Genomic DNA, 60,948 nt, shown 5'->3' on the forward strand with positions numbered 1-60,948 from the left:
GCTGTTCCTAGAACTGCACTTTTCTGGACCGAGATGTCTGATGTATTTCCTGGGATCTGCTGGAGCCACTCCTCCAGTTTGGGGGTCACTGCCCCGAGTGCCCCAACGACCACGGGCACCACTGATGCCTTCACCCTCCAGGTTTTCTCCAGCTCTTCTCTGAGCCCCTGGTATTTCTCTAGTTTCTCGTGTTCCTTTTTCCTGATGTTGAAGTCGCTTGGTATTGCTATGTCGACCACAATGGCTTTCCTCTGCTCTTTGTCCACCACCACAATGTCCGGTTGGTTCGCCATTACCATTTTGTCCGTCTGTATCTGGAAGTCCCACAGGATCTTGGCTCGGTCATTCTCGACCACCTTTGTTTTGTTTAAATGTATTAATTGTTTATCAAAAATGTGATTATTCAAATGATGGACAGGAAAAAAAAAATTGAATTTAGAAATAATAATAATAATGCATCGGTTTTATATAGCGCTTTTCTGGACACTCAAAGACGCTTTACATTGCACTATTCATTCACTCCATACCCGGTGGTGGTAAGCTTCTATTGTAGCCACAGCTGCCCTGGGGTAGACTGACGGAAGTGAGGCAACCAGTCTGCGCCATCGGCCCCTCCGACCACCACCAACCACTCACTCACACACTACATTCACTAGGCTTCCTGGTGTTACTAAACGGTCTCCCATCCAAGTACCGACCAGGTCCTTCCCTGCTTAGCTTCCAAGGTCTGACAGGGTTGGGCATCGCAGAGGCGGTATGTACATGTGTACATATAAATAAATACACACACACTAATTATGCTTTCCACTGAGTGTTGAACTAAAACGTGAAATATATTAAGCTGTGACAGCCTATATGAATATTTTCTCAGAAAAGATGTATAATCATGTACTGTTCAAAGTCCATAAATATTTATTACATATCCATAAACAGAACAATTTATTTCACAGCAGTGGTCACCAGCACTTTTTTTTTTTAAAGTAATTGCTCAAATTATAATAATCATATACTAATAATATAGTTTCAGTTTCATTTGAGGCCACATTTGATTCACAAACATTTACAAGTAGTACTTGGCATTAAAAACGATGGCAATACAATATTTTAAGACACTTGGTGTTTTTTGTTCTTTTTTTGTTCGTTTTAAATATCACATAGGATTCCTCAACAATCAAAACAGTAAATATGGAGTACAAAATAAAAAGAAGATCATTTGTAGAAAGGGGAGGTAGAAATAAGGAGCATTTTACAAAAATATGATACATTTGTAACACATATAAATGAAAAGAACCAGTGGAAGTTACTGTCCTCACAGGCCTCCCATAAAGTCGCATCCTGGACCCCAGTGTTGGTTAGCATATCACGTGGTCCCACATGGGGGCGCTCTTACATCAATGTTTTCACTGAGGCCTCCGTGTAGTGTTTGAATGCCTGATCTGTTAACATATAAAAAGTCCGATGTCTGTGTGTGTCTGTCACGTGTTTTTATAATTCATCCCAGCAGAGCCAACAGGTCAGGGTCAATATTCCGGCCCCTCAAATGGCTGGAAATATGTTTTAATGATCCGAAGGCTATTATTATTGCGCCCTTAAGATGGATGTTGCTGTTGCAGTATATAAGGGCCACTGCTTCCATCAGCCAAACAGACACAGGGATGCAGTACATCATGAAACATGCATATTTTGTTGTTTTTCATATTTAACTTCAGATAACCACAGATAACGTCTGGTGCGTTGTTAATCTTGAAATATATATTTGGATGTTCAGAAATATTTAATTACTGCAATTCTATTTTGCCGTTGTTTGTCACCTGTATAGAATTGACATAAATCTACAGGCCTCTTAAAGTCATTATAACTGGTCATTTTATTTCACAAGGGAAGGTATTTGGATACAGTGATTTAATCAGTGGGCCTCTGCAATATGGAGAAGACTGCCTCCACCACTACCGACATCTTGATAAGAAAAGTAAAGATTATATTGTGTAGAAACAGAAGAATGTGGATATTTGTCAAATAATTAAAGGCTTTGTTGTATGACTGATTTTTACAGTTGTATATAAACAATTCATAACAGTTAGAGATAAATAATCACATAATGTACATGCCTTTGTGGGCTCTACTGGGGCGTTTTGCTCGACATCATTCTGTGTTATTTCCGGGCGACACACAATGACTGAGGGACCACTGTATCACAGAACCACTTGTATTCATCCGGTCAGACAAAAGAAATGTTAAAATACCACAATAATAAATCAATTTCAAACAAAATTCAAAGTACAGTTAAAACATGAAAAAATAAATATAAAACTTAAGCGACAATATAAGGGTGAGGGGAAGGAAAAGTGCACACTGGGATTGTCTTCACTTTAGGTCCAGGACGTCCTCCTGAAAAGACATAGTGAGGCCAAGTGTAAGAGCCAGGGAGGGGCTCTCCTCCTGCAGCACTGCCTTCTCTGCCTCTGCGTCCGAGCCCGAGGACAACTGCCTCTGTAAGTCCACTTCGAGTTCACCAGACTCAGAAGGGACCCTGAGGAACCAGTATGGCATTAAATATTGCACTAGAAATAGAGCAGAGAGAATAACTATAATACTGTGTCAGTCTACAGTCAATCCTTCCATACATCTGCTTATTTATCGAGAAAGATTGTTAAGAGTGGCCTTTACTCAGTTGTTTTCTTGTTACAGAATCCTCGTCCAACTCAACACTTATCGACTGTATTTGACAGTAACCAGTCGCATCTTAAATTGGCTGGGGTGGGTGTCAGTCCCATGTTTGTTTACACTGAAATAGTATCTGCCTGACAACTTTCACAAACACGCGATGGCACATCTCCATCAAAAAAACATATTGATTCGTGTTATTCACCTGTTTGTTGACGTCAGAGGTCTGGCTTTGGGATCTTCCTCAGTGTTCCTTTTGCTCACCTTCTTCAGTTTGCTGTCAGACTTTGCACTGGGTTCTTCAGTTAAACCTTATTAGAAACAGTGATATAGTTTAATGTCACCTGTGATTGAGCGTTTTGCCTCCACACTCACCGAGGAGCTCTTTTCGTGTGCGACTGGCTATCTCCTTAATCTCCATGCGCGACATGGACAGTGAATGTGTGGCTGAGATGAGAGGAGTGGAGACGACCATGGAGGGGGCTGGTGCTGTCAGGACTTTGTTGACCAGAGGAGACTTTAGGGGTCTCTCAATGCTACGACCCACAAGGTTAGAAAGAGGGATCTTAAAGATGTGCTTGCACACCGGTTCACCTTCAAAACAAGAAGCAAACAGATGGGTTAAAGAGTTTTATGCACCAGCAACATAACTAAATGAATACTTTTTCTTTTTAAAGATGGCAAACTCAAAATGTAATTAATTGAAACATCAACATAACATTTAACACAGTTTGACCGGTTGATTTGTTAGAGTTAGAAGCAACATGCAACTAATCAGTGTTAAGTGACTGAGGACTATCCTTTTTACTGACAAGTATAGTTTGGACTTCATGACACATTTTATGAATGGTTTGAAATGCATGTTTAGCACAACTTGAGTGAGCTGCAGTGTTCAAACAGTCCAACAGGGTGCAGTGTTTCACTAAAATGAGGAGAATGAGGCAGGCAGCTGTGAGTGCTGTGCTGCACACAGGGAAATGTCATCAGGTGAGAGGTGAGTGAGAAGCCATAAGAACAAACAGAGTCAGAGCTGATGTTTGCAGCTATAGAGTATTGTAACTCTTTACTGGCAACTGTGCACTCACAGGTACTGGCAAAAGCACAGGAACATGCAGTTGTTTCCAATATGCTTAAGTCACACAGTCCAATACATTCCACATGCGTCTCTGGACTAAGGGACGTCAGATGATGATATTAAGTCCAAATTGAACACATTTGTCATGCCACAGGTCTTGGAGCCACATCAGTCAGAGCCTCTTGTCCACATTAGTACATTAGTGGTTGGATGAGTTGAGCTGAACTCTCTACAGGCAGTTTGATGGTGAGATTTTTGTCAGCGCCCCTCCCATCCTTCACCCTGTACCATTTTGCGCCCCTTCATCAGACTGGCGCACCAGTGTTTGGACTACCGCGACCACTTTGGATTGAAGAGGGGCTGACAAAAGTCTCCATGGCGACAGTGCAATCGGTAAATCATGGCGCGGCAGACGTGCCTTCCTCCCTCAATACCTCCTTGTCCTCCGACCCCTTGCTTGTAGCCAAATGTTTTTTCCTGCCTAACAATTTAGCGCACCTTTCTTTCCACCACACCTCTTCTGCGCCGCTGTAATTTTGAAACAGTTCCAAGCACATGCGTGTAATTTCTTGCTACCTTCTTTATTCTCCTGATTCTGCATTAATTAGTTATGACCAAAAAAAAAAGCAGCAGGAAGAGGGGGTTGGTGAAGACAAATTCACTTAACATTCAACCGACGTTCAAGTCAACATGCCGCCTTGTAGCTGATGGGCGTAATACATGGTGGAAGCATGTGTATGTCAGTGGGCCAAATCTGTGGACTGAGCAACATTGACAGGCAAAATCCTGCAGTACCTTCAGGTTCCTTAGACATGTACAGGGATAGCTTGGTACCATAAGGAATCCGTATAGAATCTGAACCGGGAATGAAAAAGAAGATTACACAAAATATAAACACAGCACGTAGAGAGAAAGACAAGGTAGGAGCAATGCAATGGAAACAAGTTCTTTGAGGAAAACAATTCGCCAACACAGCTCCAATCTCGGCTAATTGTGACGGCGATGAGCAAAATCATTCTCTGTGTAAGTCTAAATGGGACTTGTACATTCCCAGTCTCTCAAACAAGCAGAGATTTTGATTTAAAAAAAAAGCTGACAGTTCTTTCCAAATGTCTCGCCCCTTCAATGACATGTCATGATTATGTGCGGCTCTGTTATGAAGCAGCACCATAGATCAGTCTAGGAGACGGTCACACCAAACGAATGACAAAGGTCGTTAAAACAAAATCCCCGGCAACTCCAATGACAATTGGACCCTTTTCCGAGAAACCTGCGTCAATAGGAGGTCAGTCACTCTGGGGGGAGGGCAGTTCAAATGGACAAATGTACAAGGGGAAAAGAGGACTGCAGGGTCGTGTGCGAGGAGCATATTGATCCTTAATCAACCTTTAGAGCATCCTCAAAGGACGCTCATTGTCTGTGGTTGGTATGAACGAAACATGCAGTGATTGGTCTGAGCCACCTGCTTCCATAATTGGGAGTAATATGGCAATTAGACAAAAGCAGCATGGCTCTAATGGCAGTTCACTTCTTGGAGTAAAATGTGGATATTTTGCAAAAAGCTGACTTTTTAAAATTTGACTAATTACATGGAGGAGAAGGTGCATCTGGTGAATACTGGAGAGTTTTGGTTTTCTGAGCACACAACCCTCTGCAGTTTGCCACACGCACGCACGCACACGCACATGCACACGCACACACGAGGCTACTCAGGTTAAAGGAATAGGCCACCGTTTTTATATACTAAGATATGTTCTTACCTCACTTTAGTCGAGTTAATATATCCCCGTCTGGTCATTGTCCGCGCGCTCTGTCACGCAAACGGAGCACATACGCAGCCTCTCCCATATGTGACATAGCTCCGAAAAAGCTCACGATAGAAGCTACCAAGCTCTTCCACGTGTTCCCTATTTAAATAAAGTTACGTGAAGTGTTTTCATGCGAAGTATATTTACACAGAAATGTAACGTGTCGATTTTATAAGCAAATAAAAAGGGGGACTATATTGTGAGGCGTAATGATACGAGGAGTAAAACGTCCGCGCAGTAACTCCTAAAGGTTATTGACGGAAGTGAGCGGGGGGAAGTCTTTAGGAGTTACTACGCGGACGCTGTGCTCCTCGTATCATTACGCCTCACAATATAGTCCCCCTTTTTATTTGCTTATAAAATCGACACGTTACATTTCTGTGTAAATATACTTCGCATGAAAACACTTCACGTAACTTTATTTAAATAGGGAACACGTGGAAGAGCTTGGTAGCTTCTATCGTGAGCTTTTTCGGAGCTATGTCACATATGGGAGAGGCTGCGTATGTGCTCCGTTTGCGTGACAGAGCGCGCGGACAATGACCAGACGGGGATATATTAACTCGACTAAAGTGAGGTAAGAACATATCTTAGTATATAAAAACGGTGGCCTATTCCTTTAAAGGCCATTATAATGTATGTAAAAGCATTTCCTCAGCCCAAGCACAAGTTGTTTTCTCATTCTACTCTACACACTAATGGGTCATTAAGAATCACTCGCTCTGCCAATCAGAATCCTTCTGACAACTCGGAAACAATACTTCTGCTTCTCTTTTTTCCCCTATTTTCCCCAAGAACCTTAAAATATTAGATATTATGCTGGGAGGTTCAATATTTGGTGTGACTGCAGTGTGTTAATTGCATTTCCCGCGTAGTGACCTCACAGCTCTTTATGGACTTTGTTATGTATATTGCTTTAGCTGGTAATTGTTTGGATTACTATGGTAACCCTGGTTCAATTCATAACATTCAATCCTGAAATCTATCGGGGAGCTCCTACGGCAATCAGGTCTCCATTTAGCAGTGACTCAACCACCTTTGATTCAGCAGAAAAAACATCATATTTGTCTGCTTTTGTATCCTCAATCCTTAATTTACTTAACATTACTTAATAATATAAAACATCAGCATCTTCTTGTAGTGCAGTTCTTACCGTCTCCCAGCGGAGAAGGGAACGCTGGCATCTCATAGCCAGTGGGTGTCTGTGGAGAATTTTGGGAGCTGGTGTCCTTTGAACTGCAGTTGGATGTGGAGCTCACCGGTGCAGAAGAGACAAAATAGATGTCCGACTGAGAGGGAAACAAATCAATGAAGAAGAACTACTGTGAAATATAGCGGGGATGCAACAGAAAAAAGAGAGAGCAAGACTAAGAAATAATAACAGACAAAAGAACAAGTTACAGTGATACTTCCAAAATGAGTTTAAGAACGACTTTAAGACACAGTAAACATAAAAGGTTGATTTGTTTGTGGTGTGTACAATGTAATACAATCCACTGACCCTGGATGCTGCGAGCTCTAGTCCAGGTACCACCGCTGTGTACACCAGGTTACCATTGACCACCAGTCGAATCTCAATGGAGTCTGTTGTGAAGGCCAGGATGTATGGAAATGCGCACACTGCCAAAACAAAGACAGGTTCATGTTCAAATCATACTTTATTCTCACACAATTACAGAAGATTCAGTATGATGATGATGATGGAAGGACTGGCTGCATCTCATACACCTGGACACCACCTGCATGTCCAGAACATATGGATCTGCTTTGAGAGTGAAAGGAAAGGGACTGTGCCGCATGTGTTTCTCCACAGCCGCCATCTCACTGAGGCTTTATGGGTTTGGGAACAATTGAGTTTCCCGTCATTACCTCTGCTCAACCCTCGCAAATGCACACGCACCAGCAGACCGCGCGAACACTCGTGGCTACACATGACGTTACCATAGAGATGACTGCAGGGTGGGGTCCAATCATTATTACCATGGTTACCTACCGATTGCATTTGGCATCTGGTTCCAGCTGAAGTGGAAGTCCGAGGTGTTGGAGTGGATCATTGGGGTGGAGCCGTTGAAGGGACACACTTTCTTATAGTAACAGATATCTGGAAGAACAACAACACCGTCATACTGTACTCTTCTCACTTTCAAATAAGTAGCACATGGGGATGAATTTTGCATTTGATAGGAGTCTGCAAATCTAAAAACGACTATTTCTAGTGTGTTGTAATGCATTGGGTTAGATTAATATACCACAGCTGTATTCATATCATTATATTTTCATCACATATTCATGTAAATGATGTTGCTGCCTGCGGTGTAAGTGTAAACAATTTTCTTTAAGATCCTGTATCATGTTTTATTCAGGCATTTGCAACTACTTTATTCCACTTAGCCTTGATATATTGGGAGTACAACTTAAGATAACGTCTAATATTGCTTACGTACAAAGATAGAAGATAGAAAAAATAACCGGTTAACCCTTCAGCCCCATTCATTTTAATGATCCCGAGTGATCTGTGAAATTAACATGGCTGCTCAATCTCCTCCTACGTTGCCTGTTCCTTAAATTTAAAACAGACGAAAGAGCAGAAGAAAACATCGTATCACTCGCCACGCACGCCATCTCTATTGTTTTGGTAGGGTGTAGTGGCGGCTTCCGCCTCTTAGGGGAATGAAGTCCCGCCTCTCGGTGCGTGATTGGACCGATGTGGGTAAAATCGTGAAATGATAGGCTGCGAGGAGCTGTCCAGACGGTTCTTCTTTTGAACAGAAAGGAGGAGTGTCTGGCAGGCCAGGCAAACTTTGGTCAACTATGCATAACCATAGGTGTAAAATACAGGGGGGCCAGGGAGGTTACGACCCATCCAATATTCAAACGTTAACTAATGTAACTAATTAGACCCCCTGAAAGGGACTAAAAAGGGCCCCAATATTTTACTAAACATTAGGCCCTTGTGTATAACTATATAACAAAGTACAGTTATACTTTATGCCAGCAGAGGATCGATGAGTTTGGTGAAGGTGCCCAGACAATAAACACAGAGGAACATCATGGAGATGTGACGGACACTGGAGTGTGGGCTGGCGTTTTAAGTGTGGCTCAGGGAAATGGACTGAATATGCAGGATTATTGAAACGTCTTTTCGGTTATAAAAACAAAACAATTCATGGACTTACTGCTAGGAACTACTATTTACTCCAGTCTAGTAGAAGAGAGAACCACTAACACCCAAAGAGAGAACACACTAAGGCTGTCACTCTAAAGACAAAAGTATGAATCGATTGAATCAATGCACAGCACAAGAGAGTGGCGTTAAAAGGAACTCACAGTTGTAACAGAGCAGCAGACCTGCCTCTCCATCTTCATAAACATCAATGGCTGCGACAAAGTTTACCTGTGGAAAGAAGCACACACTTTGAAGAGGCGCCGCTTGAGCTAAAAGGCAAATATTGATTGCTTTTGTAAGAAATATTGATGCGAAGATGCTAAGATTCAAGTGCATTCATGTCTGTGTGGTTTGAATCTGTTACTTGAAAGAACTGATAATAAAAAGAGTTGACTGAGATGTCATTGAAGCAGCTGTTCACTCTGCAGTCTCCTGATTCACATTCTTGTCACTCTGCCAGCTGAAAATGACAAGCCAAGGAACCATCTAATCACTTGGTAAACACAGCAGCCTCTATAGAAAGCTCTGGCTCTGCGGACGCTGTATGGAAGCAAAGAGGGCCTGTGTGCGCACTCACCCTGCTGGCCTCTACGTGGTGGAGCCGGTAGGCATCTCCCGTGCTTTCATTGATCAGGTCAAATTGATGTTTGTAGGCCACACAGATCATATTGTCATTCTCTCCCGTCGGGCCGTCCACCAGAGCCATCACCGCGGGCGGGTCACACAGACAGATCTCCTGACAGGGCCAAATGGGGGCAAATGAGAGCGCAAAGAGCAACACGACAGATAATGTGGGGAAACAAAGAGGGTATACTGTTATAATACATTAATGTGGGGAAAAAAAGGGTTTAATAAACTTGTTTCTATCAATGTAAAGTAGTTCTCGACTGGTGTGGCTCAAAAGTGGGAATATGGGTTACAGCTGTTTTATAAGTGGGCCCCAAACCAACAACAGTTTCAAGTCAAATGACAAACTGCACTTAGAAATATTAGTGGTTACAGTAGTAATAGAGACAATAGTATAGAAGTATTTCCGTTTATTTTCCGTTTCCCCGTTTCCCCCTCTCTGAGTGCAGAGCAGTAAACTACAGCCCAGATGAACAAAATGAGAAAGACCTACCTCTGAGCTCCATGACACTTTTTATGTTTTTAGAAACGGCTGTGGAATGACTGAAATATGGCTCGCTAAAAAATACAGAGGATACCCTAAATATGCACGTGCGATCGTAATGGACTACACCAGGTCTGAACCCGACTAAACCTGGACTAAGCCAGGGCTAAGCAGGGCTCAGTGTGTTGAACTGAGCAAAGAGGAGACACATGTGCACATTGTGTATCTTTTTGCATTCTGCTATTTTGAGCCAAAATGATTTTTTTTTAAGCAAAAACAATAATAACAGGATTCAATTAATTGCATTATTTTCAAATCACAGTAATAGATTTAACAAAGGCTTAAAAACCCTCATATAACTGTGAATTAACCCTGTATGTTCTGGACCTTTGCTTAATAATTCTTTTTCAATTAGGACCATGGTGAAATTGACTTCGTGACCCCAATGTACCAGTGTTAATTTGTGTCAACTAAAATATTTAGTCTTGATTTTAGTGATATTTCTGCTGACTAAAATTGGACTCAAACTAAATTAAAAGTTTTCCATGAGACTAAAACTATGACTAAAATGTCCAGATATTTTAGTCGACTAAAATAAGACTAAATTAAGATGAAAAGGAGAGACTAAAATCATCCAAACTTCTGTTGACCGTCTGAAAGAGCCTCAGATCATTTAGAATCACTGCCAAATGAACAGGTCTGAGCTTTATTCATGTGGAGCAGCTCCATGAAGCAGAGGAACAAGATTAAATATGATTATACTGAATATTATAAATGTGAAGTCGACTAAATTTGTCTTAAATTTAGTCGACTAAATTTACTTGCAATCTTAGTCGACTAAAACTGGACTAAATTAAAGATATTTTTTTGACTAAATCTCAACAAAAATTGAATTACATTTTCGTCAAAAGACTAAGGCTAAAAATTAGAGACCAAAGACCAAAATTAACACTGGTTTAACAAAGGTGTATAACGTGTAGTTGCAGGTGTTTTTCCCATCACATAGATACAGTATGTCAGCTTCATAAAAGGCATTCTAGTTTCCAAAATAGGGAGAAATTATTGCATAATTAATAATAATAATAATAATAATAATAATAATAATAATAATAATAATAATAATGCATTGATTTTGTATAGCGCTTTTCTGGACTCTCAAAGACACTTTACATTGCATTATTCATTCACTTCATACTCAGTGGTAATAAACTACTGCCCTGGGTTAGACTGACTTGTACTATCAGCCCCGAACCACCACCACACATTCACTGTGTCACTATGTTCACACAGGAAAGGTGGGTCCAGTGTTATCTCAGCTTACTCCTTTTGAGCTGTTGAACTTGCAGCTGTGTCTTTTCTAAGCACTTCAGTGGTGTTATTCTTGATTGAATCGTTTTTGAACTGCACACATCTACAAACATTTGAGCTTGTACATAAATATCCCTTGTTTATGCTTTGTGTTGAGAGGCTTGTTAGCGCTGTACCCTTATGTACTGAAACTCCTCCACTGGCGTGTCCGCCCCAGGTGCTGCTGTGTTAAGGCACTCGAAGCGCGGCTGTTTGCGTGTGATGAGCAGCAGTTTGTTTCTGATGGCTGTGACTATCCTCAGCTCTGTGCCGTGGTGGGTGTTGATCGAGTACAGATGACAGCCTTGGACAAAAAAGACACACGGTCAGAGGGAGAAAGAAAGAGCACATGGACTGACCTGCTCTGTGGCTGCTTGACCCTGCCCCCTTTGCTGTGACCTATGCTTCAATTAAAGGTCGCTTCTGCAGCAGAGGCTAAAGGGTACGTGTACGCAGGGACAAACCGAAACCTTCAAACCTTTCCTTGTGTGTTTTTGACAGTAACATATGGACAGGTCTGGGCCACGTAATAATTGCCATTTTGTTCTGTCAAGGTTTTCTCAGAGGATTCTGGTCACTTTCGCCAGTCTAATTCTAATCTACTTCAGGGAATTTTGACCAGAATCCAAGATGAGCGGCAACAAATCATAAAGGGTTGCCAAATCGCCTAAAATGGGCCCTCTTTGCTGTGTATTTGCATAAATATTATCTTATTCTCCCCCCAAGATGGCCCCCGAGGCATTTGGGTGAATGGAAATGGTGACATGCTCCACAACTAAAAGAATAATTATGGTATCACTTTATTTCACAGTACCTTGACACATTGTACCTAAGTAAATTCAGCACAATGTAATGTGCTCTGTAACAATCTGTAACAACTTGTACCTATATAGTACGTACACAATGGAATAACTTGTATTAGTGCTTTATAAGTAAATAATGTAATAGGACACGAGGGTTAGGGTTTAAGATTAGGGTTAGAATTATGTCTTATTATGTATGTACCTACAAAGTACAAATACATATTATTCCATTGTGTATCTAACCCATAGGTACAACTTATTACACATTGTTACGAAGCCCATTACATTGTACTATATTTATTTAGGTACAATGTAAAAAGGGTTGTGTACAATAAAGTTCTATCATAATTATTTTGCAGTTCAGTAACAAATTTCAATTCCTTCAGAAGTGATATGGATGTGGCATTAACCAGTATTGTGAAGATAAGGATTATTTACATAACAAAGTCCCCATATGCTCATGTGGGATGAACATGCTTGTTACTGCTATACCTTTGGTTTTCTCCAGTTTGTTCTCCCGGCAGTCACACTTGCTCCTAATGAGCTGCTTCTCCTCCAGGCCTCTCTTTAATACGCTGAGCCTGAAAACATAAAGTCGTGCATCCTTCCCTGGAAGAGAAACAAAGGCAGTGGTGTTTGGATGAGGTAGTCTCTATTGGCCGTCCCGCTCCTCTCCCCCTCTGCTTCTTTTAATATGCCTGTCCTATTGCTTCCTCCCACAAACAGACAATAGCATTACACTGCGCCGAGATAACTGAAAGACTTCTTAAGGCGTGCGCTTTCTGAAGATGTATCAAAGCCCACACAGAGTCGTGACAAGCGTTTTATACATCACACGGCCACCATCAGAGGCCGAGTCTATATAAGTGTGTCACCTACTTAATGAACGGCCATGAAGCTGGTCATTACAGCTACAGTTCAGTTTTAAGGAATGATCGCATATATCATGAACCACTCAGCTGATAAATGAGCGTTGCCATTTTTTACAACAGAATCACTTTCAATCACAGAAATTTGTTATATTTCAGTGATACATTTCAGTGCGACATTACTGTTCTGCGTTTACCTTTGTCTGCCCTCATGATGAGCAGGTCCTGAGGCTCGAGAACATGCATCTGCTTCACCACCACTGTTTTGTCAAACACTTGCACAGGAGGCAGGGCAGGTGTATCTGAGGAGAAACGCACAATCACAATAAACCAGCCCTTTTCAAAAGCATCCGGTGTGAGCGCCATTGTGTGCCACGCACCAGCATTGGGTAGAGTTGGATCATGGCCTGCAACAAAGACAGCATCATTAGGCGTCATCATGTTAGCCGCTGGCCTTGTTTTGATGAGCGCTGTATTGAGTGGATGGTTACATATGCGTGGGGTTATTGGAGTGGGAATGGGGAGACATGGATTAGCTTGACCTCACCGTCCAATAGCATGACACCCGCTGTGTCCGTGGCAGCCAACAGTGATTGGCCCCAAGAGTCTGCACACACAGTCTCGTATGGAAATGTGCTGCAGAACGGCTGAGACTCCCACGGCTACACAAAAACAAACATAAGATTAAATATTGTCTGTATTATGACATGTATCCTAGAATTTACACTGCCTAGAGTAGTACAGTTAATATCCAATCCACATGATTTAAAGATCATAGACTGTGAAAAACATGGACGCAGCATCGCTATTAACTGCGGGAAGCTTAATAGGAAATGGATCTGTGAGATTCTCGCTTTAATGGGAAACCATGAAACCATTTTGATGGGCTAGATGCAAGTTCGTCATTTTATACTCACTACTGCCACCTCAGGTCATACGTGTAACTGCACTTTCTATATTAAGCTCGTACATGACGGCACTTCGGACCCGAAGTAACGCCTTTCTGACTGACAGTGCAGGATTTTAGAGGCCGTTGTGGTGAACAGGTCTGAGCTCATTCTACACATTAGGACATGGCTGGAACATGTAAGGGGATAAAAATACTTAATCTTAATTTTTTTAAACTGTATAGTCCCTTTAAAGTCAATATTCAACACAGACTTGACATTCTTATATCTTATTCAAAGTCATAGAAAAAAAAGTCCAAATCTTAAACTATTAATTTGGTTCAACTGTTATTCGATTGTGTTTTGGTCCATGTGATTTTCAAGCAGCACATTTTTCAAAAGCCCTCCATTACCTCTTTTCTGCAGATGCCTGTGGTCACAAGGCTAGTGGGAGCGTCTCCTCTTACAATGGTCTTCAGTTTCAAAGCCTAAGAGCACATATAGCATTTAATAATTTAGTATTATTCATCCTACGCTAAGCTATACCCCCCCACCACATTTTGTGTTTCGTGTCTACTTCTTTAGCTGTTACACATCTGTGGATAACAATGAAAGTGATAAAAATCACTAATACTGGTTGAAAATCAATACAATTACTAAAGTACCCAGAGGATCACATAATTCACATAGAATAAAATCTTAAACAACGCTATCCAAGCTTTTAACTAAACACTGTCCTGATGTAAAACAAGGGTAAACACTGGCTGAACTCGTCTCTCACAAACATTTTATTTTATTGATTTTTTTTATTGAGTCACCAGTTACTGAGAAACATTGTGCAGTGGAGGTAAAAAACAAACAAACAAAAACTCCCATTTCCTGGGTTTTGGAAATACATTCTTCATTCATTTTGCTCAGCCTTAAAAGAAACAAACAAGAAAAAGAATAATAACATCTAGAGTTTGACGAATGATGGAAGCTAATCATTTATGTGGGAACTTGTGACCATGAAACACACAATTTTAGTTAAATCATTTGTCTGAACTTTCTTTCTAAACTCTTTATCTAAGTAGTGCTCTGGTCAGTAGAGAACAGAGATTGGATCTGCCATTAAACTCTTTAACTGGGAACTCTATTCTGTAAACTACAGCAGGCTGAAAATGATTCTGGAAGGTGAGATTTCTTTATAGTCAAAATTAATCAAAAGGGTTTTTAGCTAAACCTGATCCACACAAGTCACTTCATTGCAAAGATGTCCTTTTAAGATGTCCTGTTCTCAATATTTAACGTCATTATTTATTCATTTTTTACCTGAAGTAAGTTGTGTTTCATTGTATTTCATGTCCATATTGGGAAATTTTAAGAGAAAGCAATTTTCAAACAAAGCTTTCTCTGTCATTTTTAAGCATTAGAGTTAGTTGAAAAGGTCTTCAATAACATTGCAATATTTTCCTGCCTCTACATATCATTTTTTGCTATCGTAACAGGCCAAGTAGGAGCAAGTGTAGTAGCACAGTTGAAGTAAACATTTAAGTTTAAAGCAGAACCAAGTAACTCATGCCCCTAGAAGCCACTGCAGGTGTCATAGCATGTAGTGTTTTTTACTCATTATTTGTCCGTGAGAGTAAATACTACACTGACAGAAAAGACAAAGGGAGAGAAGGATATTGTTCATCCAATTACACAATGGAGATATTTTTTTGTCACTCAAACTTGGCTGTAAATACTTTTTAATTGGCGCTAGCCCACAATTAGCTTTGCCCGTTAGCCTGATAGCTTCTTCTTCATGATTCCATTAGTGTGTATTGCCCCTCCGATCCGGTGCAGGAAAGTTGCAAGTGTGGTTTTCTGGCCAGAGACACCGGGGGGAGATGAAGGACCCCCCCAATCATTCCATTAACACTTGTATTACTCCCAGAGGGACAACGGAAAGGATTTATTAAAGTAAACAAGTTACTTAGTTCTGCTTTGAATTGAATTAAGTTTTTGCTCAAGTAATAACATACAGGATACTACAGTATATTAAAGCTTCCATATTAGCTCTGCAGCGCTTGCTCTAAAAACTGTGGACATCTTTCATTAATGCATGCTGTTTGTGTCTTTTTATAGGACGCTGCCATGACCACTCTGTTCCTTATCCATTAGCCTCATGGTCTATTCATGGTGCCTTTACCTGGCCTATCCGGACAAACTCCGCTTGCCTCGCCTCCTCCTTCTTGCGTGCTGACTTTGGAGACTCCGGGAGGACATCACTGAAGGAGCGTCTGTTTAGCATGTTCTGAGGAGAAAAGGGTACCTGTGCAAACACGGCAGGTATAGCACGCACACACCAACACGCATGACCACAGACAAACACACAGGGGACAGTGCAGACAAGTCTTTGTTAGAAGCAGAGGTGAAGACCACAGCATAAGTGAAGCCACAGTTAAACAGATACGACAGAGGGCCTCGCTGTGAGAGTCAGCATTGCGGCAGAATCCCATCAGAGTTGTGCAGTACAGAAAAATAATACACCCAGCAGAGGAACAGCACAAGTGTAAGAGGAGTACGTACTTTGTGCAAGTCAGGCATTAGGTCTTGGTAAAGTGAGCGGATCAACATATCTAGAGTGCGTTGACGCTTCTGGGCAAACGTCGGTGTCTCCAATGTGGCTTTCTCTCCATTTATTACTGCAAGAAATTGAAAATTATGCCTCAAAATGGTATTTTTCATAAATACTGAATATGCTTTCCCTAAAACATTCCCTACAAAATCTACATAATAATACAATAATCCTGCTGCTCGATAATTGTTGTGTTTGCATGTGTTAGAGCTTACATTTGACGAGTAAAAAGTCCCTGAATTCTTGGTGATCAGTAAATACAGGTGGAGATGGGAGAGGGGGTCCAAACAGCGGGACACTCTCTTCTGAGAAAATCTTCAACCTGTTTATGGGAAGATACTGTGTCAAACCTACCCCCAAAAACCCTTAAAGCCCCGCTGCTTCACTTTTCACACCATCAATACAATAAAATACACAAACTGATTTAATTATGGTTGCTTTCAATGGTAAAAATAGCCTAACAAGAGGTTTAAATATGTATGGTCCTCTTACAAATGTTTTATTTTGACTACACATTGTAAAGGTTTATATTTTGAGTTGAAATCAGTTTTTGGATGGGATGTTCCGCAGTGTGGCTTTAGGAAGCAATAAAAGGATGTTATTGAAAGGGGAAAGAAAAAGAACATACCTGTAACTGTCATTCTGGCTATTATACCTGACTAATGCAAAAATATCTAGAGGAGGAGTCAAGGAGTGCCTTGTACACAGTGGAAATGCAGCCGTGGGCTTCAGGTCAGCTCCAGTCTGACACAGTGGAGGATACGAGTGAAGTGTGACCGGATCATTGAAGGCTTGAAGGTCGAAGATGCTTCATCTCCTTCCTGGAATACTATGGTAACAATGTCATTTCCAATGTGCCTCTTCCTTTCCACCTTTGAGACAGAGCAGATAATGCTTTAGCTGGTTCACAAGTTTAATAATAGAGAAGCAGAGAAATGGTTTTGTGCAAAAGCGGGCAGCGAATCAGATTAGAAACTACACATAACCCAAATCAAAACCAGGCTATACCGTAAAAGGCAGGAAGTGATCAAGAACAATAAGATTAAACTAAAACTAGCGATATATCAGATAAACCTTCTTTTATCGTCCCAAATGTCATTCCTCTTGTTCTTGCACCTTAACCCACAACAGGACCACATTATTTAGCTGCAGTTTTACAATCACTAGTTTTAGCTTAATCTTATTTCTCTTGATCACTTCCTGCCTCCAGCTGATGTCACTGATGATGTCAGCAGCGAAAGGGCCTATCAAGTCATAAGTTAGTTTTGGTCCAGAGGAGACAAAAAAGCTAAGCCAGTGTTTGAGACTGGGACACACGAAGGGATTCTTAAATCTTTTGCCATTTTCAAACATGATTTATGACTCGCAAAATTAGAATATTGTAAAAAAGTTAATTTATTGCTCTGGAATCACAACATCCCCTTGGCTCTGCTCATGTGTATTGTCTGTCTGCCCACAGTTGGCTGGGTGATCGAGTTTATTGTTCCTTGAATGTTTTTATTATAGTATTGTACAAGTTTGCAATTATTTTATTTTATTAGCAATTTAATATGAATTGGCACTGATTGTTGTTTTAGCCTGTTTCTGTTGTCAGCTGCGCCAGCACAGGGACCATGCACATGTCTGCTATGTTTTAGCAATAAAGCTACTTTTCAACCATAGTCCCTGGGCAACGTTGTTGTCAGTCACTAGATTATTATGCATGTACCCATCCTTTATTTCACAAAACATGTTTTTTATGCAGAATGAATCATACAGATTCTCTCCTGTGGTGGCGTTTGCAGAGGCGACACAGCGGGCCTCCAGCCTCTTTCAAAGAGCACACGGTGTTCCTCATTATTGTGAGAGGAAATCCACTTATCTGTCAGTTACCTACTGACTTAAGGTAGAAGATGTTCGTATATTTTTAAAATCAAATGAGTGCATTTGGCAGATCTTTTTGTCTCGTATGTTCTATTCTTTAATCAAATGTGCAACAATGATGAAGCTTCTTGGATGAGATGCAAAATGTCCTCAACAATGAACCTACCAAGTGCAGATGAAGACTCGCTGTTTGTTACATAAAACATACCTGCTGCTTGTTCTCTTTGGAGTAGGGCAACAAGGTGGACACATGGAACATGAGCTCGTGGCCCTGGTAGACTGTGTAGATGGACTTAATCCCTGTAGTGTCATCTGCAAAAGACACAACAAAGCCGGGTCAGATTACAACACTGTATACAATATTGTGGCTGTGAGACATTCAATGTGTAACTTACTCTTTGTGTCCAGCCCCCCGCGGTAACCGGCCCACCCCTGCAGCGTGACAGTGTCCCCCATGAGGGTGAGGAACTTGTCAAAGCTCTCGCTCCCCTTTTCTAAAAATAAGGACGTTGAATTCATTTAGATTTTTCAACTGTAAATGAGCAGTGAAAGAAAAATAAGAAGGAGAAGTGACTCACCGTTACTAAACATTTCATCATCGGTGAGCTGTCCATCTTTGGCAAACAGGACACCAAATTTGAAGTTGACAGAGCCCTGAAATATATAATTAAAAAGTGAATAACGGTGCAATACAGTGAGAAATGATCTGAGCACATTTCTTCAGACTTACAGTGCTGTACTAGTTGTACTAAGGTGTTTTTAGGTACATTTCAGCTTCATAATGACAACCAGCCTTTCACTTTAAAACGTATGAGCTCGGCAACAACCATTTTTTACAACTACTACAATCACTACTACTAGGCCGACTGAATACTTTGTACAACTATTACTATCCACCAAAGCATAACATAAAACATTGCACATCTAAATGTTAATCTCAAGCTTTTATGTTCATTAAGTTTATGAATCCAGAAAATATATATTTATTTTATTTCTTCTTTCAATTACGGATTCTCACGGTATTTGTGAGTTCATACACAAACACACGGACTGTTTGATGTTTGCAGCTACATACTTTACATACCTGATTAGCCTTATTCTCTAATGCACACAATTTCAAATGGTAAATTCGGGGGAACATGCCCACAAAAAGCTGGACTTTATTTTCCAGCTTGCACTCGCTATTTAGCACCGATCTGACCGTGTTCAGCCAGATTGATACCAGTGCTAACGTTATTGGCACTGTAATATTACCGGGTCCACAAACTTTAATCTTGTGACTCAAAGTCTTCAACTGACAACATCTACAAAACATCTGCATTTTGATATTGTGATCAGAATCAGAATCATTTATTAATAATTATAATAATAATAATGCACTGGTTTTATATAGCGCTTTTCTGGACACTCTAAGACGTTCTACATTGCATAATTCATTCACTCCATACTTGGTGGTGGTAAGCCACTATTGTAGCCACAGCTGCCCTGGGTTAGACTGACACAAGCGAGTCAATCTGCGCCATAAGTCCCTCCAGCCACCACAAAGCAAAGGCGGTAATGGCCGCACAACAGAGTCTGTGGTGTTTCAGTGCAACACATCATGCTCACATCTCCTGTGTCAGTCGCATACGGTGCATACAGATGATGTCACGTAAACGCAACATATGTATAGTAGTTTCAGAAACTGTATCCAACACTGTGTCATCCCACTATCTCACCTCCTGTTCCTCCAACACCAGCAGATCCTGTGGGGGAAAAGCACTATGTTATCATTTACTCTGAGGAACCCTTTCTGCTTGGGGCTAAAGACAGCGCAGTGCACAGTGGAGGTGATAAAGGCCGGGGCAAAATAGGTTGGTGCAATGTTTCATTAAAGGAAGCTTCTGCTCTCACCTTCTGAATATCAGGGTTAAGAATCTCCCGAGGGCCTTTCTCAAACCTGTCCAGGTTCATTGCACTAAAAAGGGAAGAAAAAACATGGCTGACCAAAGAATCTCATACAGGGGTATTTCCCTTTCATTATTTCACAACCAGCCACTAGAGAGTTTCAATACAGTATTTAAGGCTAGTGCTACAAGATAAGAATAGGTTCAATCTTTTCAAATGGAAACGTTTATTATTATTATTGCACGTCTTAAACAGCAAAATTCTTACCTTAGGATAGATTTGACAGATAGTGTTTTGGTGGGGCTGTAGGGGAGGCTGATCTTCAAAGTGCCCTGAGAGACACAGCGACACAGACAACAGTGGATTTACTTTGTTAGAACACGATGCATCATTTCTGCTGTAATCTGACAACAGTAGTTCAAAGAATTTAGATTGTTTCAAGGGTTCCTAACACAGTGCGGATACTGCAAACAAACATAATGTTTAAATTGCGGAATAACCACAAAAATATATATGTAATTAGGCCACAAGCCCTTTCAGTTCTTTTGTAATTGTGATGCATAAAAGTAGCAATTTACATGAACAAATGTTGTAACAAAAGATGAAAACATGAAAGCTTACAAGGAAAATCTTTTGAAATGACTACAATAATGTACAGTGTCTTCATTAAAGAGACTGGGACCAAAATTAGATTGTGCCACGTCACTGTCACACTGAGTCACATGACACAGTGAACACAGCACATAAAACTGTGATTACACCTTCATGTTTTTGGAAATCATAGAATATACAGTAGCAGGTGTTGTTGTGCTGTTTCTCACAGCAGCAGACGGCCTCACCGTTTTCCTCCAGAGGATAGCTCTGTACTGGGGAACCCGCTGGTTGTTTTGGTCAGAGAGGACCACTGACAAGAAGAAGGGATTCTTCTCAGCATCTGTGCCCACATAGTTTTGGTGAACTAAAGAAATAAAGAGAGAGAAAGATGAGTTAGAGTTAATATAATAATGACAACAATGACGACGACAACAACAACAACATCACTCACTCACTCACTCACTCACTCACTCACTCAGACACAAATGGTTGCAGGTCTATTCTTTCAATGTTTGCAGGCCGTAAGCATGTTCCTGTTTCCATATGGTCGTAAAGGTTGTGCCACCTGCTGTTCAGACAGGATGAGGTCGTGTTCGAGTACTTCCCTGAGTTCAGTTTTGTGCCCAACAACATAAAGCCTGCCCAAAGACACAGATGGCAGTGCTGCAGTCTGGAGGGTCGAGCCAAGTTTCTGGAGACACTGCTCATTTTAAACAGGCCCTAACAAACAACCGAGTCGTGAAACATCTGATTTGTTTTCATTTTAATAATGCAACAAGCACAAACTAGATGACAATAACTGTAAAGCCATTACTTAAATTGAGTAGTCATATAACTTTGGTGAATAATACCCTAAGATAAGACAAGACAAGATACAAAAATACATCTTTCTCTATCTGCTCGGACCCGATTATCCATTGCTGTCTTGCTTTGATTACTTTCTTACTTCAACTAAAACTCCCCCACTGGGAGTATTAGTTGCTCTTGTAATGTACCAACACATGAGCTGAAATGTAGTGTGGCTTTAAAGAAGAAAGGAACGTCTAACAGGAGGCATTTCAGTGCAGCATGAGAGCTCATTTAAGGTGAAGGATGTGAGTGCTTTAGTATAAACATAGATCTGACGCTAACCTTTTCCCAGGAAATATTTAAAGAACCATCTAGTGTGGTACTCTGGATTCTCCAGATGCACGTCAGTTCGCCTCCAGGTTCCTGGCGTGTAGACGGAAGTCTGCCATGCAAAGCATACAGCACATAGGTCATAATGTTAACAGACCGGGACAGTATTAAGGATGCATAACAGTGACAAAGTCCCTGTGATAAGACAAATGCTAATACAACGCTGTACATAAATGCTGTAATACACAGATTGTATTGTATTTGTACCTCATCAGATGAGCCATTCTCCACCCTGAAGCGGCCTGCCCGCTGTATGGCCCCATCTGCATCACTGGAAATCAGCTGTGAGAGGCAGACAAAGAGTGAGATGGATAAAATTAGACTCAACACATACTAAGATGACACTTATAAGGGCATCACAAAAACATTAGAAGTACCAAGGGGAACAAAAGGGAACAGCAGCTGAAACTTCTCTGGACCTGATCCCTAACAGACATTTCAGCATTTATTTAATCAATAAGAATCACTCATCGCACTAAAATGATTCTAATCACTGCCTTCTCGGCTAAAAAGGAGCTCTCTCGTTTTTCGGCTTATGTGGCTTTTGCTGATTCTCCTGTATGGTATTATACGGAGACGTTACAGGAATAGAATAGACGGAGATTCAAATCATCTGCAAGAACTCCTACATTCCACCAGTGCTGAATTTGATCCCCTGCTTGGGGAACGCATTCCCCCACCTTTCAGTTTTTCAGGGTAAAGAATCCGCAAAATATTTAGGAGGATCCGCAAAGATTTGAGCTGATATAATGGTGTTATATGAGAAACTTCCCCAAACCCATCACTTCAGACCAATTGTTCATTTACAAATGAAGCACTGCCTAAGACTTTTATGACATGTATAATTTGGACAGTATACAGCACAGTGTCAGACCAAATTTCAAATCATACGTTTTCAACCTGATTTGTTTTGGTTAAATTGAATTAGTTTTGTCCTTCAGTATATTGATTATAATCTTTTATTTTGAGCTTGGCAGGTCCAATTTACTGACATGCTTAGTGATGAATAAATGCAATGCATCTTTTACACTCGATCTGTAAGAGAATTATTAGTGTTTTATTGTTTTTGTTTTATATTTTCTGATTATTGTGTTGTGAGTCATCCCCATAACACCGAATACTGTATGTTGTTTCACATTACAATTAAAGACATACTGTAGATGCAAGTGGCAAAAAACAACGGTATTCATTATTTATGTTTGTCTTCCCTGTATTTATGTAATTTAAACCTTTTTTTACCAGGTAAAACAAGTAGTTTGTAGTTTACACAAAATAATATGTCCTGCACGTGATTCTCACTTGGCAGTTCATATTTCAGTCTTCTCTCAAATGCTAATGCTCTAATTTAAACAGAATTAAAGATAGAGTGCATGGTTCAGTAACCCTAAATGCATTAAAAATGTATTTAAAAAATAAAATTGCAATTACAATACTGATCAGAAAAGTATGAATTTGGTGCAGCTCTTACAGTTGCCGATTAAACATCTATGATGGACTTGCAGTTTGTAGTACAGTACATACAGTATTTTCATTGTTGTCACTCTATTGGGTTCTTCTCATTAAAAAATCAAAACAGGCCCCTTTATTCTATTCCTGGTCCCCACACCCACCCAACCACTGTGCTGAGTTCCGCTGTGTTGCCAGGCAACGACGCTCCCATCCCCTCATTACTCTCCTCCTCTTTGGCCTCTCACCTCTTGCCTTTGGCCTTTCTCTTTGACCCCAAAGCAGCAGAAATGCAACTCAATCATCCACATGGCCTCCGCGCCGACAGAGGTCTCAGTTATATCTGTGTCAGCTGTGACTGACAGGCCGTTTCAACTCTACACTGTACTGAGCGATGTCGTCAGCGAATATCAGAGACTTTGGCACAGGAGTATGTGTGACAAAATGTTAAGTCGCTTTCTCTTTTTTTTTTTTTTTTACATAAAAAGTGTTAGGAACAGATTACTATTGTCCTTTATACAATATGAATACATTCAGTATGTACATGTACTATATTCAGCCTGAGGCTAAATGATCGGTAGTTGACGAAGCCTCTTCAGGTGCGAGGGGGAACATCCTCAATAACACTAAAACATCCCAGTACAGTTGACTGCCTCAGCACTTTTGTCTTCATTTGTGTGAAAGGAAATATGAATATGCTATATTTATCTGCAGCTCATTTAGGGGAATGAGTCGTGGATATTGTAGTTCATAATGATAGAACAACACACTGATCTATAAAACATGGTTTACAGAACACCTTGTGGTCTTATCTGAGGCTGTCAGAGAGTCATCCTAAAGCCTCCATTTCCAAACGAACCAAAAAGGAATAGTGTTCCTAAATGTTGCAGCAACAAGAATCACAAGGTGGACTCCAGAGATTTTGAGTGAGGCACAGAGACAGATGAGGCAGAAGAAGATGCAGGGAGCCATTTTAGCTTCTTTCAAAGCAAGTCATAAAACACCTCCGCTGCTCAATGGAGACATGGGCGGGGACTGTCAAGATATCCCCCTCATATTGAGAGGCCACGCCTACTTGTTTTTTCCAAAAAGAGTGTTTGTATTACATCCTGACTTTTTTTTATTCACTGTCTGCCTGTTTTATCAAGATATTGCATCTTTTGAATTGTGATAAGTCCTCAAAATGGTGCCTATAACAGAGTCACAGTAGATGTAAGGGCCCAACCGATATATATCGGCCTTGAATACGTGTGATCTCACACACAATAATAAGCTACTTCTGGGTCCAAACTGTGGAGAGCTCTATTGACAAACAGCAAAAAACTGCAACTTCATCTGAATCTGCTGAAATAACAACAGATAAAAGAAAAAAAACTGTTTTATATTTCATTCGAATAATAAAGCTCACCATTTCTCCAGGAAAAAGGAATATATTTTTATATTCAAAATGAGCCTTCATTGTGTTTGGAAAAAATAATTTGATAATTAATGTCAGAAAGGCATTACTAAAGAAAATCCAGAGTAAATGTAATATTTGTGTGTGATCAGATGATTAAAAAGAGCCTTGTAGTCGGCTCTACATCAGGTTAAAATCAGCCAGATCCCATTATAGTGAATAGGACTAAAGCTCTGTTGGCCCCGGCAGTTCAGCGATGACATCATCACTAAACAGGTGTCTTTACTCCACCAGTGTTTGTAAAATACATTGTACCTTAAACCTTTGCTCCAAAATAAATTACACTATAACTTATTATCTCTAAAGAAAATAATGTTGACTGGTTGAAAACATGAAATATGTAAACCAGACGCACTCCTACTCTACACGACGTGCTTTAGTAGAAGAAGTCTATAACAAAAACACTTTGAATTTAGATCATCACAGTTGTGGAATAAGCTGCAGAGGAACATGAGTGATTCATCCAGTTTACATGTATATAAAAAAACACGCTAAAATCAATGGCATGGTTTGATGAGTAATTATAGACATCTTGTCATGTATTACTGCTGTGCCTTGTTTATTTGAATGCATGTTATTTTATTGTAAATTAAATGCTTTTGATCCTGGACCTCAGGCAGATTAGCAACCACTACGGCGGCAGCTAATGGGGTTCCTGAAAGGAACAGGCCACTGCTTTTCCATACTGAGATATGATCTTACCTGAGCTAAGACGAGTTGATTTGTACCTGTCTGGTCTTTGTGTGTGCCCTCAATCACACAAAACGACAAAAGATGTTGTTAGCATTTGTCCTGTCCCAGAATATTCCTTGAGCTCCAAACAGGGGTGAAGTTAGAAGCGTCCACGCTCTTCCACGGGCACAAAGACCAGACAGGTACACATCAACTCGTCTAAGCTCAGGTAAGAACATATCTGAGTATGGAAAAACGATGGCCTGTTCCTTTAGCAATAAACACTTTCCTGAATCAATCAGCTCCATGCCCGTCATACAGCTCCCCCTGCTCGCACAGTTCAGTGACACCTTTAGAAGCATCCAGGATTATGGAGAAGAATTTTATTTTTTATTTCACCAAAAGTATCGGCGCTGCATATCACCGTCGGCCAATCAAAATCCCCAATAATCGGCATCGGTCTTTGCAAAATCGGGTGACCTCTATTAGATATACTGTATATAGTTCTAGGACTGAAACATTCACTATAATAATAGATGTTTAACTATAGGCTATACAGGCCTATATATATATATATATATATATATATATATATATATATATATATATATATATATATATATATATATATATATATATATATATATATATATATATATAGTGAAGTAGACTTAATTAATCAGGTTCATAATAAGACGAACTGAACTAGAAAAGGTTAGATGTAAACTGTCAGAACCTCGGCTCACATGAAGATGAAAGGTTATGGCTGAGTGTGTTTTGAGATAAACGTCTCCCCGGGTCACACTGTGCGCCCTCTAATGACTACAATATAAAAACACTACTGTAGATTCTTACAGACGAGGCAGTGAAACAAGGATACAATAGCTGTTTGACTCAAGTGACGGGGAAAAAATGTTGTAAAAAATTTGAATTGCAATTTTTCTGGCCAGCATTATGATTGAATAGAGATGATTCATAATCAATATTCAGAACGCTGTGCCAGGGCTCCAGAGTGGATCCAATTTGGGTTGACATTACGAGTACAAATTTAATGGGTATGACAAAATCCGTCCCCGACTCACTGATTCTGAAAGTTGAATAGTTGTTTCTAAAGCTCTCCATGAGCGTCTGACCACCCATCATCTCAGGAGAACAACCTGCCCAATCTTTGAAAGTACCCAGGTCCCGATACAAGCAGTGGGGAAGTCTTTCTCTAAACTCAGTCCAACTGGAGCTGGGAGTCCTGACCTGGCTGTGCTCTGGCTTAGGGCTGTTTCATTTTGCTGGTGTCTGGGTTTTCATATTTTACATTACTTAACTTGATTAAAATGTTGATTTGTTTTGTGTGTGATCTTATGTAAAGTCTGTCTGTCCTGTATCATTGCAAAGTGCTCATAAATAAACTTGGACTGATAGATAGACGGATCGCACAGCCTCTCTTATGGGACGCCTCATGTCACTATATAAGGACCAGGAAAAACGCTGACTCATTTTCCTCTCACTCAAACACTGAGGACTATATCCAGGACTATGCACAGTCTTACCTCGCTCACATTGGGCTTTGAAATCTGCACACAATGATTTCACTGTAAAAACTGATATTAATGTCCTGCTTCATGAACAATAAACACAGCTCTTGGATTACACACTACTCCTTTCCGAGAAATGTGTAAATAAGTATTGGCTTTGTAAATAGTTTTAAGGATGCTTACAGTGAGTTTCTAAAGTGGAGCAGCTAAATACAAAAGCACTGTGGGGCCGTGGTTAGTGCTTGTGCTTCACAGTAAGAAGGTCCTGGGTTCAATTCCTGGGCAATGATGTGCTGAAGTTCCGTTTAGAAGTTGTATGGCGCTTCTGAACGCCGAAACAAATATCCGTATTATTATTGAAGAAAAGAAAGCTAGAGCGATGGCAGACTTTGGGAAAGAATATAAAACTTTACCAAAAGCTTTACATTATTTGGACTTGAACTGAAAGAGGGGGTATTATGCTTTTTTCAATCACATAGCACCAGTCTATATCACACTACAATGATGACCAAACCTTCTGTTGGTCTGTAAATGCAGTAAATTAGAATAACTGCCTTGTATAAAATTGCTCTCTCAAAATGGCTGTAGTGAATGTCTTGAAATAGGCCTCTGTCTCTTTAAGAACCTCTGACCCTTTCAGACACGCCCCCTCCACACGCTGTCTGTGGCATCAGTGGGGAGGGGGTTCTGCTGAGGAGCAGTGGTTGGTTACTCGGCTGGTGACGAAAGCTCGGAGGCGTCTCCAGGAGGTGAGGGCGTTCCTAGGAGGACTCAGGCAAACCTGTCCCTAAAATGGCCGCCATCAGAGTTTTTGCAGATTACTCAAAAATACGTGAATGTGCCAAGGCAACACTTCAGGCATGTTTTAATGAGGGAATGACATAATAACATGATGTAAAGCTTGAAAAAGTCCATTTTGCATAATACCCCCCTTTAAAGGAACTAAACAGAGTTTAAAAATAAAAGAAAAAAAGTATTTTCCTCCCCCTACATGTTCCAATAATGTCCTAATGTGTAGAATGAGCTCAGACCTGTTCACCACAACTGCCTCTAAAATCCTGCACTGTCACTCAGAAAGGTGTTACTTCAGATCCATGTGCCGTCATGTACGAGCTTAATATAGAAGCTGCAGTTACACACATGACCTGAGGTGGCAGTTGTGAGTATAAAATGACCAACTTGCATCTAGCCCCTTTAAGAGTGTGACAATATATCGATTTTCCGATATATCACGATATTTTCCAGGACGATACTTTTTACTCCGATATTGATACTTTTGATGATGTCATGCATATTAATGAGGCGGCAGTGCTCCGCTGTTTTCACTAGAGGCCAATAATGATTAAGAATTCAGTAGGGCTGCCAATAGAGGGCAGCACTACAGTTTTAAACACTTGGACCAAACACACAAACAAATATATTACTTTTAATGATAGTTTTTAGAATTATAAATAAGATTAATTTTGGGTTGATTTATTCCTTTTGAAATAGGACTGTGGTGTGATGCCTCTGAGAGATCTACAGACCCATCTTCAGTGTGTAGGTCAGGGATCATTTATTCACACAGAAAGAGGTAAAAAAAAAAATTGCAAATGATCAATCTGTGTAGTATGTTATGTTTTATTAAATAGTGATGTATTGTAGATTATTCTTGTGCAATATATCGATTATCACAGTATCGGCGTATCGTGAGATTATCATTATCGTCGAGCCATTGGGTCAGCCGCTCTTGTTTGAAACGTTGTAAATAAATGTGGGTCATGCTCATTTCAAAGGCTGATTTTCATTTGATTGTGACTAATCTTCATAACAATCCAGAGCATTACAATTCAAGAAGCGTGCAGTAACAACAACCTGCTGCACACCCGTCTCTTATATCCGTCAGCGACACAGCACCTGATTAGCATGTGAACCGTCTGCTGCCGAGCGAAATCCAGCCACACGTCGATATATGTGCCCGCATTATACCAAGACAACGCTGCCGTCCATGACTAATGTAATGACGGCAGCCTCATGGCCACCCACCCGGGGAACCATGAGTCCAGCAGCTATAAGGGACGTCCAACTAAGGCGAAGGGTAAATCACAAGACATTTTATACTGATATCACGTCGTGGGCTGAGAGCTTTTCACTGATGATATGTTTTTAAATGCTTTATCAGGAGTGAAGGTAAAACATTACACAAGTACAAAACAAGTACTTTTACTTTGATGATTAATCGACTGAGCAACTTTCACTTTTATTGGGGTAATAATATTTGACCAGGACTCTGTGTACTTTTACTCAAGTAACATAATTAAGTACTTTTACATCGGTAATAGGATGAAAATAGCATGGTACCTTGAGTGTAACAACATTTTTGTTATCCATGGCAAAATGGTCATACCGCTAGCCTTAAAGGAATAGGCCAGCGTTTTTACATACTGAGATATGCTCTTACCTCACTTTAGCCAAGTTAATATATCCCCGTCTGGTCTTTGTCCTTGCGCTCTGTCACGCAAACGGAGCACATACGCAGCCTCTCCCACATGTCACATAGCTCCAAAAAAGCTCACGATAGAAGCTACCAAGCTCTTCCACATGTTCCCTATTTAAATAAAGTTACGTGAAGTATATTTACACAGAAATGTAGCATGTCGATTTTATAAGCAAATAAAAAGGGGAACTATATTGTGAGGCGTAATGATACGAGGAGCAAAACGTCCGCGTAGTAACTCCTAAAGACTTCCCCCGCTCACTTCCGTCAATAACCTTTAGGAGTTACTGCGCAGACATTTTGCTCCTCGTATCATTACGCCTCACAATATAGTTCCAAGATCAATAAAGCCATATTTTATTGTAATGGTGTTACAGATCAATTATCAATTATATGTATTGATAAACAAATGGATGAACATTAAACAAGGATCACTGGACCACATTAATTATCCTCGGGTTCATGACAGGCTTTTGGTTACATTAATATAAATAACTCACAAGAAGTGATCTGATCATTACATTAGTTGAAACTAAAATGCAAACACTTATATTTGGCTACTTTAGGTATTTCTATCATAGTTTCTGACCCAGCCTTGATTAGTTTTTGATAGCATTAGCATGCACCCGCTAGCTGTAGCATGCTACTGCTAACCGCAGCATTTTGCGCAGCGATCAAAGATACGTCTCCCAGATGCTTTACAGCTTTGCAGTGAAATACAGCATGCCCATACCCGCTCAGAATGAGAGCCAAAACTGGTGTCGGTTTAGTATCGGATATTTGTAGCCGATATCATATTTGTTTCAGTATCGGCGCCGATATCCGATACCAGTGTCGGATCGGTGCATCCCTACCATGACCTTCTTGCTGTGAAGCACGAGCGCTAACTGTTAAGCCACCCTGTCGCCCCACCACCGCCATCATCACATTATTACTGCATTATATCATGTTGAAACTACTTTCTTTGTCTTGTAGGTGTAAGGATGTGATCTATATGTCCGCCAGCAGAGACGTGAATATTTACTCATATTTTACTCACTACTTATTTAGTTAGTGTGTGTTTTGTTATGTTATTTACATCGTCTTATTCCTAATTTTTATTGCTCTTTTAAATTGTATTGTTGAGTCACTGTGACCAAGTAATTTCCCTTGTGAAAATATGAAATGTGTCTAAGAAAGATAACATTTTTGTTATTAAGGGTCATGTGCAAGGTCAGATCTCGACAACCACAACGACATCACAACCTTTAAGGATGCAACTCTTGTTTTCATGTAACTTTAACAACAGCTAACTAGTTTTTACTATCCAACATCTGTACAGTAAAACAGCTTATAGATACAGCAGTTTGCCCTCATTTGTTTAGCACTTCCTGGATGTGAGTAAACAGTCTGTGTGCGCTGTGCAGACAGAGTGGTGTTGTGTGACGGGCACATGCTGAGGGTGAGAAAAAATGCAAAGCGACAGCACAGTCAAAAGCCTCTGAGGCAGTGACAGTAACACTGGTCGGCAGGTGGGAGTGAAGCCGTCTGCTCCACAGCCCCCGTGTGAGTCGTGTGTGTGATTCTAGTCCGGTCCAATCATATGTAATACAATGGCTAGTATTGTGACTCAACACGGGATTCGTATACTAAATACATTTACATTGAGTACATAACACAGTCACTTAATCCATTTAATAAGTTTGATTCAAAAACATCAGATTTCCTGTAGCAGAAGCTTGATAGCACATAACATTTGGCACAATATATAATTGGGGCAAACAGCTGTCAATCACTTCTGAAAATGCCGCAGTGGAAAATTGAGCTTAATTCTAGCCCCGGCTCAGGCAAGTGATGAGTTTGAAGGACAGACATTGAGTTGCTGAGAAAAAAACTGCAAAATACATTGGGAAAAGCTTTTAGTCTTTGCATCGGGGAACGCCATAATCAAATCTGTCCGGCTCATTTGTGCTAATGAATGTGTTACCGGCGTCCACGTGAGCGCTCGCGCTGACTTGAGTGCCGTGAAAAATAGGCTGATCGCCAGTGTCTGCAGCAGCCTATTGATTTTTAATCCCTCTGTGTATTTGCTAAATTAAACTTCCTACTTTGTTTCTCACTCTTTTACTGGTAACAAGAGCCCACGGTTAACACGGGAGGTCTGTCGTTAACCAACTGCAAAGGTCAAATCATTTCGACAGACAATACAGAGATCGGATTAGTTATTTATTCTGTTACTATACCCCCAAAACATAAACACTTTGGCTGAAAGTATTTGTAATGCATCATATTTCCTCCACTAAAATCGCATGTTATATTGAAACATGGATATCAGCTGTCACTCATGGCCATAGTCATATTACAGTGAGGAGATTAGCTTTATTTACCTATATCTTGTGCACATAAAGATAAAAATGGAGGGGGGAGGTGAAAGGGTTATTTGATACAGATCGAATGGAATTTTAATGTTAATGGTTTGGGTTTGAAACAGCAAATCTAAAATTCTTCTAATTTATCAAAACCATGGCAAGCATCATGAAAAAGTACTAATAAGAGGATATAACAGGATATTGCTCTGTGCTCAGACCAAACCTTTGCAAATTCTATTATAAATATATTTATGAATTCTGTAGGTCAGTCTCTTGAGATCCAGTGTCTCATTTGCAAAAGATTGACAATAAAATATGAGGCCGTGCTAGAGTGGAATGAGTCGACAGAGAAAGGCAGTGCCAGCAAATACCAAGAACCAAAACAGGTTAAAAATAATAACATAACTTTAGTATGTTTTTGTGCAAAATGTTATGATCAGTTTTAAGCTGAAACTGTTGGTGTTTCGGGGGCACGGCACTATTTTAAAAAGGAAAAAAGTGCCACAGACCAGAGTATAAAAGTAAACTAGAGAGTTCAGAGCTGAAAAACAAAAGTAGAGAAACTTTTGTTTTTCACTGTTCTGCTCACATGGATAGACAACGTGTGGTTTCCTCCTCCGGCACTAATCTGACACACACCTGGCCTATAGCACTCCTAATCAAGGCCTCAATACATGTCTGGTAGGAAGTCAATTGGCAGAGAGAGAAACAGAAGCCCAGCACTTCCTGTTCCTCTGAGCTATCGGGATGAGAGCGGACAGACACACGCTCTCTCTGCGAAAGCAAAATGACTCAACAGCTTAGTAATCAGCCTCAAGACACACCAGCAGCAGCGACACGAGAAGAGCTGAGGGCTGGCAGGAGACCGAGAGATGCACCGTCACGGCCACGCCCAGTTTTACAAGTCAGGAGCCAGGTATTTATTCACGCCAAATAGAGAGGTAGCATAGAATCTAATCAGCCAGTCTTTTTCATCTCCATCTATAGACATCTCCATGATCTATGCCATATATGGCATAGATCATGGAGATGATGTCTAAAGACACAGGCCGTTAAGGCTCAACAATTTAGGAGAAAAGGTTTTGTGATTGCAAGTAGATTTGCGATTTCCGTTTCCAGATTCAGTCTTCTACACATTAGGACATTGCTGGAACATGTAGGGGGGGGGGGGGGAATACTCAGAATAGTCCACTTAACCATTTAATAGTCAATAAAAAAAAAATGAACAAAAAATAGCACACAAAATGGCCCATATGTGAAAAATAGTTTTACATTTTAAAACACCCTTAGGGCTTAGGATCAGTAACAGCTGTAATTTTCTCCCTCAATATTACGTTAACAGCATTTTACGCACCATTGACTAACATTATAAACATACTTTTTTATTGCTTTGCCATCAGATTATAACATCATTTGTTTTCAGACTGAGTTTTTAAAATAGGACTGAGAAGAAAGAAAATGTCCCATTGATTTGCGATGGGGAGCAGCGACTCACCCCCCTCCCCCAACTCACATACCCCCCAACACCACCCAGCGCCCTGACAAACTGAAGTGTAATAACACATTTATGAGAAGAACGTTGAAAAATGATAATTTACAGCATTTTTTACACAAGTGGAAAACAGGACAAACAGCCCGGACATGTGGGCAGTACATTTCAGTAAATCAAGTTAAGTCTCTTTAGCCTCATCCACAGCCTGTCCTGCTTTCTGTTTAAAAGGAAGAGCAACTAGAGGTCTGATCAGAGCTAATCATTAACCGCTATATTCTATATATATTCTATGAATATTCTCCAATCACTGATGCAAATTTGTGTCTCAGCACTCGAATGCGGGAAACTGAACACTCTCAAATCGTGTATCATTCACTTGAACTACTTTCACCAGTAATATTTCTTGTAAAAAAAAAAAAAGAAGTCATACACAATGAGCCGCCATGTTGGATGGACCATGCATTTCTCTAATTGGTTAATCCGCCTGTCAATCCCGCCCTTCAGAACTCGAGGAGATAACACCGACCCCCAGACTTTATAAAGGACTGTAAAAGCCTGCAGTCTGGCTGGCCAGGCTTGAGTATCTTCTAATCTTGCGACAAATATTATTTCCACCTTTAATAGTTTCCTAACGTGGAACTGTGCACAAGTGTGGTGATAAAAAGTCCTTGCACATAATTAAATATACCAAAACAATAGCAATGCTTATCAGACATTGGTGCAACTGGCATTTATAACTGCCATGAAAACAACTGACCTTTTGCAAAAGCTGCAATAGCATCCCTTTAAAGCTTTTTAGACAAATTCCAATGGAGACTTTACACCTCCCAAAAACAGCTTCAAAGCCTGGCTCCAAAGAGTTTATTTTTTCTAAAGATCGTTGTGACCCATGTGACATCGCAGGGCAAGGTATCATATTTTTAACCACGCTGGTTTTTGTTACTTGGAATTAATAAATTTAAGCCTGAAACTTAAACAGGCTCTGTGGAGGCTTGTCCGGATGCCCCGCGAGGGTGGGGCTTCTCGCCTTTTTGCCCATTTTAAGAACTTGCTTAAAGGAATAGGCCACCGTTTTTACATACTAAGATATGTTCTTACCTCACTTTAGTCGAGTTAATATATCCCCGTCTGGTCTTTGTCCGCGCGCTCTGTCACGCAAACGGAGCACATACGCAGCCTCTCCCACATGTCACATAGCTCCGAAAAAGCTCACGATAGAAGCTACCAAGCTCTTCCACGTGTTCCCTATTTAAATAAAGTTACGTGAAGTGTTTTCATGCGAAGTATATTTACCCAGAAATGTAGCATGTCGATTTTATAAGCAAATAAAAAGGGGGACTATATTGTGAGGCGTAATGATACGAGGAGCAAAACGTCCGCGCAGTAACTCCTAAAGACTTCCCCCGCTCACTTCCGTCAATAACCTTTAGGAGTTACTGCGCGGACGTTTTACTCCTCGTATCATTACGCCTCACAATATAGTCCCCCTTTTTATTTGCTTATAAAATCGACATGCTACATTTCTGGGTAAATATACTTCGCATGAAAACACTTCACGTAACTTTATTTAAATAGGGAACACGTGGAAGAGCTTGGTAGCTTCTATCGTGAGCTTTTTCTGAGCTATGTGACATGTGGGAGAGGCTGCGTATGTGCTCCGTTTGCGTGACAGAGCGCGCGGACAAAGACCAGACGGGGATATATTAACACGTCTAAAGTGAGGTAAGAACATATCTTAGTATGTAAAAACGGTGGCCTATTCCTTTAACACATGTTATAGCGGGGAGCTAGTGACTCTTTTTGGAGCAATTTCCTCCAGATGGAAACAAATGCATTTAAATATACAGTGGAGAGAAATATTCAAATATTCACTGAAGGGGACACTCCACGTCTCGAGGCTAACGCAAACCGGTGCTGTGACCACTGTCTTCAGCCCTCTGTGCCCCACACCCAGGTGTAGCTTTAACACCCTGCCTAGGGTAGGCGTAAGTCCTAGATTTAACGTGTGATGTGCGGGCAGTGGCCGTCACCACAGAGAGAATGCTCCTGACCGCGGGGGAGTGACAGGCTGCCTGCGCCGGTGGGTCTGACTCAGCGGGGCAGTCGTGACTCTTCCACCTCGATGAGGTCCCGTGTGCTTTCAGCGCTGACAAAACAGATATCGCCCGCTGCAGAAATATAAAGGTTCTGCTAAGAGCAAGTAAACGCCTCATCCAGCTTTATTGTGACGAGGTCTGACAACACTACATGTAACCCTGCAAACGACAAGACGAGACTGTGTTTTGGGCTTTGGGAAGGGAAATAACACAACTCGCCTCACCATTTTACCTGTTCAGAGGTTCGCTGCTTGACAGGGCTTACTTACATAGTAACGGTTTCTAGGATGTCCACTGACTGTTTGGGAGCAGGGTTTGGCACAAAAGCTGATATCAGATACATACAGACGGCATCTCTGGAATCACCCATATATGGTCATTTTTTTTAAAACAGTTAAGGGGGAGAACAATTTTGGGAAAAATCTAAACTTTCTCTAATTATTCTTCAACAAACACTGAATCATAGTTTTCTACTAAATAAAAATACAAAGGCATGCAAAGTGGTTCAACAGCCCAAAAATACATAAAAGAAACGGATCGTGCTAATGCTAACGCTAGATAGCGTTGCTATGACTGCCGTTTTTTCACTTCTACAGAAGTCCATATGTCCATCTTCATCCATATGGACCCGATTTACACTGGTCTTTATTTGTATGTGATAAATAAGTGAATATTCCACCAGAAAATGGCTAAAAAGAGTGAAAAATTGTGTTTCCCAAAAGATTCTATTTTCCCCCTCGGCGAGGCCACGCCCCCTTCTATGACGAGATGCCGTCTGTATCTATGACGTCAAGTTGTCTCCATATTGCAGAGAGATTTTACTTAAACAGTTCATTACACTGCATTCAGTTTCCAACAACCAACAACAACACATACAGAGTGGGTGATGTGTCTTGCCAAAAGATATAAAAGTATGAATGGAGTGAATGATTCAAATGGTAAAAGTTGTGGGTGGGTCTTACCAGCTCCACTGAGCCATAGTGCTTCCTGCTGAAGTCTCCACGCCTGCAGCCCAAGTCCTCAGATGCAGAACTGCAAGAGAAATACATGTGACACACGGCTTACAACCACCACAGCAAATACATAAGACTCAACTTGTGACAGTCATACAGGCCCACTGTTTCACTTTAATCTCATTTTGTTGTGTTTTTTATTTATTTATTTTGCTTCATTCTGTAGAGTTTGACGTGGCGAGTGGGCAGCAACAGCAGTGGCCACAGCGAGCTCTGATTGGGAGGCTGATCCTGATTGAATTAAGGCACAGTGATAGATGGAACTTGGCTAGAAGAGCTGACTTCTAACTCACTGCACTGGGGAACATATCCACACTAATATTGTGGCTTTTAGAACATTTTAGACCGCTAGTCTTCGGAATATAATATAAACTTTCAATATGGATAATCATCGACCAGGACATGTTACACCTCGCCTGCAGAATAAGACTGCAACTGCCACGGGAGTCATTTAGACCGCTCCTTGATTTTGATGTGTCTTTACTCTGGCAACAAAACAAGACATGAGTAATTGTACCTTTCCCAGCAATACCTTTGTTAAGTGATGATGTCATCGCTCCACTTACGGGTCCAACTTTCCCTATAATGGGATTTTACTGATTTTCATCTGGTCACACAGAAATATCACATTCATGCTGGCCTTTCTTCATTAATGCCTTCTTTTGACATTAATCATCTTTTTTTTTTTTTTGCTGTCCTGGGGAACACTGACGATAAACATATCTTAATTTTGCCTGGAGAAAAGGTGAGCGATGTTATTCTAATTAGGTGTAAAACAGTTGTTTGGCCTTTTATCTGTTGTTATTTAGATAAAGTTAAGTTTTTTGCTGTGTTTGTCTATGGAGCTGATTATTGTCTGTGACACTAAACAAACCTATACGTTTGTTAAAGTGACGTCACAGCTTTACTTCCGGGTCCCGAGATGTGCGAGAAACTACAAAAAACTCTTTAATACCACAATCAATATTTCTTAAACTCAACAGAAAGTTACTGAACAGACTTATTTATCAGGCCCAGTAGCCAAAAATTCTGTATCTACTGCTATAAAAGTGATATTTACCAAAATTGGTACTTCCGGGTGAGCGGAGAAAAATGCTAACAGTGCAGCAACTACGCTAACCCCGGAAGTAGCGACTTTAGTAAATATTACTTTTTTAGGTGCGGCATTTCTGGCTAATGAGTCTGGGAATTAAGTAGGTTCAGTAACTCCCCGCTGAGCTTAAGAAATATTAATGGTTGTTTTTTAATTTTTAATGTTATTTTTCTCGCATATTTGCCGGTCTGCTAGGACCCGGAAGCAGAAGTCCTGACGTCACACTTAACAAACCTGTTACCATGGAGATCCGCCATGTTTGTGGGTGTTAGCATACATTCTCCATTGGCTAACATGAGCTAAAAACAGCATAAAAAGTAGCTGCCGTCACTACTGGTAAATACATCGTACACACAGTAGTGTCTTGTGTTTTGATGTGAACAATAACTCCAGTATTTTACCGTTTCAAATATCTATTAGTTATTGCTGTAAATCCCATGATGCTTATTTTGACCATAGAAATAAAAAGATTTCGACTGATCTGTTCATTTCACTGAATTGAACATTGAAGTTGCCTATTTTCCATCACCCTAGCAACCAACATTCTATGGCAGTTCCTGCATTCTGCTCCCCAAAGGTCACAATGGGGAGATGACTGCTCTGGGAGTCCCAGGCTGTGTCTGAATGTCCACAATATTGCCTATAAAGTGGTAACGCTATTTGCTATTTTGTATTGGTGTCCAAATGTCCGGAGAGAAAATAGAAGTGCACTCAAAATATCCGACAATACATCTAGTAGTGAGCAATGATGGCATAGAAATAAAAAGAAGCAACATTTGATCCTGACGTCCGTTATTGTCTGATTTTTTCTATAGCCGTTTAGCATCAGCCGTCACAAATCACAAATTATGAACGATCCAGAGGTTTTCAGCCATAGAAATAAAAAGGAGTAGTGGCAATAGAGCCACTAGCAACGGATGCGGACAGTTAGCTAGTCCGAGAGACTTATCCCGTTAGCCTGCTCAATGTATTTTTCCTAGCCATTAGCATTAGCCACCAAGCATCACAGAATTCAGATGTTTTCACATTTAGGTGAGAAATCATTGAACACTGAATGCACAGACGTTTGGGATTTTACTTTAGATACAAATTAGCGTATAAAAGTGTCCACTGAGCTAAATGCTAACTCACTACTTTTTGGGGTCAGAGATACCCATCCAGTACTGGACACTAAACTTAATCTTGTAATATGTTAATGATAAAGAAACCACAGAAATGTTACAAAAGCCATGAAAAGGACAAAACATACCTCCCCATACGTTAGTACTGCGTTTGTTCATATGGGGATCCAACTTTCAATTTAAATCGGGTCCGGGATTCGAACAGGTTCAGATAGATAAAAACATTTCAGTGATTTTTATGTTTTTCAACTGTTATCAACCTATCGACCACTTTGGAATACATGTTCGAAGCAGCCAGTGGGGGAAATAAAAACAAAAACAACAACAAAAACTGAATTTTATTTCTTAAAAAAAAAAGTTGTGAAGTCATACAACCAATGTATTAATTCATACATTTCATCATAGGTAGATATTTGATATCTGATCATGAGGACCCCCTCGAAAACGAAATGGTTCATCTCAAGGGGTCAATCCTCTTAAAGAGGGGGTATTATGCTTTTTTCAGCCACATAGCACCAGTCTATATCACACTACAATGATGACGAAACCTTCTGTTGGTCTGTCAATGCAGTAAATTAGAATAACTGCCTTATATAAAATTGCTCTTTCAAAATGGCGGTAGCAAATGACTTGAAATAGGCCTCTGTCTCTTTAAGAACCTCTGACCCTTTGCGACACGCCCCCTCCACACGCTGTCTGTGGCATCACAACAACACTGCGCTCGTTGTCTCAACAGTATTGAAACTACGATCGGTGCATTTTAATTTTTATTGTTGGAAAGGAGCTACTGTTTATCACTTTGTGAACAATGGCCACACAGGATATTATTTGGAGACGAACCTTCCACACCGGACGCTTGGAAGAGGCTCTTGCCTGAAAAATAACTGCTGTTTGGAGGCTATCTCTTTGCATCTGCCATGCCCTATGGATCTCTAACTATACCCCCATGGACGACACCAGGATCTGTAGGAGCCCATACGATTCAAAAGACGGACATTATCTGTGCAGGAGGACAATGGTTTTTCGAGGTTACCCGTTAGCTTGTTATAATCGACTACAGCTCATTGTTGATGAAAAGTCTGCAATAAACCACAAATGTGTAAAGCCAGGCTCATTGTGTGATCATCGTAAAGGCTGCTTCGAGTAGTTGCTGCTTTGTTGACGTTATTTGTGCATAATATGCTGCCTGTTTTCAATGAATGTTGTGAAGGTGAAGGTTGTTAGCTTGGCGCGGCTAATAGTGCCTTAGCTCCGGGAGAAAACCACTCGGCTACGACTCACTGTAGATGAAATGTGAGCAATAAACTACGAAATCAACAAGCCCGGCTCAGTGTGTGGTCATCATAAAGGCTGCTTCAAGCAGTTGCCTGTTTTAGTGACGTTTTCAATGCATAATATGCTGCTTGTATTCAGTGAATTTTCCCGTTAGCTTGACGTGGCTAGCTTGTTAGCTCCGGGAGAAAGCCACTCGGCTATGACCCATTGTAGATGAAATGTGAGCAATAAACGTCCAAATCAACAAGCCTGGCTCCGTGTGTGATCATTGTTAAACGGTTCTTTATGTGTGTGGTGGTTTTATTGACTTTATGTGTGCATATCTCTCGTTTTCACGTGATGACTCGAGGTTTAGCTTAGCATTAGCTTTCTCCGGAGGCTCTGTGCATCATCAAGGCCCAGCGCAGAACCAGACACTGAAATAAGTGTTCTTGTCACCGGTTTGAATCCTGGGTGTTTCGGTAACAGAAACACTGATGTGTGTCATTGTAAAGTCTGCTGTGGCGCCGTTTTTACAACACATGAAGCTAAACCTCCATGATGACTCTGTTTACATCTTAGGGCTAGACACTGCGGGGAGGGGGTTCTGCTGAGGAGCAGTGGTTGGTTACTCGGCTGGTGACGAAAGGTCGGAGGCGTATCCTGGAGGTCGAGGGCGTTTCCTGAAGGAATCAGGCGTTTTATCCCTAAAATGGCCGCCATCAGAGTTTTTACAGATTACTCGAAAATACGTGAATGTGCCAAGGCAACACTTCAGGCATGGTTTTAATGAGGGAATGACTTAATAACATGATGTAAAGCTTGAAAAAGTCGATTTTGCATAATACCCCCCCTTTAAATAAATGAATCCAGTATCAAAGATTTATCATTTATGCTGCTGGTAATACTAATCACATGAGCGGATTGACATTCCCATCCTCATGAATAACTTACTTTGATTTCCTACAATTTTCTCACATTCAAGATGACAATACTGGACAATCAGCAGACTTACTTCCCCATACGTTAGTACTGCGTTTGTCTCTCAGTCGTTTGGGGATCGAACTTTGAACTTCTGTAAAAATGGCAATGGACCAATAAAGGTGTTTCTCTCACTGCTACTATGAAGATGTTTAATGGTTCTGTACAATCACCGGGACAAAAGCCATGATAATGAAGCCAATAGTGAACTGGTACGTTTGTGTTGAAGTACTTTACTCTGAACATCTCACTCAAGAAGCACCAACCTTTAACTGTGCAACTATGTGCTCTCTGCAGTGTCATGTTGCATGTTCCAGATGATTATTCATATTATCTGTCGGCTTGACATTGATTCAGGCTTGTAACTGAATACTCATTATTATAGCTGCATTCTTTGAATACATTTAATACATAACCATAACTGGTAAAGCTGAATAAGAATATATTAAACATATCCTGTAAGTGACAATGTCTGACTGTAGTATTATTCTCATTATAAGACTTTGGTGAAGACAGAGCACAACGTTCACGTGCTGCTTTAAGGTAACATGTTAGAGAGAAAAGTGCATCACAAGCAGAAACAGGCACAAACTTTGAAAACCAGGGCCCATGAAGGACTGACGGTTTGGCTGCTCCATGGGCAGAGGAGCAACTAGAAAGTGGAGCTCAGCACGTGACTTCAGTTTTTTCTTTTTTACAAAAATCTTGGAGGTGGTCGTTTAAATGAAAGGTTATTAATAGTAACAACTAGTTAATACAAAACTGTGTTGTATTAAAGGGGGCCTATTATGCAAAATCGACTTTTTCAAGCTTTACATCATGTTATTAAGTCATTCCCTCATTAAAAACATGCCTGAAGTGTTGCCTTAGCACATTCACGTATTTTCGAGTAATCTGTAAAAACTCCGATGGCAGCCATTTTAGGGATAAAACGCCTGATTCCTTCAGGAAACGCCTCCGACCTCCAGGATACGCCTCCAACCTTTCGTCACCAGCCGAGTAACCAACCACTGCTCCTCTGCAGAACCCCCTCCCCGCAGTGTCTAGCCCTAAGATGTAAACAGAGTCATCATGGAGGATTAGCTTCATGTGTTGTGAACCGGAGCCACAGCAGACTTTTACAAAGACACACATCAGTGTTTCTGTTACCGAAACACCCAGGATTAAAACCGGTGACAAGAACACTTATTTCAGTGTCTGGTTCTGCGCTGGGCCTTGATGATGCACAGAGCCTCCGGAGAAAGCTAATGCTAAGCTAAACCTCGAGTCATCACGTGAAAACGAGAAATATGCACACATAAAGTCAATAAAACCACCACACACATAAAGAACCGTTTAACAATGATCACACACGGAGCCTGGCTTGTTGATTTGGAAGTTTATTGCTCACATTTCATCTACAATGGGTCATAGCCGAGTGGTTTTCTCCCGGAGCTAACAAGCTAGCCGCGACAAGCTAACGGGAAAATTCACTGAATACTAGCAGCATATTATGCATTGAAAACGTCACTAAAACAGGCAACTGCTTGAAGCAGCCTTTATGATGATCACACACGGAGCCTGGCTTGTTGATTTTGTAGTTTATTGCTCACATTTCATCTACAGTGAGTCGTAGCCGAGTGGTTTTCTCCCGGAGCTAAGGCACTATTAGCCACGACAAGCTAACAACCTTCACCTTCACAACATTCATTGAAAACAGGCAGCATATTATGCACAAATAACGTCAATAAAGCCGGCAACTACTTGAAGCAGCCTTTACGATGATCACACAATGAGCCTGGCTTTACACATTTGTGGTTTATTGCAGACTTTTCATCAACAATGAGCTGTAGTCGATTATAACAAGCTAATGGGTAACCTCGAAAAAACACTGTCCACCTGCACAGATAATGTCCGTCTTTGAATCGTATGGGCTCCTGCAGATCCTGGTGTCGTCCATGGGGGTATAGTTAGAGATCCATAGGGCATGGCAGATGCAAAGAGATGGCCTCCAAACCAGTTATTTTTCAGGCAAGAGCCCCTTCCAAGCGTCCGGTGTGGAAGGTTTGTCTCCAAATAATATCCTGTGTGGCCATTGTTCACAAAGTGATAAACAGTAGCTCCTTTCCAATAATAAAAAATAAAATGCACCGATCGTAGTTTCAATACAGTTGAGAGAACGAGCGCAGTGTTGTTGTGATGCCACAGACAGCGTGTGGAGGGGGCGTGTCGGAAAGGGTCAGAGGTTCTTAAAGAGACAGGGGCCTATTTCAAGTCTTTCGCTACCGCCATTTTGAAAGAGCAATTTTATACAAGGCAGTTATTCTAATTTACTGCATTTACACACCAACAGAAGGTTTCGTCATCATTGTAGTGTGCCATAGACAGGTGCTATGTGGCTGAAAAAAGCATAATACCCCCTCTTTAAAGGAATAGGCCACCGTTTTTACATACTGAGATATGTTCTTACCTAACCTTAGACGTGTTAATATATCCCCGTCTGGTCTTTGTCCGTGTCACGCAAACGGAGCGCATACGCAGCCTCTCCCACAGGTCATATAGCTCCAAAAAAGCTCAAGATAGAAGCTACCAAGCTCTTCCACGTGTTCCCTATTTAAATAAAGTTACGTGAAGTGTTTTCATGCGAAGTATATTTACACAGAAATGTAACATGTCGATTTTATAAGCAGATAAAAAGGGGTACTATATTGTGAGGCGTAATGATACGAGGAGCAAAACGTCCGCGCAGTAACTCCTAAAGACTTCCCCCGCTCACTTCCGTCAATAGAAGCTGCGTGACTTGTAGAGAGCCAGCAGAGAACAGTTGAAGAAGCGTCGATAACTTGTGAACAATGCCTTTTACGTGCATCGTGCCGGGCTGTGATAACAAGCAGAAAGTATATAGTGTAGTAATGTTTCACAGATTTCCAACTCACCCCGGACGACGACACAGGACTCAGGACCTCGACCATGAGGTAGGAATGCGAGAGCACTTTCCCAAAATATATTTTCTGCTTGTTGTAAAAGGCTCTCTACAAGTCACACAGCTTCTATTGACGGAAGTGAGCGGGGGAAGTCTTTAGGAGTTACTGCGCGGACGCTGTGCTCCTCGTATCATTACGCCTCACAATATAGTACCCATTTTTATCTGCTTATAAAATCGACATGCTACATTTCTGTGTAAATATACTTCGCATGAAAACACTTCACGTAACTTTATTTAAATAGGGAACATGTGGAAGTGCTTGGTAGCTTCTATCGTGAGCTTTTTTGGAGCTATGTGACATGTGGGAGAGGCTGCGTATGTGCTCTGTTTGCGTGACTGAGCGCACACACAAAGACCACACAGGAACACATCAACTCGTCTAAGCTCAGGTAAGAACATATCTCAGTCTGGAAAAACGGTGAACTTTAAGTTTAGGAGAGAGAGAGAGAGACTGTTAAAGCGAGACAATTATGTTCATTTCTCATTATATGATTATGTGGCAGAAATAAAATATAATAATTCCATACAAATACTCTAAAAAACTAATCATGATATTAATAAGATCCCAGAAGGACTAATATCCATTTTAGAAGATTTAAATTTGATGCGACAAAAATAATAATTTAACTTCCTTTTTAGGAACAACATAAACATGATTTCACTGGTGTTTTATAAATGGTGACGATAATCATAACAACTGAAAAGAAAATGCTATTCTTTCCTCTTAGAGTAAATAGTAGGGCTGGGACGATACACTTTTGTCACGATCGGATACGCATCACGATACTCATGGGCCGATCCGATGCATTTGCCTTAAAACGTGTAAACAGAAAACGGTCGAGTGTCTAAAGTTTATAAACCAAAATGCCATTCCACATTTATTGAAGTGGTAAGACTCGACTGAAAACAAATATCAAATATAACAAAGTGCTGTGTATCTGTTACTGGAAAACAAAAGAGTGCAGTATTGAAAAGTATTGTGATACTTGGTATTGCAGCATTAAGTACTGCGAGCCAATTCGATTTTTTGTCACAGCCCTACTAAATAGACAGAAATATATATTTGTCTGTTGAACTGTTTGATAGCCGTGTAACTGCTGATACAATCTGCATCTGGACAAATTAACAATATTTGGAAAGTCCTGTGAGGCGACTGCTGTTTGTATCTGAAAGTATTTGTATATTTATGAACTTTACCAGTTTGAGTGTGCCCTTCATATGTGTGTGGTACTTTACTGTAGGAGATGATGGATGCACAGCTGTATAATTTATAGTATATAGTGCTCCAGAAGGCCTTTTATATCGCTGTGTGGAAGAACCATCCATCAGTGTTACTTCACCTTATGCTCTTGGCTTTACCCAGTCACAAAGTTATTATAAGTCTACGCTCACTGTTCCTCATGCTCACTTGTACACCGTCCAGGAGGGTCATCAGTTCTGCACCTCGGAGCTACCACCTCATTTTGGAGATTGATGAAGTAAAATAAAAGATCTTTCTTTTACAACTCCTAAATATACGAGAAAATAGACGATGTGAACCACTGGTTACATTTTTGATGCAATTAATAGAGCGCAATTAATAGAGCCCAACCTACACATTGGGGAATTGATTGGGCTTCACTGCGTCAATACTGTAACCTACTGTAACCTGCTGTAACCTGCTATAACCTACAGTCCCAGACAACAGCTTAAATCCTGTCCCACTTCATTTTCACAAAAGCTCAGCATCTGCCGATAAAAAATCACTTTGACACCTTCAAATACGTTTAGCACAATGTGGCCCACATTCATTTCTTTGTGTGAGTGCTCCCCCAGGTGTGGACATGGGACTGTTCTGCAGTTTGTGCCCCTGATAATGCATTCAAAGTCAATGACCACAATGAAGCAAAAATTGGTTTCTGAGCAAACAAAGTATTTTCCATCACATATGACCGTGTAACACAAGGGCCACTATTGTAGTGCATTTTAAGATTTGTTGGCAAATGCTGAAGCTGACTCCATCATGTTGTTAAATCACCTATATGTCAACTATTCTATCGCTAACCCACGAAAAACTTGACTCTGGCTGTCAGTCTTCCCTTCATGTAGGCATATGCTACAATGACATTTTCCTACAAGTCCACTCTGCAGTTTTAGTCACAGTGAGCGCTACCTTCTACTGAAAAGCATAACATCAATAATTCAGACTTTTTCCTTGTTCAACACCTCCAATGGAAACAAAGAAAAGAATAAAGAGTTTATAAACGATCAAACTAATGAATAGCGCCTCAATTATAAACGTCCAGGCTCCCCTTCAGCGCTCGTGAGCTGTGTCTAATTTGCTGCGTAAAATGCTGCAGGACTGTGATAGCGACGGCGCGCGCACAACATGCAACAGATTAGAAAAAACAGAGCAAGTGCTAATGAGGGAAGAACAATTACCGCTGGCTGAAATTCAACAGTTTGTTGGACGCTGGATCCACACTGGTCATGTCCCCTGCGTTATTCCGAGCAACAACTAAAACAAACCGGCGTCTTCTCCCTCTCTCCTGTTGGATTTCAGCTCACTTCTTGCAAGGAGCTCAAAGACATCACTGCAGCTTTGCGTCCCGACAACCGCTGATCAGACCCATTCCGCCAGGCAGGGGAATCCTCTCTTTCTTCTTCTTCTTCTTCTACTGTTTGTCCTCCGCACCGCTGGTCAGACTGTAATAACGCGGAAAGGACCCGGTGCCACTGTTGTTAGTGCTCCTACTGTCGCACACGCGCACTTGTGCAGCCCCGTGTGTCAATACTGCGTTTCAATCCCGCACAATTGGCCGGAACAGCCTCGAGTCTAACGCGTCCTCTTAAGGCACAGGTCCTTATTCTTTCTGAAAGATGTGAAAGCAGCTGTTACATCACCCACCGGAGAAACTGTTGCTTCCAGCTATAGTGATGTCAGGACGAGCCTCTGTTGGGGGTAGAGCTTCACATTATTCTTTCTCAACTCTTACAAATGCTACTTGATTAGACTTTTGAATCCACATGAGTTTTACCACTGTCTTTTTTTTGTTTGTTTTTTTGCCATGTACCGGATAAATGAAGGAATCATTCTTATGTGCTCTCAAGGGTTTAACACAACCCCATTTCTGGAGCAGGTTCATGCCCAGATGAGGTCATTCCTTCTCGCTCATTGTTTTATTGCCTCTCAGTGAACCTTTAAGCTCTTCTGTCAAGTCCACTATTTCTTTCTGTCAATGAAAACAAGCACATTTTTTTTTAATATTTACTATAGTCAGTCACATCCACAAGTGTTTCATCTGTGTCTTGAAATGCAACAAAGATCTGTAAATAAACCCGGGCTGCTGAGTGTGAGAGTTGTTTTTATCTAGTGATGTCAAGATCATTTTGAGGCACTCCATGGGAACATAAGAGCGGGTGGATGAAATGTGAGCTTGGGTAAATCTGATACCTCCACAATAGCCTCCACACAAACTAACACACACACACACACACACACACACACACACACACACACACACACACACACACACACACACACACACACACACACACACACACACACACACATAGAGCAAGAAAGAGTGCAGGAATGCCAGGCTTCAGCTCCAAAGCACTCAACCACTCATCAATTTTTAATCAACAGCAGCTTCCTCCTCCCTCCTCCTTGTTGCATGTCACGCCGCAGGAAAGCACCTACACATGTACGGCTGCACAATAGCTTTATACATTATGTTTCAGACGACACCAGCAGTGCAAAGACACAGCAGGTGAGATTGAGTTCAACACTGAAGGAAAGTGACACCTTCTTTTCTCTAAAATTCAGATGACATTACAAGGAAGAAGTGGGAGGAAAAAGAAGGATACATGAGCGCCAACTAATTGGCACCCCAGGCTGTCTCATAAGCACAGGTCTACGCATCTGACTGACACCCAACCTCCACTGTTACATAAAGCCCTTGTAACAGGAAGTCCAATGGGGATGACCTCCCGTTCATCGAGTGTGAAAGCGTTATCATGGGTGATACCCTTTAGACTGCAGCAGAGGTGAGGAAAGAAGGGAATGCCTTGTTCGGTCTGTGAGAGTTTTTTTCCTTTGCTTTAGTACAGAATTACTTAATGGTTCGCCCTTCCCAATTCCAAATACTGTGTTACACTGCAGACTATATAAATAAATCCAGTGGGTAAAGACTAGGGCTGAACGATATGGACAACATTTCATATCTCGATATTCATGCCAGATATCTCGATATTGATAAGATATAACTATGGGTTAGGTCAAAAAAATAAAAACATAACACAAAAGAGTGTCGTTTTATTGATGAGATACGATATTGTTTATGTCTTGCTTCTTCAATTTTAATATTTTGAATGTTTATATCTCGATATCGATACAATAACGATATATTTTGCTTTTGCGATATTAATATCTTGAATGTTCATATCTCGATATCGATACCATATATCTTTCAGCCCTAGTAAAGACCAATATTATTCTCTTATTACTGGACATTTCACCAGAACATCTGCATGATAAAAATCCCATCCTACAGATATGGCTGTCACGATAATGACTATATCGACTTATCGTTAAATAAACAACAGATAAACGATTTATTTTTGGGCTTGATATTTAACATAAGCAAATTGAGTTACATTATATTTCATGTTTATTGCAGCTTGTGTGGTAGGGGTGGGACATATCGTATCGCATATCGTCATCGTGATATAATTTTTGATATCGTTGTGGACACGATATAATTTATGTTCCGCTCAGCTCCATCAGAGCAGCATAAACACTGACTGTAGAACACGGGGACAGGAGCTTAGTAAGTGTAAACTGCTTGAGTAGATCATATTTGCGAGGAAATTAGTATACTGTGAAAAAATATCTGGGATTTTGATTTTTTCCGTTGTCAGTTATATCATCAAATATATCGTTATCGTGATATTTCTTTCTTTTTAATATCGTTTAGGATATTATCATGCATTTTTAAAACAAAGGTTACTGTCATTTTTTATGCCTGAGAGTTGAGAGTATCTAGTATAGACAGGCGTACCTACAGAACTACCTAAGTATTATTCTTTAGCAAGTAATGATGGCAGGTGAAGGCAAACTAATGAGACCTATAACGCAACACTGTTTATTATCATGGAGCGCGTTTGTGGGAGCCTTTATCAGAAGTGGATCCCAGGCTCTCCGCATGCACTTCTAAGACCTGGGTATTAACCTGTGTAGGTGTGTGTGTGTGTGTGTGTGTGTGTGTGTGTGTGTGTGTGTGTGTGTGTGTGTGCATGTGTTACTGTTTGTGGGTTTACAGATTTGAAAGTGTGTGCGCTCGTTGGTCCACATTAGGAGACTTTGTTCAGCGATTGACTCGATACAGAGATAATCCCTTCGAGCTATGGTTCCATTCTATCTGGACAGCTGCCACTATGATCCATTAGTGAAGTGTGTTAGACCACCCCTGTCCTTTACTGTTCTGTCTAGGGGCGTTGTATTACTCAAGCAAAAAAACATAATAAAAACACAATATTGATATAGTATAGTATAGTATAGTATAGTATAGTATAGTATAGTATAGTATAGTATAGTATAGTATAGTATAGTATAGTGTAGTGTAGTGTAGTGTAGTGTAGTATAGTATAGTGTAGTATAGTGTAGTACAGTCAGCTGAATAATGTGCGCTGTTGTCAAGACCAAATCCACAAGACCGCAGATTTTCTACAATTGAATGCTGATAAAAGTGAAATAATATTAGACTTAAATGAATGTCTCAATAAAAAAAAAAGAAGGAAGGTATTTAAAAGAAGGTGCCACTCAAAGTACTTTCGAAGCAAGACTTTGGAAAACTTGCCTTTGTGACGACAAGTGGGCTGCACTTCTGTAATGGCTGTCTTGCCCCGACAAAACTCTCAGGCAGTGATGTTGATCCAAAATGCTGTGGCGAGTGTTGAACCTACATACATGTAACATGTAACTCCAACTCTCCAGTCCTTGCATTGGCTCCCCAGAGTCAGTGTTTAAACCCTCAAAGGAATCTCTATCTTTATTTTTAACTTTATCTTTATCTTTATCACGGATCCCCATTAGTTATGACAGTAGCAATAACTGTTCTTCCTGGGGTCCACATAAAACAACAACACAAACATATACAATAACACACAATGACAATAACACACAGAAGGCCACATGTGAATAAAAGTTGGGGAACATTATCAGTTACAAGTTGGATTTACAGTTACATCATACATGTAAAGTGTCTTAAAGGCACACTGCGTAACATTTTGGACTTTATTGTTGCCATCAGTGCAAAACAGGCTCCTATTGAAAACTTTACATTTTCATAACAACGTCCTTCAACTGCATCGCCTGATTTAAATGTCTCCTCCTTACTGATCTGCACTAATATGGACCCTTATTATTTATCACAAATGTTCAATGAATGTCTGCCTTCAAGACCATTCAGATCTCACATGTGTGAGCATATTCATTTCATTTTATTTATTCTTTTTTTTCATGGTAATGCAAAATAAAGCAACAATCCAACAAACAAAAAAACAAACAGTAATACATCCCATGAAAAGAAGAACAGGAGTAGTTACAAATTAGATGTGTCTATAAAGAAAACAGTGAATGGATCTAATGTAAATACTAAAACATGTGATGTGAGTAGGTTGGTCTTTGAACACAACACCACAGTTTTATGAGCAATTTCATACATTTTGACAGATGTTGCATTGTGTTCCTGCTTTATTCACATTGAGCAGTGTTTCATTACAGCCTTCAGCCTCCACATAGAGCGTCCGTGTGTCACTGCAGCAGCAGACTGTGGCACTCTCATTAAATGTGATCAGGTTAATTAACCTTTGCAGGGATCCAGCAGGAGATGGACACCACAGACGGGATTTTACAGTCTTTGCCAGACTCTGTGACGCTTCTCAAGGCGTTCTCCCTTGAATTATGCAAAACAACACATTTTCATACATGTATTTGCATTGTAAAAGTAACAGTCCTCAATTATCATATTGCACAAGCACAAAGACAAATAAGATAGGTTGTGAATATTGAGCATGGAGCATTATGATCAAATCCCTTAAGTAAATGTACAGGTGTTGATTACAAACACAGTATGATCTTATACAGTTCAACAGTTACAACAGTATTATACTACTTGGTACTACTTGGGAAATTGCTCTCTGTTTTATAAAAAGGAAAGGTATGCCCTCTTGTGGTAAAAACTTCAATCACAACTCGGTCATATTCAACAGTGAGAATAAAATAAGAGTTTCCAGTGATGAAAGTTGAGAAAAAAACATCTTTCTTCACTTTCTCAATACAAATCGCTCAGTTCATTTCTCGATTTTTCTCCTCAAGCCCGTTTTGTTTGCTGAAGTAAATCAGTGATCGATGATTTAACCTCAAACCCTTAAAAAATTCCACAAAACAAAATGCCTGCACCGTATATGTTAAGAATGAGGACAAACGCAGTGTAATGTGGCTTTAATTTGTAACATCCTTGTATTTCCTTCAACATAAAGGAGTACGATTTTGTGTTTGGTCACAATAAGTGGTGCCCTGAAGTACTTCTTGGACGGGCCAGCAAACTATAATAGGAAACTTTTTCCAGGCCGTGTGCAGCGCATAATGTGTATAGTCTTAACACCCTTAAATGGAAGCAGATGTCCCAGAGTAAAAGTTTACATAGGTCTGTAATCAACCAAAGATTTTTTTTTATGCTTTCTCCTTGTAATTTGAGTCTATTTTCCTGTTTAAATGAGCCTGGTTCGCTGCATTGTGCGCATGGCTAAACTGCTGGCTTGTACTGAGCTATGCAGCCACATATGGGAGTGATTACAGTCCAGTGTTTATCAGACTCACAGAAGACTGACTGTATGACAGCACACCGGACCAACTCATGTTTCATGTTGACAATAGATTGAGAATTTAAACAAAAGTGTCCGTCCCGAATGAATAAAAGCTAAGCGTGTAATAAACCACCTTTCATCTGCTAAGAGAAACGCTGTGCTACCAACACACAAGCGTTCAGGAGGAAGACCCAATGTTCCCTAAGTCAGCAATATGTCACTTAGAGCATCAATTCATGCTCCCACAGGGGGCTTTATGACAGACTGCATGGCTGTGGGAGACTGCTTTGCTCTGGCCTATCAGCCATGAATTTACGCTTGTCTATGATGAAGACACTACAGTCCTTGATCTGGAATACAATGTGTTTAACCAAGAAACATATGCTTTAATTTATACTATCGTACCCTGAAACCTGCTGTCAAAATCTCATGAGTAAGTCACAGTTATTATTATTATTCTGATTTCATTATCGAAGCTTTTTCTTTTTAATATCTTCTCTAATCAAGTACAGGCTTCAAAACGGCACATTTCACTTACAGTATTTGGAGATACATACTGTATGTGTGCCAATCTGACAAGGAGCAAGCTGCTACACAACCCCTGGCAACTGTAGTCTAAACATTGTGGGAGGTTAATGAAGACATTGATGGCATTTCAAAGTGGGTGCACTGGGATGACCTCTTCACACAAGAAGCTCTGGGGAAATCACAAAATGAAAGCTTAAAACAATAGAGATAACCATTCGGCCCCATGCCACTCTTTCCCCATTGTATCCTCTAAAAGCTGGTTGAGTTTCATACGTGCTGCTGCAAGATGTCAGCAAGCCAGTCAACTTGTTTTACACACTGTTTAATTGCACTTTCAGTTTGCTAGTGGAGGCTTTCCTTAAACAAATCACAGACATGGTCACGCTGAATTTTAGTATCTGCATCTTTGGTTTGCACGCATTAAAAACATTTTCCATTGATATATAATGTCTGCTAACTGCAAGATTATAGTCAACAACTTCACTTCACTGAACAACAGAGCCCAGGTAGGCTCCACCCAATTCAACATGCATCATCGAGGGTACATACAGTACGTGTACATTTCAGGAGTGCCCAAGTAAGAAAAGACGAAGGCAAACAAATAAACCACAACTGTTTTCTGTCAGGCTCCAATTAAAGATACAGGCTCTTTGTTCAACTTCAGGAAAAAAAATCATACCCGGCCCTCAGTTTTTCCACTATGATTAATATAAATTAATGTTGAAACTATAATTTTCTTTAATTCTTAAAAATCTACGGTCAGGCTTAGATGCTTTATCTTCCTGTAAATGAGGAGTAATTAACTTTTGTGAATGACTCAAAGCAGCATAACAGGGTCTGCAGCTGTTTACAGGGTCAGCTGAGTATATGTTGCTATCGGGGCGACAGTAGCTCAGATGGTAGAGCAGGTCGTCCTAACTGAGGGGTTGGTGGTTCAAAGTCCGGCTCCCGCAGGTCCACACTGTGTCCTTCAGCAAGACACTTCACCACCCTGGTCTGCAATGTCTGTGTGCTTTGGTGTAAGAATGACAGTCTGAATGGGTGAGTGGTTTCTTCATGAAAAGTGCTCTGAGTGCTATACAAATAGAGACCATAAACATTTCTCTTTTAATACATTCTCGATGGGTAATCAGTGCAGTTTTGTATCAGCAGAAGAAGAAATGGAAACACTATATATGCAGTCTATGGGAAACGCTTTAGATTCCTTGTGTAGGTCTAGGAAACAAGTAATTACACAGTACAAAGTGTAACAAGGGTGTACAAGGTGTAGGTACTTTCTACACTGTGTAATAAAGGTATACAAGGGGTACAACGTAATCTAAAGTGAGACGCCATGTTCACCTTTATTACACCTTTGTTACAGGTACACCTACATGTTGTACACCTTACTCTTTGTATACCTTTATTAATTCTTACACTTTAATGTGAAATAACCTGTACTTACATGTGCACCTACTATCTTGTTAACTGTACACATGAACCTTGTGGGCTGTGATCTAAAGTGAAGAAATGTATGATTACAGTAAATTATTGCTTTGTAATAAGACATACAAGTGGTGCAGCAACTGTGTAGTAACTAAGCTATTGCAGAGATGATGGTGGGCACTTACGTTCATATAATAGTCCCGCTCGGGATCCTAAACAGCACCAGATCACTTACACTGAGCTTGGATCTGGCGAGAGCTCCTACATCTTGCTTCTTACAGTTATAATTCAGCAGCTGCTACTTCTATGGCCGCACAACACAAGAGAACCTATAGCTGAGCACACCGTACAAAAGCAACCTACACAGATCCTACTTCGGCGCAGCTATCATGACTTAATCAAAGAAAGCACAAATTACCTACATTTCTCTCATAGTTATTTCTATAGCAATAACATGTCGACAATCACATCGACATGTACCACTACTTCTACTATTACTGCAGCATTTATTAGTAAACTGCTGATCCTACATAAGTAGTAGAGCAATGACTCCAAAAGGTAGTCACCAGGTTCTGAGTTGCGGACATTTCACCTCTCACTATAGAGCAGCGGCCAATTTGCATCATTGCCAAAACACCCAAGGGCCGAACCTCAACATTGTGGCCTAAAGTAAAGAACTATTTTCTGCAAATGCCAATGTTTTATATCAGTGGTTTCCAAGTGGCAGGAGGATCCAACAATACCCTCGGATGACAAGCCGAGGACCCAAATAAAACCGGAATTCGTCATATTTCGTATAAAATATTGCATTTTCCACAAGCAGTAGATATCCCATTAAGACTAAATTATGAGCAAAACAACCCAATAACATTAATTTTACCAAACACAGTTAGTGTTTCCATGCAGATTCTCTATAGACTCGCGAACCTCTGAAAATGGTTCCGTGACCCACTTTTGGGTCCTGACCCACCAGTTGAGAATCACTGTTTAACATTATATGACCAAGCGGGATGTTCTGACACTATTTCTCACATTTCAAGAGTCCTTTAACAGGAATTTTATCTCATATTTGCACAATAATATTTTTCAAAATCATCTTGGGGGTCAGAGGTTCTGTGCTGGAGGGCTGGATTTGGCCCCCTGGCCTGACGTTGCCTACCTCTGCTATAGAGGCCCTAAAACTTGGCTGAACAACTGAAGGATTACACACAAATGTATTCCTATCACTGCTAAAACCTACTTCTCTTCTTCTACTACTGCTGCTGCTGCTAATAATAACTTCCAGTCGTCTATTTAACTTTTCCGCTTTCACCTGCCACTCTGCCTCTCCCTGCTGTCGGATTAGCAGACCGGCAAGCCACTTTTAGATAAGCATTAGTCATTGAATTTGTGTCCAAAACAACCTGCTAACAGATCAGCTTCAGGAGAATGGCAGCTGCTTTACGGTATTTGTGTCTAGTCTACCAATAAAAGCAATCATGAAGTACTTAGATTGAATGGGTAGATAGGATTTTGCGGTGACCATATCTCAGCTGGTCAGGCTGCGAGGCAGACAAAAACAGCAGATCTTTTAAATGATAAGTCAAACATACAGCCTTAGAGAAAGCATATGGAAACGATTACAGCTCTGCATTTTAATAATCTATTACAACAACTGCCCACGCAAGCTTGACGCACAATCTATTTCATCACGCTGGCACTCCACGATGAGATTGATTGGCCCTAAAATTGCCTGCCTGCCTGCCCAAGAGCAAGAAGTCACACAGCAACCCACAAAGGGAACATGGGCCGCCGATCAATGCACCAATCAGGCTAATTACCACGAGTGCTTCATTAGTTTGCAATTATCTGGCACACTTTACGCATGTTGTCGGCTAACGTTTCACCGCACACCTGGAGAAACTATTGCACGGGTTCCAAAGATTCAGGAAGCATGAGTCAATCTCTACTTGAATACATCCCTGTACTTCCAATGGAAAATGAGAGAGTAAAAGGAACAGGCCACCGTTTTTCCATGCTGAGATCTGTTCTTACCTGAGCCTAGACGAGTTGATACGTACCTGTCTGGTCTTTGTGCATGCCCTCAGTCACACACAACGTTCAAAGATGTTGTTAGCGTTTCGCCTCTCCCAGGATATTCCTATAGCTCCAAAAAACGGGGGTGAAGTTGGAAGCTACCGCGCTCTTTCACGGTTGCGACAAAAAACCCGGGCAGGTACGTATCAACTCGTCTAAACCCAGGTAAGAACATATCAAAGTATGGAAGAACTGTGTGCCCTCACTCACGCAGAAAGACCAAAGATGTTGTTGGCATTTGGCCCTCCCCCAATGTATTCCTATGGCTCCAAACGGGTTGAAGTTAGAAGCTCTTTCACGGACACACACAGAGCCCTTTTCCACCAAGCTAGTGCCGGTGCTGGTTCTGGGCCAGTTCCAGTTTCAGAACCGGTTCTTTCGTTTTTCACTGAAAAAACGCTGGCTCTTGGTTCCAAAATCTGGTGCCGGTTGGGAACCAATTAAAAGCTGGACCAAGAAACGAGCACCAGTGATGTCAGCAGCTGGGGGCGTGGCTCTCTCCTCCAACAAACAATCAATATTAGTTAGTTTGTGCTCATAACTTCCTGGAGACGCCAAAACGGTCTCTGTGGAGGAAACTGTTGTTTTGCTTTATGCTCTTTAGCTGAAACAAGAGTTAGAAAGAAAAAATCAAAATGTTAACGGCTGCTGTGACTGAAACATAAACTTATTTCTCTGTATTTTATAACCAGAAGTGGCTGTAGTAAGATGTTATTATCCATTTTTGATGTTGACTTCCCAAAGCGTTGCTATGACAATAGGCACAGCTCTCATTTTGGTGGAAAACCAAGTCAGTATGGAACCAACCCGGCACCAGAACCAGCCCAGAACCAACACCTTGGTGGAAAAGCCCTAACAGAGACCAGACAGGTACGTATCAACTCCTCTAAGCTCAGGTAAGAACATATCTCAGTATGGAAGAACGGTGGCCTGTTCCTTTAAATGATTACACAGGGAAAGCAGTCTAAAAAAAATACTGTCGCACACAATACATTAAGCGTTCCCAACCACTCAAACCTCTGTGTTTGCATGATTGATGTATTAGCTTTTAATTACCCTCCCTTTTTCCAACACAATGAAGTCCTCACTTGCTCCTCTTAAAGCCCACGCTTCTTTGATTACTCACAGTCTGTTACCCTCAGCTGGAGTCTCCTACTGTACATGAAGGCATCGATAATGGAGGCAATCGATAATACTTGGAAATGACTCACTATTTTACATGTTTTGTATGTGGCCTCTATGTGAGTGAACGCTAACACAGTCCTGTCACCAAATCTTCACTTTGTCACTTTAATGGCTCACCCTCACACTCAGCCAGGAAAGCCCTCCTGGTGCTCCTGGGTTTACTGTGAACTTGCAATCCCGCTGCAAGCTGTGATCCATATACACTTTCAGCATGAAATATGTTCACTACGTAATTCATCAAGAACAGCCAATCAAAAACGTTTCTAAACTAATGAAAGCATCCTGTGTTCCTCGGTTGATGCTATGACCAGAATAGACTGCGCTGCTTTGAGTGTCTGTTTCGGAGCATCCCTTCCCCACACGGGATGATCCACACACACAGCTGACCGCACACCCGCTTCATTCTCACATGTTGTCATTGTGCGAGATGATCTGGCTAAAAGGGAACACCAAAAGACGTGAAGGTTCACAGTGTACGGGACACCCATTATGACCCGGCTCAGCCCCCCTGTCCCGGTCTAAACCTGCTTCCCCCGTGGTCAAAGCACTTACCTGGTAATCTCGAAGCTGCAGCCTTTCCGAAGGAGCAACGCTCTCTTCCGCATGATGCCTTTGTCTCTGCCGAGGTACGCATTTTTATCCGAATTCATGGGTGCTACGACAAGCCAGTAATAATCCTCCAGGGAACGTTTTTTTTCTCCTTCTTTTCTTCTTCTTTCCAGAGAGAAAAGCCCCCCTTTGTAAACCGTACGAATAGAGAGACAGGCGGAGGAGGAGTGGGGAGGAAAATTCCCTTTACGCGCAGCGAAGCATAGAAAGTTAACTTGGTCTTGCCTTTAAACACCACAGAGTCCGTGTCGAGGTTTACAAGTGCATGTTGCCAGGTTTGTGAAGATCTCCATGCGGGCTTTGGAGCGGGCTTTGGAGCGGGATGTCGCTACTGCGGTTGTCAACCTGGCCGGACTGTGTGTGCGTGGAGGAGGAGACTCTGGTCCGGCACGGAGCAAATAGCGCTCCTTCTGCCTCAGAGTCACACTGACGAGCGAGGAGCTACAGCATGGGACCAATGAGAGAGAGGATGAGAGATGGTCAGGGGTGAAAGGAGGCTAGTTTAACCTCTTAACCCCCACCTGAAGCGAGCACGTTTTCTCCTGTGTGGCTTGATCCAAATCTAAGGCTGGGTAGGTACCGTTAACTTTTGTCGATAGGCCAACTGATACTCGGTTTTCGATACCGATATCTTAACGCTACTTTTTGGTCGATGTGGCTTGTTGCACGGTATGGCTATGCTAGTTTCTCTGACCTGAAGTTGTGAGCACCAGTACTTCCTGTCTGTATTCTTGTCCTGGAATGATAATCATATTAAAGATTACTTTGTGGGCAGTGAGGTCCCGGTAGATGATCATTTACTGTGTGTTCAAATCTTGATGTAGGATGTAACGAGTTCAGCTATTAAAAAAAAAATGAATAAAAGGCACTATTTCAAATTGTATAATGCATGAAGTTAATGTTAGCCTTTAGCTTCAAGACAAACTCACTGATTCTTATAAACATAGACGTCTCCTCTACGGAAATATTTACACTGTACAGCAACTCTTTAACCTGCAGTAAGTGATCATCTACCAGGAACTCACTGTCCACCACAGAATCTTTAGTAAATACAATGATACGAACGGGTCTAAGAAGCTAAGCTTAAAGAACAACTAACCCCAAAATCAACTTTTTTTTCTAGCTAAGTTGTATAAATGGGTATCTTATAGTGTTGTCTACGTGTATATGTCACTATTTTAACAATTTAGTGCAAATTTGTTGAAATCCTGTCTTTGTGTCCCAAACCGTCTGTGTGGCGCCATCTGCAGCGAACTGTCTGTACTGCATTTGATTTTTTGAATTCGGCACCCAATTAGCGGAGGGGAGAGAGATGATGTCAGGAGGCGAGAGATGATGTCACGGGCCCTGCCGCTCTGGGGTATAAAAGGGCTCAGTCTCGCTCACGCCCCCGTAGCGAGTTGGAGTTGGAATAGCGAGAGAATATTTTCATCGATTGTCAGGTTTGCGATTAGTTATCATAGCATTTAGGTAGATTTTATTAGGATAGCTTGTTTATTATAGATAATTGTATAGTTTTAGTAGTGTTAGTTGTTGAATGTTGTAGTTGTAGTCACTAGTTGCTTTTATTGTTAGATTAGTTAGCTCAGTTTAGCTTAGGGCGTTTGTTAGTATTGTTTTTAGTGGTCTATCGTGTATAATTTAATTGTTAGGTGTTAATTGTACTGTGTTAGGATGGGGAGGAAGTGTAGCGTAGTGGGGTGCCACAGTTCTGTAGGTTTGCACAGGTTTCCGCAGAACTTAGAAATTAGGCGCCAGTGGACGCGCGCAATTGGCTTGGGGGAAAACTGCGAACTCCCTGCTCAGGCTGGAGTTTGCAAAGACCATTTTACGCGCGATTCCTTCGCCAACTTCATGGAGGTTGAACTGGGCTATGCTAGTCTTCTGCGTTTGAAGAGCGAGGCCGTCCCCACCCTTGCTCTTCCACGACTGAGCCTTAGCCCACCGACACTGCTGCCCCGCCAACAGGACGATTTCGGGCGCCAATGTGAGGTGAGTGAGAAAAATAATGCTGATTTACCCATTTTGGATTTGGTAATAATTGCAATGATTGTAGCTGCTGTAAAAAGAGGCACTTGGTTCACTCTGTCCCGGTCATTTCTGTCAGTAGAAGCTACTTTGCTCACAGATTGAGTCATGTACAGTATATAGAATATTGATGTGCACGTCAGAATAGATCGTTATTGTAGTGTCTCAAACAAATTCGCCGTTTTCGCCTCTGATAATACCAATCACATGAGTCGTGTAGATATGTTGAAAAAATATGGCGTGTAAATAGACTGTGCAGCCTCAGCTCCAGGCGACGTGTCCCGCACTCGCTCACTCTGTGGCTGAGGAACAGCAGCCACCGGTTATAAGCGCGTCTACTCTGCCCGGGGCAGCCTGCTAATGCATCAGTCTGCAAAGTTACGCCAACACTGTGCGCAAATGTGCACGAGTCTGAGCAGTGAGCACCAAACTAATCTAAGTTTTGCGATGACTGTAGCTTTTGACAGTAGCTACAAGCTAGCATGTTAAGCTAACGTATAGCTAGAATGCTCCCGTTTGATGCTCGATTGCGGTCAGTGAGGAGAGGGCTGACCACTCCAGGTGGACCGTGTGGTCAGTGAGGAGAGGGCTGACCACTCCAGGTGGACCGTGTGGTCAGTGAGGAGAGGGCTGACCACTCCAGGTGGACCGTGTGGTCATTGTGGTCACAGATATGAGCTGTTCTTACGTGGTTTCAGAATCAGTATAGTTGTTATTGCCATTGTTGTTGAACAGGTTCACAAAGTAGGATCAATTCTGCTAATTATGTTCATGTTGACAAGTTTTCTGAACTGAACCAAAGTTTACACCTATTTGAACGCAGCTATTCAAAATGCCAAACCATTTGGAAGTTTTTAGTAGCGACTGTAGCCAGAATTAACCTGATACAAATATTTGGTTTATCTGCTATAGGGTGGCATACTCTAAAGTATATCCAAGGTTGTTTTCCTATAAATCATCAATACAAGTTTACAATCTATGTGCATGTCACGTGAGTGTGCGCTTTATAAATATTATTTATTTTTATGTTTTCAGCCAAAAGTGAGCAGAGAAATTGGTTGCCAGACTGATCCAGTCATTACATGGCATGCAAGTGTCCAGGCCAATGTGAAGCCGAGCAGGCGAAGCAAAGGTGATCTCTCTATTTATCCTTTAAACAGTACTCTCACCACTTTAGTTTTTTTTTCTATAGTTAGACACAAGTTGTGTAATTACTGCCATTTTAAACGTGTTTTTTTTGTTTGTGTTTTGTACAGCTACTCAAGCCCGGACCGCTTACACAAGCGTCGGTTGTGGGACAGGGGACCTGATGGAAATCCCTCTCCCTGACAGTCCCAGAGCAGCCTCTACACCTTTAAAAAGGAGAAGGTGTGAGGTGTCAGCGTCTGACCCCAGCTTCCACATTGATGACAGTGCCAGCACTGTGAACTGTTCAAGGTACAAAGAAAT

The 60,948-nt window shown here is 41.0% G+C and overlaps 1 protein-coding gene across 5 annotated transcripts; it reads right to left on the reverse strand.

The window, feature by feature from the left end:
* Positions 1-1,721: 1,721 nt before the first annotated feature.
* On the reverse strand, positions 1,722-57,848 carry garnl3 (GTPase activating Rap/RanGAP domain like 3). 5 transcript variants are annotated; one of them, XM_079581410.1, is made up of 31 exons: positions 57,415-57,847; positions 36,333-36,402; positions 22,063-22,137; positions 21,808-21,907; positions 20,922-21,040; positions 20,350-20,414; positions 20,089-20,152; positions 19,914-19,940; positions 18,774-18,849; positions 18,591-18,689; positions 18,404-18,507; positions 17,096-17,204; positions 16,961-17,006; positions 16,548-16,654; positions 16,284-16,399; positions 15,904-16,026; positions 14,144-14,218; positions 13,391-13,505; positions 13,224-13,250; positions 13,041-13,145; positions 12,467-12,583; positions 11,309-11,475; positions 9,291-9,449; positions 8,875-8,941; positions 7,541-7,648; positions 7,049-7,167; positions 6,701-6,836; positions 4,535-4,594; positions 3,040-3,258; positions 2,870-2,975; positions 1,722-2,530 (listed from the first exon to the last, which is right to left on the reverse strand). In XM_079581410.1, exons 1-31 carry the CDS (start codon positions 57,510-57,512, stop codon positions 2,365-2,367), a joined length of 3,144 nt encoding a protein of 1,047 aa, XP_079437536.1. In that variant the 5' UTR covers positions 57,513-57,847; the 3' UTR covers positions 1,722-2,364. The 5 variants fall into 5 exon arrangements, with proteins under 5 accessions (XP_079437536.1, XP_079437538.1, XP_079437539.1 ...); XM_079581412.1 differs by lacking the exon at positions 57,415-57,847 and adding an exon at positions 46,219-46,680; XM_079581413.1 differs by lacking the exon at positions 4,535-4,594 and having other exon boundaries at positions 57,415-57,848.
* Between the last annotated feature and the right edge of the window lie 3,100 nt (positions 57,849-60,948).

The sequence above is a fragment of the Gobius niger genome (genome assembly GCF_951799975.1).
Source record: "Gobius niger genome assembly, chromosome: 2".
In the NCBI taxonomy this organism is placed as follows: Eukaryota; Metazoa; Chordata; class Actinopteri; order Gobiiformes; family Gobiidae; genus Gobius; species Gobius niger.

Coding starts and splice junctions, on each gene's coding strand:
- garnl3 (XM_079581410.1), bottom strand. CDS start 57,512: ATGAATTCGGATAAAAATGCGTACCTCGGCAGAGACAAAGGCATCATG. Junction 21,908..22,062: donor AGAATGGCTCATCTGATGAG/GTACAAATACAA, acceptor TTTGCATGGCAG/ACTTCCGTCTACACGCCAGG. Junction 13,251..13,390: donor GGGTGTCATGCTATTGGACG/GTGAGGTCAAGC, acceptor TCTTTGTTGCAG/GCCATGATCCAACTCTACCC.